The following is a 72089-nucleotide window of genomic DNA, read 5'->3' as shown; positions in this document are numbered from 1 at the left end:
AAAATATTAGATAAACTAACGAGAATGAAAAAAAATAGGTTCTTAAAACTAAATACATGATTTTACAATTTAGCCGAAAACTTTGTAATGACACCTGAGGTTGATTTGTAAATATTTCAACTTTTAAATTATGTTTTATATTATTTCTATGTGAAAAAAGTGGTACTTTTTAAAATAATGAAATCCATAAGGATGGAGAGGTTCAAATGATACATTTACAATAGTTATTATTAATCTTATTCCAAGCACTACTTTTTTAATGTTCATTGCAATAGCACGACATATAATAAATGCAAACATAACTATGAAAAAATAATTCAATCAATTATACTCCATTCTTGCTTATTTCATCTGACTCCTTTAATTCTCTTTTTATTTGATTCTAATAACTTAGTCATTATTATTTTTGCCATTTATGATTAGCTTAGTGTAAAAGAGAGACATATAAATTATTTACATGATGAAAAATTTCAGAACTTCAGTGGAATAGGAAGCTTCGTGTTGATGCCATTTCAACAGGATTTATTTCAGTCTACATACCTTCCAAGAATGTTGCCATCTCTAAATGAGAACTAATCCTTGTTATCTACTTTGGTGCCTCCATATTCTGGAAGAAGAGTGTTATCTCCAAGGTTCACACGAACTGATTGACTCTCCACCCTTTCTTTAGAGCCTGATCCAACAGGTACTACTGTGGCTGCCAATACTTTTCCTTGAGATTTTTCCGGAAGCATAATGGTTCCTTTGGTTACAGTTTCGATGGCACACCTTTCAACCAATACTTGGTCAAAGAGTGGAAGTAACTTTCTAAATGCTTGCCCTGCCATGAGCCCCTCTATTGCCGACTTTTACTCTGCTTTCATATAGTACTGCCAGGAGAGACCCTGTTCGTCATTATCCTAATCCTGCGGGTCTATGGAATGTGTATCACTTGTTTGTATAACATAATCTATCAGTAAAAACGTTGAATTTAGTACTTCTTTTAAGTATTACCTTATTAAGTATATTTGAGCCTTACTCTCCCATGAAGATGGTCTGCTACCTAAAGGCAATAAGTCACATCACATGTTTCTTTTGTACCCTCTGCATAATAGGTTTTCAGTAAATACATTCTTAATTTAAAATGAATAAGTTGAAGAAGGCTTATCTCTACAAATCTGTAGAAAAAAATAACTTCTTTAATCAATTTAATTAGCATTCTAAAATTGTATTTTAATTGACCAAAGTGACAAGTGTATAACAAGAAATTGTCCTTTAATTATTTCAATTAGCTATTAGAAATGCTATTCAAAATAAGCTAAATCTCTCCCTGAAATTTCAATACCACATGATTAAAATAATAAGGCAAGACTCTTGAGAAAGGATAAGAGAAATCTTAGAAATGTTAGTGTGTAGTTGTTGTTAATCTGTACTACTGATTAGAAGAACTGACATCGTACGTAACTGATAGAGAAATCGATAGACTTAAAAGACAAATATGAAATCGAATCATGATTTAACAAGTCATATGCTGAGTAGATTGTCTAGTCAGTTGTTATGTTGGAATTAGGGTTGAAATCTTAATTCTCTTACATCTTATTCTCTATGGTCTTGGGAAAAAGAAAGGAAAAACATGACTGAAGTGAAAAAGACAGTCTAGTTGCTAACATGTCTCAAAACTTTATACCTGTCATCGTATCAGACTTACCGTTTTCTTGGTTTTGAACTTCTTCCTGGGTTGTGCTCAAAGCCAGCAAGGTAGATAAAAGAAAGAAAGAAAACATCTTTAAATCAGACTTATACTTCCCCTCTGCTGGGGAAATTTGGGGATCCTCACTTATATGGCTTATAGAGAACAATAACAGCATTGCTGCTACCCAGGAATGGCCTCTGGAGTTTGAGGCGGCTTTTACCGGAACATTTCCTTCATATGATTTACCACCTATTTCATGGTGTTCTATGTTACTAACAATTGTCAAATGATATATGGATTCTGCTGTCTTCCTTAACTATGACAAGAATGACAAACAACAAAAGGTTAAGATAACACAAATATAATTGCCTGATGACCCAAAAACTCTTTTGGGAAAGAATCTAGGAGAACTTTCTGATTTCTCAGTAGAAAAGGAGTCACAAAGGAGCATCAGAGAAAGCATCTATAATGTAGAGACCCACATTAATGTATAATATCTAATATAAGATTTAATTTAGTTCATAGATATTAAATTTAAAAATAAAGATGGATGACACCTTATGCATGCCCTTAGCAAAAAATGTTGGAAGTGAGATGTTAGAAGTTGCATAGAGGATCCAGAGAACATGTGGTGAACAATGACATTTTTTCACAGCACCTTGAAAGGAAAATTAAGACAAACTTGCCCCCACAGAAGGAAATTAGGAAGTAAAAAAAAAAAAAAAAAAAAAAAAATGTTGCTTCTCACATAAACACAAAAGGTCAAATCTAATGATTTCCATGAACTCAGGACTTGACTCCTCCATTTATTACCTTTTTGACCTGGAGCATTATTAAAACTGAGAGAACTGAATTAATCACTTTCTAAAGACTTATGCTTGTCTCAAACGCTGTATATCCGGAAAAAAAAAAAAGGTTTCTCATGGTAGAAATTGATACTTTATCAAATTGTCTATGAAAAACTACAAAAATATAAAAGACTATTTTATAAGCAGGGGAAAGGCTTGATTGAGAGAATACACCCAAAGAAGAAAACTTCCCTTAAGTAATAGAACACAGGGGTTACGTTTTATGTTGTGAAGTCAGATACAGTGTCAAAATCTGTCTTCATCACTTACTGCCTGTGTAATTAGAGCAAACTGATTAACCTCTCTAAGCTGCATTCATTCTCTTTGTCTATAAAAGAGAAGCAGTAATTAACTCATATCATTTTGTGATAATTAAATAACATTACACATATAAAGTTCTTATCTTGGTATATTCATAAGTATTCAATAAATATTAGTGATAATGATGAACGATATGGGTGTTCCTTAGAATGCATGCATTTCTTCTTTGGGATATTTACAGCAGGATGAAAGAAAAGATTGCCTCCCACATACTGACAGCATGTATTAGTATATGGAGGGTGAGAGTGAGTTGGTAAGAGAGCCAAGTAGAAGGTTAACACCAGAGACAGGATCCAAGGCACTGGCAGCCACATCTTTGGCATGCGGGAGGAAGACATTGGCAGAAAAGAATCAGAGCTATTACAGAGAGGAGGCAAGATTGCGGCCAATTATCTTTTTATTTCTGTCTTTTATACAAGATAAGGGCAGAAATTAGAGAACAAATAGGATAGTCAGTATCAAAGAGAAAGTTGCGAGCTGTATAGTATTCAGAATGAGATGTGGAGAGACGGTGGTGGGGCACAGGAGCACACTGCAGAAATAATAGTAGCTGCAGGGAGAAGTGACCAGATGATGACTGTAGTATTTTTTAAAGTAACACGAAAGTAGTCTTATCAGGGAACAGAACAACAGTTATTATAAATATAGACGAATTTCACATTATTATCCCTCTACTGTCTTCTCTTAAGCCCTTAGGTGAGTTTCTACAAGTATATTATAGCCTTATCCAATTGTCTACTTTGTATTTTCAACTTTTTTATTTGCCCTGACTCACACAATTTAGACAGGAAGACTATTAGAATTTCAGTTTAGGAAATTTTAAAAGCTGTCTACTTCAAAGCAGTATGAAGGGAGTAAGAAGAACAGTCGTAGAAGTTGGGGAAAATCATTAGCTCAGCTTGGCACTCTGTTTATCCAAAGCCAAATTAAAGTGCATTGAACTTCAAGAGAAGAGCTTTAATTCCCTTTGGATTTGTGTGAGGCTTGGAATCTTTCATTTCTAATGTGAATCCTCAAAATTCCATCTCCTGAAATGGTATTCCCTCAAGGGATCCATCTAGTGATGCAAATTTGAGAAAGAGCAGTATGTTCTATTCACGGGTAAACGTGGGCTTCTAAACTGACATCTACCATTTGTGTCATCTTTACAGAACAATATTGTTTGCAGGTGAAAACAATATTGATGTAGGTGAAAAATGTATCTACGGCATCATTAAAACCGGTTATCTCCCAATAGATATAGCTCTTTTATTTTCTCCTTTAAAACCTAAATTTTTATTAATCTAACTTTATAAAACTAAACTTTATCTTAAAATAATGAAGCAAAAAATATCAGGGAAACTTTTTTTCCCAAATCCTTAACTTGAAAATGAGGAGAGTGAAGTGAAGCCCAGAGTGTTTTAATGACTTTCTCAAGTACTTGTTACTCGTTATGGGAGAAGAATCCAAAGTAAAACTTGGGTTTTAATTCTTGAGGTTGCTTTCTTTTCATGTGCCATATATATTCACAACAATTTGAAATAGATGTTATATCAATGACTTTGAAAGACTTCCTTGAATAAAAGCTTTTTACCTTTGCTTTGTACCTTCCATTTTAAAGTAGTAAGCCTCCATCACAGCCCTTTGGGAATTGGTGGGTATACAGAAATAATCAGTGAAATGTTACCTATCCCTCAACATTAAATTGAGTCCTACAGGGATGCTAAAACACAAAAACAGGGAGATAAAGGAAAAACATTGTTATCTTTATTATTTTATTGTTATGGATTATTTATGATTGATAGCTTTATTCTCAATGACGTAGAATGTGCCTCCTCATTACAGAAGGTTTCCAGCACAGGATTTAGAGAAAGCTCCTCAGTCAGATTTCCACCGGTTGTTGAGATTGGCAGGAGAGTTAGATATTCCAGGAAAGGGAAAGGTTAAAGCACAAAAGTCAATAACACTAAGTGGAACAGCAAGAGAAACACTAACAAATACTAACAGCTGTCTGATATTCCTGATCGGGAGAGGAATTTTCTTAAAAAACATGATATTATTCAAACTTTCTTTACATGATGTTAATCTATGTTAGGCATCAGTCCTTATATACAAGGGTGAAATATTTAAGCTTGTTTTGCTTTTTCTTCTTAATATTTATACCACACAGAGCTTCTGAGAGTTTCTTAGGGTCAACCACAATATCAGTCAAATAAGAAATAGAAAGTAAAGGGACCATGATTATTTTTGTTGGTTAACAAAATGTATTGCTTGAAAAGATTAGAATTTTGAGAGAAAATAGTTTCTCTATTGAGGCCAGTGCCCATTTAAATGAGGTATGCTGAGCTTCCTGATATGTGTTCCTATTTTATTAAACAAATAATCTATAGATCTAAAGTCTTATTTCTCATAAGTTATAGTTTCCCTTTATGAAAACACTTAGAATCAAAGGTATGCAGGAACAATGCAATAGCATCTAGCGGTCTGTTCTCCTGCCTTAAAATGGTTATATGTCTACCTGCTAACTCAGACATATTTATAATATCTATACAACATATAAATACATAGATTATTCACTCTCTTTTACTCTGGAATAAACAAACTTCATTATGGAACATTGCTCAGATTCCTTTATCTATTGTTAATTCTTCATGATGCCATAGTAAGGTTTAATTTCAAAAAGTTATATGCAATGTTTACATATTACATTTTGGATAAAGCACAATTTATATTTAATGGCCTCACTTCATTTTCAATAGGTCAGGATTGGTTTAATGGAGAATGAAAAACAAGATCCTACAAAGTGGAATAATTGTTCTAGTAGGAGCTATTTGCAAAACTTATTGAGAGGTGGCCTCCAAAATTGTCCTAGGAAATCATAAAAATAGCAATTGACACCAACAGAGCAGATCATAAAGAAGATATCTGCATCACAAGTCTTTAAGAAGGGTTGTACCAGAAATTAGAAAGAACCCTTACAAAGCAATAAGAAATGTGAGACAACCATTCAATAATAGGCAAATAATTTGAGCAGACACTTCACAGAGCAGTAAATTGACATAGCCAATAAACACAAGAAAAGATATTCAACTTTGTTAGTCATTTTGTAAACAAAATGAAAACAATTAAGTTAAATATGCTTTAGAAAAAAAAAAAGTAAAGTCACATCTGCAAAAAATCTTAGAACACCAGAGGCCAAGTCCACTGCTTCAGAATAGGATTTGGACTACAGAGCTATATCTGCTTCCCTTGAAGTAGGCAATATACTCATGGCCTGCAAAATTTAGAAGCCATAAAAAAGCACTTTTTGGGGAAGAAGAGAGCTTACAGAAAGGTATATATTGTTCCTCACCTGGATCTGGGGGCACAGACTTTGCTCCAAAAACATCAATAGTTCAATTTAAGAATAAGCTAACAGAGATGTTCTTTATCTAGATCTCATAAGCAGTTACACAAGTTTATTTATATGTAAAATTTTACCAAGCTATATAATTAAGATATGCGTTATAGTGTACATAGGTTATGCCTCCATTAAAATGAAGAAGTGAGCCAGTTAAACTCTTCTAGTGGACAGGACCCATAGGCATAAAGACTTTTGCTATATTTTTTCAGTGAAATCTCATACCAGGCTAGATCCCATGGCCCAGGATCCAGGCTGGCCCACATGGACTCAGACTCCAGGTCTGCCTAGCTCCAGACTGGTTCCCATGGCCCCTGGAATCCCACACTACAGATTTACTTGAACAAACCCAGGGTCCAGAACTGCTACAGTACATTCCAATACCAGACTGGCCCCATGGACCCAAGCTCCAGGACCACTGCTATAGATCCAGACTCCAGGACAGACTTTGTGGATCCAGGACCAAAGACCCAAGCCTACTATTATATCATGGACCCAGGTCCCAGTCCCACTGCAGCTTCCAGATGGCTGCTGTGGATCCAGGATTCAGGCTGGTCTTTGTGGATCCCACCTCCAGGCCTGCTTCTGCGGACCCAGACAAAAGGTCCACCGCAGTAGACCATGGTGCCTGGACAGCTTCTGTTTTTCCAGGTGTCAGGCCTGCTCAACATTAATCCAAACACCAAAGCCGTCTCTCTAGAGATTCTGTTACATGGCCCACACAGAATCTCTAGATAAACTGACTGGTGCACGGTTTTCCCTGCTGTAGCCACTCTATAAAGGCTGGAAAAGGTACCTGCTCATCAAATGCACAAACTCTAGGGAACTAGAGATCTATGAGTTACCTGTAAAAGAATTCAAAATAATCATCTTGGTCAGGTACAGTGGCTCACGCCTATATCAGCACTTTGGAAGGCCGAGGTTGTAGAGTCACTTGAAGCCAGGAGTTTGAGACCAGCCTGAGCAACACAGCAAGACCCCTTCTCTACAACTTTTTTCTTTAATTAGCTGGCCATAGTGGCACTCACCTGTAATTCCAGTTGCTCAGGAGGCTAAGGTGAGATGATCACTTGAGCCCAGGAGCCTGAGGCCACAGTAAGCTATGATCATGCCACTTTACTCAGCTTGGATGACAGAGCAAGATCCTGTCTCAAAAAATAACAGTAATCATTGTCATTAACACCATCTTAAAGAGGCTCAGTGAGAACAAGAGGACACAAATATACAACTAAGCAAATATTAGGAAAATAATACATGAATAAAATGAAAAGTTCCAAAAAAAATGGAAACTATTAAAAGTAAAATCAAATAGAAATTTTGAAGCTGAAGGACATAAAGACTGAACTTAAAAATATCAGAGAGACTTCAACTACAGACTTCATCAATCAGACGAAAGAATCTGTGAGCATAAAGACATGTCATCAGAAATTATCCAGTTATAGAAACAAAAAAAATTAAAAGGAGTGAAGAAAATCTGCAGAATTTATAGTACATCATCAAGAGAGTCAATGTATGCATTATAGGAGTAAAAGAATGAGAAAAGAAAGAGAAGCAGCAGAAAGTTTACTTAAAGAAATAATGGCAAAAATCTTCCCAAATCTGGAGAGAGAAATTAATGTATAGATTCATAAAGCCAAAAGTAACAAAATAGACTAAATACAAAGAAATCTTCACAAGACACATTATAATTAAATTATCAAAAGTCAAAGACAAAAAGAAAATTTTGAAAGCAGAAAGAGAAAAGTAACACATCACATATGGGGGAACCCCAAAAACACTTTCAACAAATTTATCAGCAGAAACCCTGAATCCAGAAGAGAGTGGAATAATTTATTCAAAGAGCTAAAATTTTTAAAAAGTGGCAACCAAGACCACTATACCTACTAAGACTGCCCTTCAGATATAAAGGAGAGGGAAATATTTTCCCAAACAAAAGCTATGGTAGTTCATCACCACTACACCTGGCTTACAAGAAATGCCAGAGAAAATTTTTAAAGTTGAAAGGAAAGAATTCTAACTATAAACGTAGAAACATACAAAGCTATATAACTCACTGTATAAGTCTACTTTTACAAGTATGTTACAGTGCAAATAAAAATTTATTAAATTATGCAGCACCAATCCATATAATTTAAATCATTTTATTGCACAAATTGATTTTTAATTATATTCATTTCTTTTCTGTTCATTCTACTAAAATTGTATATCACTTAGTCCTTATGACAGATAAAAGTTAAAGCAGTCATTATGCATTTGGCAAAACCCATAGAATTGTACAATGCATAGTGAATCCTAATATAAAATAGGAACTTTAGATAACAATAGTGTGTCTATATTGATTCATCAATTGTAACAAATGTGCCACACCAACACAAGATGTTAATATAAAGGTAACTGTAGGGATGGGAGATGAATATATAGGAACTCTGTACTTTATGTTCAGTTTTTCTGTAAATCTAAAACTGCTCTAAGAAACAGAGTCTATTAACTTTAAATAAATAAATAAAAATAAAATAAAACTCACTTTAGGGAAAAATATAGTGAAATTTATATACTCTAATATAATGGTAGTGCATAAATAGCCTTCAAATCTAGTATAATAAAATACAAAACTATAGGTACAATAATTTGTTAATAGATATAACAATGGATAAATTGTTAATATATATCTATTATATAGATATAATAGGTATATATTATATAATAGATATATAGATTCACAATAATAGATTTGTTACTAGATACATTTAAAATGTAAATTGTGGCATCAATAACATAAAAACTGGGAGGGGGAGGAGAAGTCAAAGTATAGAATTTTTTAATGTTGTCAAAGTTAAGTTGTTATCAGCTTAAAATAGATTATTATACTATAATGTGTTTTTTGTAAGCCTCATAGTAACCACAAAGAAAAAAAAATCTATAATCAGTACATAAAAGACAAAGAGAAAGGATTGAAAGTATATCACTACAAAAATACCATCAAATCACAAAAGAAGACATCAAGAGATGAAGAATGGAACAAAGGAACCACACACTAATCAGAAAACAATTAACAAAATGGCAGCAGTAATTATTTACCTATCAATAATTACTTTGAGTGTAAATGGATTGAATTCTACAATCAAAAAGCTTAGAGTGGCTGAATGAATTAAAAAACAAAATTCAACTACGCACTGCCTACAAGATACTCACTTTACCCTTAAGAACACATACAGGTTGAAAGTGAAGGGATGGAAAAAGATATTTCATGCAAATGATAACTAAAAAAGAGCAGACATGGCTATACTTATGTAAACAAAATAGGCTTTAAGTGAAAAATTGTGGGTAGAGACACAGAAGGTCATTATATAATCATTAAAGAGTCCATTCATCAAGAAGATTTAATGATTGTAAAATGATATGCACCCAAGATCAGGGCACCTAACTGTGAAGCAAATATCAGCAGAACTGAAGAGAGAAATAACAATACAATAATAGGAGACAGCAATACATTAGAAGGAGACTTTAATACCTTACTTTCAACAATGGAAAAAGCTTACAGGCAAAAAATCAATAGAGATAGGGAAACCAGCATATCTAAATAACACTATAGACCGAATCAACCTAATAGACATATCTAGAACATTCCATCTAACAGCAGTAGAATATGTATTATTTTCAAGTACACATGAAACATTTTACATGGTAGATCACATGTTAGGTCAGAAAACAAGTCTTAACCAATTTAAGAAGACTGAAATCATATCAAGTATCTTATCTGACCACAATAGCATGAAACTAGAAATTAATAAAGTCAAAACATTGGAAAACTCACATAATGTGGAAATTAAACAACACACTCTTGCACAGCAAATGGGTCAAAAAGTATATTAAAAGGGAAGTCTTAACCAAGGAGGTGAATAGTCAGTACACTAAAAGCTGTAAAGCATTGACAAAAGGAATTGAGCAAGACACAAATAAATGGAAAAATACCCTGTTTTCATGGATTGGAAGAACTAGTATTGTTAAAATGCCCATAATACCCAGGGTGATCTACAGATTTAATGCAATTCCTACCAAAATCCAATGGCATTTTTCACAGAAACAGAAAATCCTAAAATTTCTATGAAAAAAAAAAAAAGACCAAAACACTCTCGAGTAAAAATAACAAAGCTGGAGGCATCACACCATGTAATTTCATAAGATACTACAAAATGATGGTAATTAAAATGGCATGGCACTGGCATAAAAGCGACATATAAACCACTGGAACAAAATAGAAAGTCCAGTAAACCCATGCATGTATAATCAATTGATCTTCAAAGAGGTGCCAAGAACACACAATAGGGAAAGAACAATCTCTTCAATAAACGATGTTGGAAAATTGAATATCCACATGCAGAAGAATGAATTTGGACCACATCATATATAAAATATTACACCATCTGCAAAAATGAAATCAATTAAAGCCTTAAGTGTAAGACCTGAAACTGTAAAATGGCTAAGTGAAAACATAGAGAAAAGTTTGGCATTGATCTGGCCAATGATTTTTTAGATGTGACCCCAAAAGCTCAGGTAACAAAAGCAACAATAGACTTGCATCAAACTAAAAAGCTCTGTAGAGTGAAAGCAACAATCAACAGAGTGAAGATGCAACCTACACAATGAGAGAAAATATTTGAAACCATATCTGTATTGATGAATTAATATGCAAAATATGTAAGAAAATCAATAGCAAGAAAACAAATAACCCAATTTAAAAATGGGCAAAGGACCTGAATAGGCATTTCTCAGAGAAGATATACAAGTGAGCAGTAAGTATTTGAGAAATGCTCAGCATCACTAATCTTCAGGAAAATGCAAATTGAAACCACAATGAGATATGACCTCACACCTGTTTAAATGGATTTTATCAAAAATACAAGAAAAGTATTGGCAAGGATGTGGAGAAAAGGGAGCTATTGCACACTTTTGGTGCAAATGTCAGTTAGTACAGTCATTATGGTAAACAGTATGAAAGTTTCTCAAAAAGTTAAAAATACAATTACTATATGATCCAGATATCCCACTTCTGGACATATATTTAAAGGAAAAAATCAATATCTTGATGTTATGCTGCATTATTCACAATAGCCATTTATGAGATCAAGCTAAGTGTCCATCAACTGATGAGCGCATAAAGAAAATGTTGTGTGTGTGTGTGTGTGTGTGTGTGTGTGTGTGTGTGTGTATTAGAAGGCAATATTATTCAACCTTTAAAAAAAAAGAAATTCTGTAGTTTGTGACAACACGGATGAACCTGGGACATTTTACTAAGCAAAATAAGCCAGACATAGAAAGATAAATACTGCATGATTTCACTTATAGTAAAATCTAAAGAAAGTAGAATGGTGGTTGCCAGGGGCTGTGATTGGGGTTGGAGAATGGGGAGACAAATGTTGATCAACAGGTATAAAGTTTCAGCTAGACAGGAGGAATAAGTTCTAGAGATCCATTTTTACAGAAAGGTAACTATAGTTAATAATAATGTATTGTATACTTGAAAATCAGTAAGGGAATAGATCTTAAATAGTCTCACTATATATATATATATACACACACACACACACACACAAAAGGATCACTATGTGAGGTGAAGAATATGTTAATTGGCTCATAGTTAATTAACTCTTGGTAATTGTTTTACAATGTATACATATATCAAAACATCACATTGTATATTATAAGTATATACAAGTTGTATTTGTCATTTATATGATGGTAGAGAATTTTACTACTGGAGGTAATAAAGACAGACACTATAATGTAGAGCTAAAAGTTTTGGGATTCTGATGGAAATAAAGACATACAGGAAGGAGACTGGAAGATTTTGGATGATGGCTAAGTTTTCCTGGACCTATATTTGTACAAATAGGACTGCCCTGCTAAAAAAACAAACAAACAAACACAAACAAAAAACACTGTGGAACTCATGTTCCATTTAGTAGTATGATACTAGGAATATCAGCTTCAAAAGGAATTAGAAATTCAGATTTCTCATAAACTAAGGGGAATAATTCCTTAAGTAAACTGTATGCAATGTTTACACAATTTTAAAGAAAACAGAGAGTTTCACATTTTCTTCTCTGAGAGTGTAGATAAGGCATAAACTCACCATAACTTCTTAAAGGTGATATTTTTTTCCTGTGGAGTTGAAGTTTACAGTTTATGGACTATGGACATCTGTTAGAAATTGACTGATAGTTTAAGTAGAAAACAATATTTTCTTTCTTTTATTTCTTCTACTTCTGTAACTGATCAAAGGAACATCAGTTTTGCTCATTAAATGGTATTGCTCAAGGCAAATTTTCAAAACTTAACTGTGGAGATATTTTTGTATTATTTTTTATGTGTAATCATCTTTCTTATCAGTTGGGAAAGGAATATGTGTGAGACTGTTGAGGGAAAGCAACGGAATATTTTTTGACTTTCGAGATGCAAGCACCTATAATTGCTTAAGTGAAAATGACTCGATTTTAGCTACAATGAAAGGAAAGTGGAATCTAACAAGGTATCTGAATGGCCTGAATAAAATGAGCAGAAGATGACATTGGAGAGCAGAGTAATGTGGAATTTACTTTTTAAAATTTTTAATTGATAACGCATGAGATATTTTATTTGAAAAATTAATAAGAGATAATTTTTTCTCTGATGGTGTTTTTATTGTAAAATTTGGGTTCGTTTTGTAACTGTAGGATAATGTATTTGCTATGAGGTACTTATGAAAAGAGAGGCGTGCTTATTCTTCATACACTTTTGTGCTTCATTCCATGTTTCCAATCTCTGCCCACCTCCCTTTCTGTTCCCTCCCAGGATATAAGGATTTTCTCATCTGAATGTTCGGAACCAAGGATATTAGGATATTAACTTGATTATATTTTAGGGATAGGTATGCTGTTTCAGAATGCTTGTGCAGTGCACACTATTGGTCATTTACCCCCTGGAATATATTCTAGCTGGGCTTTCTCGCTTAAGACAGAGAGATTATTCTCTTCTCTCTTCGTCATTTGGCTAGGTCAATAAATAGTCAATGGTCCCCTCTTGTGCTCAGCCTTCTCAAGGGAGAAATAGAGTCAAAGGGCTCACTTAGGTACTTGTAATCTGGTTTGCACCAAATAGTCCTGCATTACCCAGTGCTTATCCAGATAATTTCAAATGTTACAATGGAAGCTATCCATTCACACATTGTTGAAATGTAGCATATACGACGCTAATGATCACCTTTACTAAGTACAATCAGGCTGAAAAAGTCAGTATACAAGGGAAAACCTAAGGAAATAATAAAGAATTGACTCGGCCGGGCGCGGTGGCTCAAGCCTGTAATCCCAGCACTTTGAGAGGCCGAGACGGGCGGATCACGAGGTCAGGAGATCGAGAGCATCCTGGCTAACATGGTGAAACCCTGTCTCTACTAAAAAATACAAAAAACTAGCCGGGCGAGGTGGCGGGCGCCTGTGGTCCCAGCTACTCGGGAGGCTGAGGCAGGAGAATGGCATGAACCCGGAAGGCGGAGCTTGCAGTGAGCTGAGATCCGGCCACTGCACTCCAGCCTGGGCTACAGAGCGAGACTCCGTCTCAAAAAAAAAAAAATAAATAAAATAAAGAATTGATTCAAAAGATTTTTTTTGACATACAGTCAGAAAGAAAAAAAGAAGAAAAGGAATGAATGGTTCATATGAACAGACATGTAAGCAGTGATGGATTTGCTAATATTCTTGAGGAAGCAATTGGAGAATTAATTAATTGCATAAAAGACATTAACTAACGAAAGGTTACAGGAACTGATATATAGTTGTAAAAACAAAACAGGTACCAAGTACTTGAACTTGGGCAATTATGGGATCATCAAGGGTAATTCCGTCAATCCACAATTTTTCCCCTGGTGTCCTAACTTTGGTTCTTAAATTTATGTTAGATGCAACTCAACAGAAGTGTGCTTTTCTTTTTTCCACTATTATTTTCATATAAGCTCCTACAACAGGAATTGTGTGGCAAAAATCTGAGTAGCAGGATCCTGAATGACTGTTTTAATGCCACTGAAATCTCACTCTGTCATCTAAGAATACTTCTTTAGTAATTATTCACTTCTCAATCCATTGTAATCTGGCTTCTCCTCATGCCCTGAATATTCTGCCTAGAAACAGAGATGACCTGAGATGCAGGGGATAGTTCATGACGTTGCTTGAACAGCATACCTAGTGGCAAGTGCGCCTACAAATGTAGACGCTTGTTAAGGCGTAAACAGTGAAGATACCTCAGGTGAGCAAACATCATTGGAACAAGCCTGAGGAGCATGTCATGACAGCTGTCCCTTTCTTTGACTGCAGCTTGGCTACCTTTAGTTTGCCCTCAGTTCCATCCTCAGAAGCAGGGTTCTACTCCTCTCCCATTTCTCTCTCCACAAAGACAGGGTTCATGGAACACAGTGGGTATTTTCTATTGACTTACTTGAGGTGCATTCAGGTTAAAGATCTTTATCTATTTTGCTCACTAATACACCCCAAATACCTAGAATAGTGCTTAGGACGTAGTAGGCAATCAGAATATATTGGATAATCTTATATAATGTTAAGTGTTAGACACCCCACACTTTGGGAGGCCGAGGCGGGCAGATCATGAGGTCAGGAGATCCAGACTATCCTGGCACGGTGAAACCCCGCCTCTACTAAAAATACAAAAAAGTTAGTCAGGCATGGTGGCAGGTGCCTGTAATCCCAGCTACTCAGGAGGCTGATGCAGGAGAATGGCGTGAACCCAGGAGTCGGAGCTTGCATTGAACCGAGATCGTGCCACTGCACTCCAGCCTGGATGACAGAGCAAGACTCTGTATCAAATAATAATAATAATAATAACATTAATAAAGAAACCCCTGAAGCTGTTTTTATTAACTCAACTTTGAGTTAAATATAGATTAATGACACAAGTAATGGAAGAATTCTTGTGTATATTAATCTCCGATAAATACATAGAAAGTTTTTATTTTTGCCTTCCTAACATACTAATTAAAATCCATGAACCTACTAATGCATGTTTACTGTTTTAGCCATCTCCCCACTTCCAGAATCTTCTAACAACAATAACAATAGAACATCTGTCATTTTCTTCGCAATGGAATACATGTCTCCAAAGTCCTGAATTATCCTGCCTGTTAGATTCTTTGTTTTTCTCAACTGTAGAGTAAAAATGGAAATAAAAAAGTGCTAAGTTTCCAATTCTTCTAATAAGAGCTGTAAATATTCTGCTACCACATTTTTTTTAACAATTTAAAAAGCAACTACCATATTTTCCAGGTATATCTTCCAGGAGATAAAATTGCAGTCATCATGATTGAACTTGATACTTTTAAGCAGTACATTGCCAAATGATTTGTTGCTTTAATGCCTTTAATACAATTATAATGACTTTGTTTCAGTGTAATCATTTTTTTAACATTTGACTCCTCTTCTGATGTAAGCTCCATGAGAGACAGGAGTATCTGTCATTTTCAACACTATTTTCCTGATACATTTTGTTGTCTAGAACCTCCGTAGCACCAGGTTAAGCTACCACTGCAAATGGATTAACAATACTTTTATATATGTGTGCATGTGTGTGTTTGTGTATATTTGCACTGTTAGAATTCTTTTCTTTTTTTCTGGGCTTATCCCTAAATTCAAAAGGACTGTGAAAATTTACATTTTACGTAAAATGTCTTACATACTGTTGCAGAAAGTCAGAGACCCCAAACGGAGGGACCGGCTGAAGCCACGGCAGAAGAACATAAATTGTGAAGATTTCATGGATGTTTATTAGTTCCCCAAATTAATACTTTTATAATTTCTTACGCCTGTCTTTACTGCAATCTCTGAACATAAATTGTGAAGATTTCATGGACACTTATCATTTCCCCAATCAATACCCTTGTGATTTCCTATGCCTGTCTTTATTTTAATCTCTTAATGCCATCATCTTCATAAGCTGAGGAGGATGTCACCTCTGGACCCTATGATGATTGCATTAACTGCACAAATTGTTTGTAGAGCATGTGTGTTTGAACAATATGAAATCTGGGCATCTTGAAAAAAGAACAGGATAACAGCAATCTTCAGGGAACAAGGGAGATAAGACTTGGAGTCTGACTGCCAGTGAGCTGGATGGAACAGAGCCATATTTCTCCCCTTTCAAAGGCAAATAGGAGAAATATCGCTGAATTCTTTTTCTCAGCAAGGAACATCCCTGAGAATGAGAATGCACCCTGAAGGTAGGTCTATAGATGGCCCCCTAGAGGCGGCCACCTTTTACGGTCGAAGCCGAAGGGATGAAATAAGCCCCGGTCTCCTGTAGCACTCCCCAGGCTTATTAGGAGGAGGAAATTCCCGCCTAATAAATTTTGGTCAGACAGGTTGTCTGCTCTCAACCCCTGTCTCCTGATAAGATGTTATCAATGACAATGCATGCCCAAAACTTCATTAGCAATTTTAATTTCACCCCATCCTGTGGTCCTGTGATCTCACCCTGCCTCCACTTGCTTTGTGATATTTTATTGCCTTGTGAAGTATGTGATCTCTGTGACCCACACCCTGTTCATGCACTCCCTCCGCTTTTGAAAATCATTAATAAAAACTAGCTGGTTTTACAGCTCGGGGAGCATCACAGAACCTGCCGACATGTGATGTCTCCTCCAAATTCTAAACCCAGCTTTAAAATTTCTCTCTTTTGTACTCTCCCTTTATTTCTCAAACCAGCTGAGACGCTTAGGGAAATAGAAAAGAACTCACAGTTAAATATCGGGGGTGGGGTTTTACCCCTATACATACAATAATATAATACAGTAAAAGCTGCTGGACAAAATTATAGCAATAATAATAACTACTACTACAATTATTGAGTGCATGTTATATGATTTTTTTAAATAATTTTATTTTTTGAGACAGTCTTGCTCTATCACCCAGGATGTAGTGCAGGGGTGCAATCTTGGCACTACAACCTCCACCTCCCAGATTAAAGTGATTCTCCTGCCTTAGCCTTTCAAGTAGCTGGGATTACTAGGCTACTAGTCTAGTAATCAGTCTGGGTTCAAATTTTATTCTAACTTGTGTTACCACTGCAATTATTTAATCTCCCCATCTCTTAGTTTCTCATCTACAAAATGTTGTTAATTATAGTACTGCCCTCAAAATGTAGTAAATATTACACTGAAAAAGCTTAGAACTGTTTCAATCATGGTATGGTTTGGCTGTGTCTCCACCTAAATCTCATCTTGAATTCCCACATGTTGAGGGAGGGACCCAGTGGAAGGTAACTGCATCATGGGGGCAGGTCTTTCCCATGCTGTTCTCATGATAGTTAATAAGTCTCATGAGATCTGATGATTTTAAAAAGAGGAGTTTCCCTAAACAAACTCTTTTTGCCTGCCACCATCCATGTAAGACATGACTTTCTCCTCCTTGCCTTCTGCATGATTGTGAGACCTCCCCAGGCACGTGGAACTGTAAGTCTACTAAACCCTTTTTCCTGTATTAATTACCCAGTCTCGGGTATGTCTTTATCAGCAGCATGAAAACGAACAAATACAGTAAATTTGTACCAGGAGTGGGGTGCTGCTGAAAAAATACCCAAATATGTGGAAGTGGCTTTGGAAGTGGGTAACAGCCAGCAGTTGGAACAGTTTGGAGGGCTCAGAAAAAGACAGGAAGATGCGGGAAAGTTTGGAACTCACTAGAGACTTGTTAAATGGCTTTGACCAAAATGCTGATAATGATATGGACAATGAAATCCAGGCTAAGATGGTCTCAGATGGAGATGAGAAACTTGTCAGGAACTGGAGCAAAAAAAAAACTGAACTCTCGTAATGTTTTAGCAAAGAGATTGGCAGCATTTTGCTCCTGCCCTACAGATTTGTGGAACTTTGAACTTGAGAGGGATGATTTAGGGTATGTGGCAGAAGAAATTTCTAAGCAGCAAAGCATTCCAGAGGTGACTTGGGTGCTGTTAATGGCATTCAGTTTAAAAAGGAAACAGAGCATAAACGTTTGGAAAATGTGCAGCTTGACAATGTGATAAAAAAGAAAAACCCATTTGTTGAGAAGAAATTCAAGCCAGCTACATAAATTTGCAAAGCAATGAAGAGCTGAATGTTAATCACCAAGACAACAGGGAAGATGTCTCCAGGGCACATCAGAGACCTTTGCAGCAGCCCTTCTGATCACAGGCCAGGAGGTTCAGGAAGAAAAACTGGTTTCCTGGGCCGGGCCCAGGGTCCCTCTGCTGTGTGAAATCTAGGGACTTGGTGCCCTGCATCCCAGCTACTCTAGCCATGACTAAAAGGGGCCAAGGTACAGCTCAGGTTGTTGTTTCAGAGGGTGGAACCCCAAGCCTTGGCAGCTTCCACGTGGTATTGAGCCTGCAGGTGCACAGAAATCCAGAATTAAGGTTTGGGAACCTCCACCTAGATTTCAGAGGATGTATGGAAACTCCTGGATGTCCAGGCAAAAGTTAGCTGTAGGGTCTGGGCCCTCTTGGAGAACTTCTGCTAGGGCAGTGTGGAAGGGAAATGTGGGGTCAGAGCCCCCACAAAGGATCCCTACTGGGACACCACCTAGTGGAGCTGTGAGAATAGGGCCACCATCCTCCAGACCCCAGAATGGTAGATCTACTGATAGTTTGCTCCATGTGCCTGGAAAAGTCGCAGACAACACCAGCCCATAAAACAGCCAGGACTGGGGCTATACCCTGCAAAGTCACAGGGACAGAGCTGCCCAAGGTGATGGGAGCCCACCTCTTGCATCAACATGACCTGGATGTGAGACATGGAGTCAAAGGAGATCATTTTGGAGCTATAAGATTTGACTGCCCCTCTGGATTTCAGACTTGCATGGGGCCTGTACCCCCTTTGTTTGGCCAATTTCTCCCATTTGGAATGGCTATATTTACCCAATGGCTGTACCTCCATTGTATCTAGGAAGTAACTAACTAGCTTTTGATTTTACAGGCTCAGAGGTGGAAGGGACTTGCCTTGTCTCAGATGTGACTTTGAACTGTGGACTTTTGAGTCAATGCTGAAATTAGTTAAGACTTCAGGGGACTTTTAGGAAAATGTGATTGGTTTTGAAATGTGAGAGCATGAGATTTGGGAGGGGCTGGGGCGGAATGATATGGTTTGGCTGTGTCCCCACCCAAATCTTATCTTGAATTCCCACATGCTGTGAGAACCTGGTGGAAGGTAATTGAATCATGGGGCATGTCTTTCACATGCTGTTCTCATGATAGTGAATAAGTCTCATGAGATCTGAGGGTTTTAAAAGGGGAGTTTCCCTGCACAAGCTCTTTTTGCCTGCCACCATCCATGTAAGGTGTGACACAGTACTCCATACCTTCTGCCATGATTGTGAGCCATGTGGAACTGCAAGTTCATGAAACTCTTTTTCCTGTATTACCCAGTTTTGGGTATGTCTTTATCAGTAGCGAGAAAAAGGACTAATACAAATCATATATGTGGCCAGGCATGCTGGCTCACACCTATAACTAGCACTTTGGGAGGCCTAGGTGGGTGGATAACTTGATTCCAGGAGTTCAAGTCAACCACCACACCGGGCTAGTTTTTGTATTTTTAGTAGAGATGGAGTTTAACTATGTTAGCCAGGCTGGTCTCAAACTCCTGACCTCAAGTGATCTGCCCGCCTAGGCCTCCCAAAGTGCTGGATTACAGCTATGAGCCTTTGTGCCTGACCACCATATTATATCATTGAAACGGTTCTAAGCTCTTTCAATTTAATCTTTACTATAATATTTTAAGGGAAGTACTAATTAATAACACTTTGTAGATGAGAAACTATGAGAGGGGGAAATTAAATAATTTGCAGTGATAACACAAGTTAGTTGGTAATTGGAATGAAATTTGAACCCAGACTATCTGGCTGCACATCTTGTGCTTTTAACAGCCATGCTACCCTGAGCATTGAGACATTCTGTTACATTCTAATAGTGTGAATCTCAATTACTCTTTGGATCTGTTGTTCTCTACTTGAAATTACACCAATTGTCCCAGGCTTGTGGGGAGAATTTTGTGATATGATTTATGAACGTTTTGGAGAAATGCAAAGTGATTTCAGTTAATATATAATAGCCTATGATCATTATTCATTTTTTTCACGTCACTGTTTCTCTGACCTATGCATTGATCAGAGGTTGATGAATACAAATATTATTTTATTACTTCTTCTATTATTGGTTGTTGTGCTAGCAGTTCAGCCAATAAAAGATAGCTAAGAATAAGGAAAACAATTAATAAGTAGGTATTAGTAACAATCACATCAATGAAGCAGGATGGACAAATGCAACAAATTTCACCTCACAACTAATCTTTGAGAATGAATTTTAAAATAAAGAACAAAGTCTTAACCCTGTTGGAACAAAAGAAGGAAATGTCACTAGAAAACCAAATATATGTATATGTATCTAAAAGATAGAAATCTGACAGGATCAAATTGAGGAAGAAAATCTGGGCGCAAAAATAGAAATTAGAAATCAGATAAGATGGCTGATACGAGTGAGATGAATTCTGCAGACTCTGCTAACTTGCAATTAATGAAAATAAAGAGGAGTCTGGAGCCAAGGACAATCATCCTTCGGATGACTGCTTAGAGATGGAATGTAAAACAGTCAGGCAGGTTGGCCCCGTTTCCACATCCCCACGCAAACATAAGCATTTACACACACAGAGAGAGAGAGAGAGACAGAGAGACAGTCATGCAGTGAACAGTGTAGCATTTGCTTCTAGACCGGAGACATTAGTATGAATAACTGGGTCACAGAAGTAGCACAGTGTTCCAGGTGTTTGGCAACACCCAAAAGGAATAGAAAAATCTTCATTCCTGCACTGGAAGGTCTTGCAGTAATAGATTCCAGCCATCTCCACTAGAACATTGTAGGCAGGGGAAGAGGAATTAAACTTGATTCTTTTGAGCAGCGCATTGCCAAATGATCTATTGCTTTAATGTCCTTAGTACAATGATTATGACTTTGTTGTAGTATAATCTTTTTTTTCAACATTTGACTCCTCTTCTGATATAAGCTCCATGAGAGATGGAAGTATCTGTCTTTCAACACTATTTTCCCAACACATTTTGTATTGTCTGGAAACTCTGAACCGTCAGGTTGAGCTACCACTGCAAATGGTTTGACAATACTTTTATATATATATGCATGTGTGTGTTTGCATATATATGTACAGAACAAATCTCATCCATAGCCATCTTATCTGATTTCTATCTTTGGGCCCAGATTTTCTTCCTCAATTCAATCCTGTCAGATTTCTATCCTTCAGATTCTAACCGTCTCCACTTGAACACTGTAAGCAGAGGAAGAGGAATTCTCAAATGAAAATATAAAACTGCAATCAAGAATGACAACCCACACAGTGCAGAACAATCTCATTAAAGAGAGACACCAAATAGACAAATAATAATAAAAAAATGAATGAATAATTATATAAAAAGCACAGGTACTGAAAAGAAAATGAGAAAGGAGTCAATGACTAGTGATAATATAGTTGCCTTCATTGAAAATTCAAGAGAAACCAAATGACAGACTATTTAAATCAATAAACAAGTTCATCAGGTAAAAGATTACTGAGGAATTTAAAATGATTTCTGCCACATAGTAAGTACTATGTAAGTATTAGCTAGTTATACAACAGTGACAAATAAAAAAATGGAAGTTAAAAAAACCCTGTTTACAAAACTGCAGCGTAAGATCTTCAAAGGAAAAAACATAAACATTACTGAAGAACATAATGACATAAATAAGTGGAATCATAAGTTATTTTCAAGAATGAGAAGGAATAGTATTGTGAAGATATTAATTCTCCTGGAATTCTCCAAATTTAGTGAAATTGCAATCTAAAATCCTAACAGAATTGTTCCATGAAATTTACAAACTCATCCTAAAATTAGTCTAAAACTTTCAATGGGTGATCACTGTGTACTTCAAGGACAAGTATCTCAACTCAAAGAATTTAGGATTCTAGCTGTAACATGAAAAAATATGGCTAAATGCATGACTGATCTGGTAAAAATAAAAGGAAATGTTCATAGATTTAACAAAAATAAAGGCAAAGCAAAAATCCAGGGAAGTAAGTAAAGCCTAAAATTTGGTCCTGTCCTGAGGGTATATGTAAATCAAGGATAATCTGAGCTTTCATTGGTGTAGCCAGTGTGGACAAAGGACAGCCACAAAGCCCACACTCAAGTTGGACTAATGAAAAAACAGTCAAATTGGAGACTAATTCATAGAAACTCCTCCAGCACACATGCACCTGGGATACAATAAAACTACACCCTGATTGTGATGGAGAGCTACAAGCAAACAAACAAGCCAACAAAAAGGGAACAACAAATGTATTAAAGGTTAACCTTGGAAATGAGAGGAGAGAGGGAAAATAATTGCCATTAAGAATTCATAACCATAAGCCAGGCTTCAAACATGTTTGCAACATTTAGTCCCCAAAACTTCAACCTGAAATTTTGTTTTAAAGTGATACCTTCAGTTTGCATGTAAGAAGCAAAGGAAAACCTTTCCTGTAGAGGAAAGCAACTTGCACACAGATCCCAAGGAATACTTATAGATAAAATCCTCACAGCAGAAGGTTATAAGGGAATTAAACACACACACGTACTTAGCATGCACACACATGCACAACGAGGAAACAGGTTGCCACAAGTAAACACCTGTAGAAACAAAACACAATAATCTGCCACTATCTAAAATAGGCCATGGATTTTTTTTTCTGATTGTTTGGAAAGATGGAAATATGATAGAAAGGGGAAGAGAAAGCAGGGATGCCCACAATAGATCCAGAAATAAGCATTAATCATGTATGTGTTGGGAATTCGAGTGCTCTTAGTAATACGATTAAGACATTAAAATAATTCATATATGCCAGTGATATGAGCCTCAGAAAGAAGAGCAAGAGTTACTATGGCCTAAAAGGCTCAGAAGTGAGCAGGACTTAAATTGGGCTTAGAGGAAATAAGATTTGCACAGTTTCTGTGAAATGAAGGGATATTTCAGGAAGTATGAGAAATACACAAAGGTGGAAATTCTCAAAGAGTCCCTGCAAATAGGGACAGGCCTTTAGACAATCACCCAATAATTCCACAAAAAAGAATGGCAGAAAATACTTCTAAAGGAAGATGATTGACAACCTCCAGAAAATAAACTAGAAAGGGGCAGGATCACATGTAAACACAGTGCCATAAGTCCAATTGGTCAATTGATTACTACTTATAAAGTAAGTAAATAATGAGAAATAATCAGCTAATTGTAAAACAAGCATCTATTATCCAGTTGGGCAAGAGGAAACTATGTTTGATTCGAAGTCAGGAGACCTTAAATTATCTTCCTAAATTTACCACTGACCAGCTTTGAAATTAAAACTATTTGGGAATCAGTTTTTATATTGAAAATTGGGGAGGAGGAAGGTCTAGGGAGAAGGGCAGATTAATTAATGATACCACTTATGAACGCAGCTCTACAACTTTGCAAAACCAAAAGAATGAAGGACTGTGCTCATTCCTCCGGTGCTCAAAAGAGGGCGCCCACAAGAGCAGCTGAGATTTACTGGAACCGATTTGCTGAAAATCCCCGTTTTCACTTCCCGGTCTGAGTCTCATTACCCAAGAAATCCACAGGGTGGCGATAACACTGAACTGAAAGCAAATTCAGAGTGGAAATTCTCAGAAACCGTATTCTTCAACGGCCAGTGTTTCCAGACTTCCCTTTCCCTGATTTTATGATGTCACCGAGGACACAGAAGCTGGCGGAAGGAAGGCCGCACACAGGGCAATGACGATGATGGCAATGATTCCCACGGAAGAACCAACTGTGATCCAGACCCTTGGCAATCCTCACAGTAATGCAAAGGAGACTGTACCAATCTCTTCCTCATTTTACAGGAAAAAAAAAAAAAAAAAACTAGAAAGAGAGAAATCAAGTAAATTATCTAAGGTAACCGAGGTAGTGAGTGACTTAGGCAGAATTCAAACCTTAGTCTAGGGTCAGTGTCATGGTTGTTTCATCAAAGCCGGGTGACAGCTCTGAAGAAAGCCTGTTTGGTACTGGTACCAAAACAGAGAGAGAGACCAATGGAACAGAACAGAGGCCTCAGAAATAACACCACACATTTACAACCATCTGATCTTTCAGAAACCTGACAAAAACAAGAAATGGGGAAAGGATTCCCTATTTAATAAATGGTGCTGAGAAAACTGGCTAGCCATATGTAGAAAGCTGAAACTTGATCCCTTCCTTACACCTTATACAAAAATTAATTCAAGATGGATTAAAGACTTAAATGTTAGCCCTAAAACCATAAAAACTCTAGAAGAAAACCTAGGTAATACCATTCAGGACATAGGGATGGGCAAGAACTTTATGACTAAAACACAAAAAGCAATGGCACCAAAAGCCAAAATAGGCAAATGGGATCTAATCAAACTAAAGAGCTTCTGCACGGCAAAAGAAACTACCATCAGAGTGAACAGGCAACCTACAGAATGGGAGAAAATGTTTGCAATCTAACCATCTGACAAAGGGCTAATATCCAGAATCTACAAAGAACTCAAACAAATTTACAAGAAAAAAAACACCCCATCAAAAAGTGGGCAAAGCATATGAACAGACACTTCTCAAAAGAAGACATCTATGCAGCCAACAGACACATAAAAATGCTCATCATCACTGGTCATTAGAGAAATGCGAAACAAAACCACAATGAGATACCATCTCACACCAGTTAGAATGGCAATCATTAAAAAGTCAGGAAACAACAGGTGCTGGAGAGGACGTGGAGAAATAGGAACGCTTTTATACTGTTGTAAAAGTGTAAAAGCTTTTTACACTTTTACTTTTTTGGGGGGGGAGTGTAAACTGGTTCAACCATTGTAGAAGACAGTGTGGCGATTTCTCAAGGATCTAGAACTAGAATTACCATTTGACCCAGTGATCCCATTACTGGGTATATACCCAAAGAAGTATAAATCATGCTACTATAAAGACATATGCACATGTATGTTTATTGCGGCACTATTCACAATAGCAAAGACTTGGAACCAACCCAAATGTCCATCAATGATAGACTGGATTAAGAAAATGTGGTACATACATACCATGGAATCCTATGCAGCCATAGAAAAGGATGAGTTCATGTCCTTTGTAGGGACATGGATGAAGCTGGAAACCATCATTCTGAGCAAACTTTCACAAGGACAGAAAACCAAACACCACATGTTCTCACTCATAGGTGGGAATTGAACAATGAGAACACTTGGACACAGGGCAGGGAACATCACACATAGGGGCCTGTTGTGGGTGGGTCGGGGGGCGTTGGGGGAGGGAGAGCATTAGGAGAAATACCTAATGTAAATGATGAGTTAATGGGTGCAGCACATCAACATGGCACATGTATACATATGTAACAGACCTGCATGTTGTGCACATGTACCCTAGAACTTAAAGTATAATAATAAAAAAAAGACTTTTTCCTAGGGAAAATTAATAATAATAATAATAATAAAGCAGATATAGTAAGGATATTTAATATATTGATTAGAAGCAAGTCAGTGGATTTTTAAAATGACATTCTGAAGTTGTTTACAACCAGTATTTCTTATTATACTTAGCAAAAAAGAAAGGTAAAAGTTACCAATGCACTATAAGTATAACCTATTATCAAAAGCTAAATTACATGCTGCTTACGCCCTATGTCAGTGGTTCCCAAACTACAGTACCCTCTAGAATTGCCTAAAGGGTTTGTTAAAACATAAGACTGCTGCCTGCCAGCCACCTTCTTCCCCTTCAAATTTCTGATTCATTAGGCCTGGGGTATATGGTCCAAGAATTTGCTTCTCTCACAAATTCCCAGGTGATGCAATGCTGCTGATCTGGGATTGCACTTTAAGAACTCTTGCTCTAAGCTCAGGACAGAGAAACCATTTCTAACTGACATTTTTCTAGGTTTATACAAAGTTATACCAAACAAAACCAAATGTAACAAAAACCAAAATCAAACAAATATACAGCAAAATTTTTAACTGACCTACTTCTCAAGGTCCATTTACAATTTGGTACAATGGTGATCAGGAGAGTTAAATATATACATATAGGTGCATTCACAAATGACATCTACATACTCTCAAAGGTAAGTGAAAGCTCAAAAGCTAGAGTCAAGGCTAGTAGTAGACAAAATGAAAAGGGAAAAAAAATTGCGCTCAAATTGTCACATGTTTGTGAAGGAGCATGGTATAACGGAATTATTATATCTTTTGTTGCCAGGCCATCCAGTCTTTAAGATCTAGGTCTGCCATTTACTAAATATGGAATCTGAGGATTTACCTAACTCTCTGAGGACATTTGTTTGACTGTATCCTGGTTTTCATAATACCTATTAAAAGTGATGTTGAGAACACTATCAGATAACATATACTAAAATGCCTAGTGCATAGTAGAACTCATAGGGCATAATGCCTAGCACTCACAGAAGCCACCATACATTGCTTTAGGGTCCTATTATGTGCAAGGAACTCGATTAGGTTACTTAATCCTTACAAAAGTTTTTTCAGTCATCATCATGATAACCATCATTATTCCTATTTTATAAACAAACAAAAAAAAAAAAACAGAATTACAAGATAATCTAGGCAAAAATTCAAAGTCAAACCACAATAGTTTGAAGCCAAATGTTTCTACAAAGATGAGTTATCTTATACCTCTTATAGTTCCCATTTCAAGTTCCCTGGCAAGTATGAAACAGAGGTTTCACTGCAGAATAATTTCCTCATTTAGTCAATATTCCATGCCTTGCCCTCTTTAGCTTTACTTCTTTCTAAGTAATGATCACTACTTTTATTTATTATTCCATCAGGACCTTGTTGGCAGACCTAATTAAGCAAACGTAAGATGCAGGAAAGTTTATTTTGGGTAACTTATCTCCATTTTTTCCTTCATTGTTCCAATAATTCTTTAGTGTTTCTGCTCTTAGATTTGTTCCCAGAGGGAGAGTGGGATCTGATCTTGAACTTCTTCTACAAAATAGATTCTCATCTTCTCTTACTATTTATTCTACAGAACAGAGGCTGTTTTATAAACTAGTTTACATTATATTGTCAGTGATATAAAATGACATAAATGCCTTTTTGAGGACATTTTCATCCTTACCTACACTGCCTTTATGGCAATGATCCTTGCCATCTCTCTCAAAATATTATGTTTGTCAAAGTGTCACTCAAATGTCATTTCCTCCATGCTTCTTTGCCTTATCCCCAGATTTTTCTTTGCTTCCAAATACCTACAATACTGCAAGTCACTTTTTTTGTGTTCTTTGCATGCTTAACTTCCTATATTAGATACTGCTTGTCTTCTCTTTTCCTCCACTAGTTTGTGTTTTTTCTTGTGTGTGAACATTTACTCCCTTATCATTCTTTTGGTGCTCACTTTTAGCTGGGCCCTCTTCAGGTGCTGCAGAGACTGGTGAGAAACCAGAAGTTCACAATCCAGTGATGTCAAAAGAAGATTTGAGAAGCTGGGAGAGGCTTTGGAAAAAAGGTAAAGTGTGAACACAGTCTTGAAAAAATAATGAAAGCTCTCAGGTGTGCAAACAAGAAAGGGTATTGCAGCCAGAAGAAACAGCCTGTAAAATCATATGAAGCCGTGACAACACATGAGTAAAAAGAGGATTTGTAGAGGAGGCAGTACGTTTACCTATAGATGGAAGATCCGACACAGGAACACGGAATCCCCCGACTAATCCTGTGTAGACATGTTTGGCATCACTAACCTGTCAAGGTTCTCCTTCATCCTGAGCTCAGATTTGACTCCAGAGCTCTTTTTTTTTTTGAGACGGAGTCTTGCTCCGTCGCCCAGGCTGGAGTGCAGTGGTTCACGCCATTCTCCTGCCTCAGCCTCCTGAGTAGCTGGGACTACAGGCGCCCGCCACCTCGCCCGGCTAGTTTTTTATATTTTTTAGTAGAGACGGGGTTTCACCGTGTTAGCCAGGATGGTCTCGAGTTCCTGACCTCGTGATCCGCCCATCTCCGCCTCCCAAAGTGCTGGGATTACAGGCTTGAGCCACGGCTCCCCTCCGAGCTCTTCTTAATGAAACAGTCCAGGCAACCACTGTTAACCCATTGAAGTTTCCACAAGATATGAAATCTCTTTACCAAAAACACACTAACTAAAATGTGTAAGTTTCTATTTGTTAGAATTTCAGTCTACTTGTGGCATGTATTTTACAGTAGGTGAGGTTTCAATGTGAATAACTCAAATTAGTTCTCATTGGTGACAGCCTTCTGTATATATGTGAGTAAGATAAGGGTAACAAGATGCTACTGTTGCTGAAGAGAGGGCTTGAGCCTGGAAAAGAGAGGAAAAAATGATAAAAGGGGAAAGAGACCAGCCATTCCAGCAGGGAGGCCAAAGCAGGAGGATTGCTTGAGGCCAGGAGTCTGAGATTAGTCTGGGCAACAAAGCGAGAACTTGTCTCTACAAAAAAAAAAAATCATAGCAGGGTGTGGTGATACATGGCTGTAGTCCCAGCTACTCAGGAAGCTGGGGTGGGAGGACTGCTTGAGCCCAGGAGATCAAGGCTGCAGTGAGTAGTAACCAGGCCACTATACTCCAGCCTAGGTGACAAAGCAAGACTCTGTCTCAAAATGAGACCAAAAAAAAGTGAAGGTGGGGAAAGAAAGGGCATGCTGAGTCAAGCTTGGGGAATTCGGTTACCTTTTTGCTTTGTATCATTCAGAGGAGTGATAACAAACAAGCCAAGTTAACTAGAGTTTTAGGTGAGGACCTGAAATAACCTTCCCGGGCTCTGTAAGAACCTTACCTTTTGGTAAGTATTTCAAAATTTTGCTACATTATTCATTTGATTCTGTTTGGTACATATTGTATTGCTCCTGGAATTATATCCCCAAATAAATAACAGTAATGTCTATATCTTTACCGTCACAATGTTCACATGCAATATTTCTTAAAGCTCATGACTGCCTCCAGCCGGTCTTGAGACCTCCCACTCACTCCACTCTTCACCATCTGAAACTACAGAGTTGTATGTGACTTGAGATACCCAGTTGTCTTAGTCAGCTCAGGCTGCCATAACAAATATAAACTGGGTGCCTTAAAGAACAAGAGTTTATTTCTCACAGTTCTAGAATCTGGGAAATCCAAGATTGAGATACCACCCCACTTGGTACCCTAGTGAGGGCTCTCTTCCTGGCTTGCAGATGGCTGCCTTCTTGCTGGTACCATCCCACTTAGTACCCCAGTGCAGGCTCTCTTCCTGGCTTGCAGATGGCTGCCTTCTCGCTGAGTCCTCACAAGGCAGGGAGAGGGAGGGTTCTGGTCTTTTCCTTTTCTTATAAAGATGCTAATTTCATCATGGTGGCCCCATTCTCATAACTTCCTCTGAACCTAATTCCTTCCAGAAGGCCATACCTCCAAATACCATTGCATTGATGGTTAGGGCTTCAACATAAGAAATTTGGAGAGGAAGGGAAACAAACATTCAGCCCATAACACCTGTCAGTATTAACTTAGCTTTATAAGGCACTCATAAGTTATTGAAGCCTTTAGACATTGTTTACAAGTTACTCCCCAGAGAGCTGCTGAGAAATCAGCATTATTATGGCCTTTTAAAGATAGGGAAAAGAAGGTCAAGTGTGGTGGCTCACGCCTGTAATCCCAGCACTTTAGGAGCTCGAGGCAGGAAGATCCCTTGAGCCCAGAAGCTGAAGTCTAGCCTGGGCAACATGGCAAGACTCCATCTCTACAAAATATTTTAAAAATATCCAGGTGTGATGGTGCACACTTGTGGTCCCAGCTACTCAGGAGGCTGAGGCAGAAGAATCTCTTGAGCCCAGGAAATCGAGGCTGCAATGAGCCTTGTTTGCACCACTACACACCAACCTGGGTGACAGAGTGAAACCCTATCTCAAAAAATAATGAGAGAGAAAAAAAGGCCTTAAATTTAGCAGGTTATATTCTAAAGGATTCACAATCAATAGCAGAGTCTTTTGATAACTAATGTCTCTTTTGCCTTTTGGTCATAAGCATTGTGATTGACCAACAGAATCTAATAAAATAATTTATTTTCTTAGTTATCTTAAAATTCTATTAAATCTCCACAATATGCTAGATGTCGCATGGATTATAAATCTGACATATATTAAGATGAATAAGTGAAAAATATGCCAAATGTATAATGGCCCATATTTATCTCATATATTTAATGTGTTTTGTATTTTGATTTGGGTGTTTAGACATAGTAAGATATTCACATTATGCCCTTCACCCTTATTTCGCTCTGTTCCCCAACCTGCCAGGTGACCACAGGAACCGTAACCAATGACAAAGATGTCATACTCTCTGCTTTGAGGCCTTAGGCTTCTTGGTGTACCACTGAGAACCACTCCAACTCCTCTTCAGTGCTTCAGTGCCCAGTTCTGTGGTTTTATCTTAGCAATTGGTAGATTAATAAATTTTTAAAGTAAACTTGATTTATAATGACAGAAAATGCATTTGAATATATAGTATCCATATATATATGCACACACACACACACAAACATTGTAAATGTACAGAAAAATCCTGAAAGATTAAAAAAATGCTTTTAGAATATTTAACTTTTTCAGTAAATAATTTCAAATGTACAGAAAAGTTGGAAGTAGAAGAGAGTACAAAAATAATCCAAATACTTGCCTTTTACACAGATTCACTTATTAAAATTTTACACCATTTGCTTTATTATTTCTTTTTTTTTTTTTTTTTTTGCCTGAACCATTTGAGGGTAAGTTACATAAATCATGGTCCTTTACCCGAAACTTTTCAGGATGTATTTCCTAACAATCATAATCATCTCTTACATAACTACAGAACAGGTGTCAACTTAAATAAATTCCACATTATATCATAGTGTTAAACATAATGCTTTAATCTACTATCTGAATTCCAGTTTTGTCAGTTGACCCAATAATATCTTTTATAGATTTTTTTCATCTTCCAGCTCACAGATCCAATTTACTACTGCATTTAGTTGTCATGCCTTTTTAGCCTCCTCTAATCTTGACTATATTTTCAGCTTTTTTTTTGTTTTATAATATTGGCATTTTTGAAGAATATAGACCCACTTCGTGTTAATACAGCATTCCTCATTTGGGTTTTGTTTAATATTTCCTCATTATTAAATTCAGGTTATGCATTTACAGCTGGAATCCTACGTAGGTGATGTTGTATTCTCACAGGATACCTCATCTAGAGACACACGATGTCCATCTACCACTCATTGATGGTGTTAATTTTGATCACCTACCTAATCAAGGTGTTCTTCAGTCTCTCCACTATATAATTACTATTTTTTCTCTTCCAACTAATGAGAAATTTGTGGGGAGATACTTTGAACCCATGGAGATGTCCTGCTCCTCATCAAATTTTCTTCCTTGATTTAGTGTAAATTGATGAATCTTACCTTGATCCAGTTAGTGCCACGATGGTTGCTGAATGCTGATTTACAACTCAGTTTGCCTTTCACATTCACCAGTCAGCAGTTACTCAGAACTTTGTTCTTAAGCAAGATTCCTCTCTTCTCTCCATTTATTTATTTTTTTAATCACCATGACTCTCTAGCCTTCTATATTTTCATTACTGTACCTAATTATGGAAGTCATTACTGTACCTAATTATGTAAAGCAAACTTTTAATAGTGGTTATCTCTGGTGAGTGGGATTTGGAGAGAAGGCTTTGAAAGGGAGATTTTCACTTTTTATAAACTCTTTACTTTTTTTTTTTTTTTTTGAGACAGAGTCTCTCTGTCACCCAGGCTGGAGTGCAGTGGCGCAATCTCATCTCACTGCAACCTCTGCCTCCTGGGTTCAAGCGATTCTTCTGCCTCAGCCTCCTGAGTAGCTGGGATTACAGGCGTGTGCCACCACGCCCAGCTAATTTTGTATTTTTAGTAGAGATGGGATTTCACCATGTTGGCCAGGCTAGTCTCAAACTGCTGACCTCATGATCCTCCCACCTTGGCCTCCCAAAGTGCTGGGATTACAGGCGTGAGCCACCACGCCCAGCCAAACTCTTTACTTTTTAAGCTTTTCACAATAGCGCATATCCCTCCCTCTTTTTAAAAGATTGAATGAAAAAAAATTTTAAATGGTAAAGAAAGTATTTCCCCAGGGACACTGTAGAGGCAGAAGGAAGTAATAGGAAATTGGCCTTGAGACAGTTTACACTGTTAATACCTGTCTCTTATTTAAGATATGCACATAAGAAATGCAAATTTTTGGAGTTACACGGATGGCTCATGCCCTGTAAACTAATCTTCTTGTGATCAACTGGCTGGGTGTACATATTAACTAGTTAGAATTAGCTCTGTAGAGTGGGGTTTAACACATGATAGATACTAAATTAACTGTCATCAAGATATCTACACTTATTACAGAACTTTATATGGTTTCAATAAGATTTCGAGAAAATAATGAGGACATGAGTCTTCACAAAATGAGATATCCATGAATTGTCAAATTATTTTATTTTCTTTAAATGAAATTAAATCAAATCCAACCTGCCACTCAAATAGGCTGACAAAAAGATATAATTTAATATTATATTTCAATATTGTTTTACCTCATTTCCATAATCAATTAATATATCTCTATAAAGAAAATTTACACCTATTTTGTTGTCCTCTTCACAGCATAGAAAAAGAAACCATTTTTTTAGCCTGAGTGAGAGATGTTTCAAGGACAGGAACCTTCAGAAAAATCAGTGGCTGGATGGAGGGGCGATAAGTTCTCTGAGTTCCTCAAGAGCTGAACATGTGAGCTGAGTACAGGGGACGTTTCTTGCCTGTGCCTTTCAGAAACTGAGTCTTCTTGGAAATTTTTCTTTCTTCCAGAACAGTTCCAAATCCACTCATTGACAGGGCTACTCAGAGTCTATATTAGCCTCACAGAACTTGGAGTCTCAGATAATGGAGTAGCCATGTGGGGCTTAAACGGAGATATGAGGTTTTTCTATTGGTGGGAAGCCATGAATGGCTCATTCAAACCAAATCTTCAGTCAAGCCTCTTCATCCTTGAAGCCATTCCATTTCTCCTTTCTCCCTGACCCTTGGGTCATAGTCCCCTGCTCACATCCATCCATGTTTGGGGAAGAATGAGAGGGTGGTGCCACTCTCCTTGCTTTTCATCCATTACCAGGTGAAGGTTTAGACTGTACTTTCCTGTTTCAAATTTCCAGTTTATTATTGTCTAAAACTCTTTCCCAAGCACAACCAGTTCTCTGTTACACAGAAAGTACCTGGTAAGAGCTGGTTAGCTTTTCCCAGTTCCTGAGCACAGTGTGCAGAGCTGTGACTCAAAAGTGAGTCAAGCAAAAGAGGTGTCAATTGCATGTGACCTCTACTGAGACAAGAGTGGCCCCACTGGAACTCCCTCTCCTAAAGAACCCCAAAACACACTCAGCTTTTTCATCAAAGCACTTACTGTGTGGTTAGTTGTGAGCATGTAAATTTTCCTCAAAAGCACAATAAAAGAAGGGTGATTGCACACCCCTGAACTCTAAACAGCTATCTTACACATGTCCCTTCTGATGATGAGGGTAAGCACACATTCACTGGGTATTTTGGTTGTGACAAGTATTATTCTAAGAACTTTATGCACTTTGTCTCATTTAATCATCACAACAACCTTATAATTATTATTTTTTAAGAGCTGGGGTCTTGCTCTGTCACCTACACTGCAGTATAGTGGTGCCACCAAAGCTCACTGCAGCCTTGAACTCCTAGGCTCAAGTGATCTTCCCGCCTCAGCCTCCTGAGTAGCTAGGACTACAGACGTGCACCACTGCACAGCTAATTTCTTTTCTTTTTAATTTTGTAGGATCAAGGTCCCATTATGTTGCCTGGGCTGCTCTCAAATTTCCTGGCTTCAAGCGATCCTCCCACCTCAGCCTCCCAAAGTATTGAAATTACAGGCATAAGGCACCATGCTTGGCAAGAGGTACTATTATTATCATTGCCTTTTACTGATGAAGATACTGAAGAAACGAAATGGAAATTTGTCTAAAGTTGCACAGCTTGTAAAATTGAAACCCAGGACATACGACTTTAAATTTCCTTTATCCAGTCATGTCATCCAGTTTGCCTGGGACTAAGGCATTTCCCAGGATGTGGGACTTTCGGTGCTAAAATTTCAAAATGATACTGGTAGAGCTGGTGTTGCTATGGGGCCAGTCTTTTTCAGGTCCCAGGCTCTCTCCAGGTGCCTCAGGCCACCACCTTGGCGGCAGGTTAAAGTCTATTGCAATTCAATGGGGGTACCAGCAGGCAAACATTCACAGAAGCCGATTCTCTGGTGAGAATGAGAGAAGGGTATCCAGTGTGGCTATCCAGGGGCTCCAGTTACCTAAAACTTTGAAAAGTAGCATTCAGAGATTTTAATTGCCACCTTAATTCCCCATCAACTCTCTCATGGGCCCTTGGGTCAATCCACAGAAAAGGATCTGTTTGCCTGTACCTTGTCTCCTGCTATGGAAGGAAACAGTTTCTTTTACCAGCTTCACCAGTTGAGAGAAGTTTGGCAAAGGGATTGGGTATAGTCAGATTAGGCTTTGCAGAGAGAAGGATACTCAGCTTTGCTCCTGCCCATACCAGGGCTGAATGGGCCAGTTAACCTTACTATGAATATAGTCAGCTTTCCCGAGCTTTCTGGCAACATTTGGGATGTCTACCTACAATCTTCTTTGGTTTTAAGCACCCAGAACCATCTGTCAAGTACCTTGAACTAGTCTCAGAAACACATGACTTGAGAGCACTAGTGGCTTCCTGAGGTTGACACCCTCAGGCGTTCCAGAGGTCATCTTCCTTTCTCAGCTACCTGCCACCTCATTATTGAGCCTTAAGACAGAAATGTCTTTTCTCTTGGGATGGAAATTGTGTCTCCTAAAAACACTCTGAATTTCTGGTAGGTAATCATCTCCAGCTTAATCTAAGTGGCCTTTTCCAGGTTCTATCATCTGTCCCATCATGTTAAACCATGTGTCAGATGGCATGTCCAGGTTTGGGGAAATGATGTTTGCCTTGTGCCCAGGATTCTGACAACATGACTCCACCATCTTCAAGCAGAAGTTTAATTTTTAACAATCCATTCTGAAATGATGGTCTTATAGTCATGCCCCCCAAAAAGTATTCTCCAGGTAATTGCTAAACACTAAAATGGATTGTATTTACCCTAATTTAATTTATCTTCTGCTGGACAATCTTATATGTGTAATTGTGTAGTAACTTTCAGACAGTCTCACCATAGTACTCTAGTCACATATCACTGGGGACTTGTGAAAGTGCACACCCAAATCTACACCAGAGTCACAGCTAGGCTGACCAGTCATCCAGTTTGTCTGGGACTAAGGCATTTCCCAGGATGTGGGACTTTTGGTGCTAAAATTTCAAAATGATTTGGCTTCAGTGCTAAGAGTTGTAATCTACCCATGGCTCTGATATGGACCACACAAATACTTTGGTAATTCCAGTGGCAGGGGAGCCGGGGGGAAGGCACATAGAAGAGATATGAATTATAGCCCACATATCCGTGTGTGGTGAAAAAAAGTCATATAATGTATCAGTCAGGGCCCCAGCAGGAAAAAGCATGATAAAAGGCAATTAATTGAGAGTTTTAACAAAAAAAATACAGTAAAATGTGTAGGGAGGATTAGGGGAGATCAACCAGGAATGATGAAGCACCCTCAGGGCTAACAACAGGGAAGCTTAAAGATCCTAGGGTTTGAGAGTGCAGAGAGAGGAAATCGTTTCCAGAACCCAACCCAGACTAGACAGGGGTCCCAGACAGGATTTGCTGCCTTCAGGAAAGGGACTCTATCAAACTATAGGGAGGGATCCTTGGAAATACATATCCCAATTCATTCCATTCTCTTCTTCTGCAGTGCCCTCCAATGACTGGACCCAACTGGAAGCCAGAGCAAAGAAGTCTGTAGAAGCTATTCAAAGTGGTTAATTCTCTGGGGCATAGAGCAGGGAGGAAAAAAGGTAAAGAATGGATGTTGGAGACAAAAAAAAAAAATCAGCCTACATTATTTTCTTTCCCTTAAAATTAATTTTATTTGGGGGAATCCATCCCAAATCCATCCCCTCCTCTTCACACCCATCCCATCTTCAATAGAGCATGCTGTTTAGTCTTTAATCTAGATTCTGACCACACTTACTGATGAGATGAACACTGTCCAACTTGCAGGAATGCCCAAGTCCAGTGGTTCTGTGGCTCTGCACCACAGTGTTCATGGGAATCTTTGCTAGAATTGAGAACCTTGAGGAACACGGTGCTACTCAAATGTGCCTACTATGAAGATATCCTCCACGTTTCAAAGTCCTTCCAGAGAACACAAGAGGGAACAGCCACAGTCCCAGTTACATAGATGAGCTTATTGTTTTTTCCCCAGGCTTGAGATTCTCCTTAACTTGAATTCTGCTTTTGCGTATCTTCTTTCAGACACTAACTCTTCTCCCCTTCCACTCTGAATTTCCTGGCATAATTTCTTCAGTGGGCTTGGATTCTCACAAAATTAAGAGGGCGGGGGAGGGGGTTCTTCTGGAAGCCGCTTCTGCTTTCAGTCTTGCAAACTACCAAATGCCAAAAACTTAGCTTTCTAGAATAAGGAAAAAGAAAATCACCAAAACAAATCCAGTTAGTCAGAATTCTCTCTGACTCTTCTATTGCAATATGAATAACATGCAATTTAATTTACATAATCAAGTTGGAATTTTAAATGGAGTTGGGGTAGCATAGCAGAGGGGAAATTGATGTTAATTCTAGCTTGTATATAAGATAGAAACAAGAAAAAAATATACACATAAAATATCAATGTATATAAAAATGGAAAAACAGTCATAGCCTTGTCACTTGTCTGACTGCACATACATCCTTTCCCCTCCACTCTTTGCCTCCGTATTTCTGAGCCTCAGAGCTTGACAGAGATGGAGGGAGGCAGGAGGATTAAGGTAAGCATATAATGATGTAACTTCCCCTATAATATTTAAACAAACTTGCCTCTCTGAACGTGTACTTAATTACTGTCCAGAGCTGATAGTCTCACATAATCTGCATGGATAAGGACAAGAGGAATGAATGTCAGCGTAGAGCTGAGGAGATGGTCCTGACTTTGGACCCTGATGAATCTCAGTTTGAATCCCTATTTTATGACCTACTATCTTTATGATCATAAGCAAATTGAGTAACCGTTCGGAGTTTTGGTTTCCTTACCTATAAAATTGCAATAACACCAAACTTACTGAGCTGGTGTAAAGGTTAGAAATAATAAATACAACGTCCCTGTTTAGTATGTAGACCATGGTAAGTACCAGATGAAGAGTGCTTCCTGTTCATATTCAAGTAATTATCCCACCCTCAAAACCACAGAATACAGCAAACCAGAGAAAGGCCTAAGAAGTTAATGGATTAAAAAAATGAACTGGCCAAGTGTGGTGGCTCAAGCCTGTAATGCCAGCAGTTTGGGACGCTGAGGCAGGTGAGGTAGGAAGATCACTTGAGGCCAGGAGTTTGAGGAACAATAGCAACAGAGCTGTATTCCCAGCTACTCGGGAGGCTGAGGCAGGAGAGGCAGGATCTCTTAAGCCTGGAAAATACAGTTTGCAGCGAGTTATGGTGGTGCCACTGCACTTCAGCCTGGGTGACAGAGCGAGACCCTGTCTGTAAAGAAAATAGAAAAGTAAAAAAGAAAAATGAACTGGACTGAGAGTTAAGGTCAAATGAAATTATAAGAGTCTCTACTCATAAGATATTTTTGTCTCTTCTTTCCAGTTTTTGTTTGCAGGAAACGAGAGGGATCCTCTGATTACCAAATTTACTCTCAACAGGGGCTGGTCCCCATCCGGAGCAAAAGGCTTCAGTAACCCCAATCCAGCATTTTCTCGACAGACTTCTAACTCAAAGAGTACTGTGGCCTATTTCTGCAGGTATGTACAGCTTGCTTAAGAGTTTCAGCCATAATGAAGGTCAGGAAAGTGCCAACTAATCTTGAAGGACCAGGATATACCGAGATCAGAAACCAAGGATAAGGTGTGCCCAGTTATAGCTGTTGAGTCTTCATAGTGAATCTTATTTCCTAATCTATAAAGAAGGGTTGAGCGATGGAATGGAGTGTGGAGAACCCTCCACAGCAGATTCCTACTCCTGTCAAATCCAGACAGTCAAGTCCTAATTGAGTATATTTTAATGACCTTTTCACAAACAGCCCAGACTACATCCAACCATTAACCAACTCCCTGCCCACAGAGATTGTAGTTACTTCAAAGGGACACCTCAAAGTCATTTTGTCACATGATGGAATTTCTCACCCCTCACATTTTGATGCTACCAAACCAAGTTCCTTCTTGGTACAATTTAACTTGTGTTCTTCTGTTTTACACTTATTAGATACATTAAAATAGCTAGTTATACACATCAGTGCAATTCAAATAAAATGGCATTCTTCTATTTTCTTAGGCCCCAGTATGTGTAATGGGTCCTTTTAGATGTCAGCTTCCATATTTTAGGGAAATATTTTATATTTCATAGTAGTTATAGGTTATGAATCCTGAATTTGAAAAGAAATTCATGAAATCAACATACAGGAGAATGGGAGTAGCCACAGTCAAACAGTATATGTCTTTACTGGAACATACTTTTTAATATTGCCTTCTATTCTAAAATACAGGTGTTTAGCTTAGTGGGTCTTTTTTAGGATGGCCCCCAAAATAATAATAATAAATGTATATAAATCATCACTCAACTCACCAACAAGAAAAAAAGTAACCCCCTCAGAAAACAAACCAAACCATTCCAGTTGATTCTTGCAATCTTGTTTTTACAAATTAACCTACTTGAATTTAAGTTTATCCCTTTGATATTTCAAGACTCCTAGTTTTGTTTCTTAATTTTTCATGTAAAATTTCACTGTGGGTACTTCTAGAGTGGTATAGCTTTAAACGCTAAAACATTTATCTTGAAAAACTCTAAAATTGATCTGTCTTTATCAATAAGACCATTCTATTATTGATTACTCTTTTTCATCTTAAATGTAATAAAAAGTCAAAGAGAAGAAAAAGCTGGCTTGAGAGTTAATGTTGCAAATCAGTGTAGGCTGTAAAAAAAGAATACCAATAGAATAAAAATTATTTTACTAAAACTATTTTAAAATACATATTTTATGATTTAAAGTAAAATATCACTAGGTTGATGTGTTTCTGGAAATTGGCAACAAGCTGATCTGTAATTGGAAATGGTAGTAAAATACGTGCTAGTCAACACATGGGTTCCATGGTCTGAACGTTTGTGTCTCTCCACAATTCACACGTTGAAGCCTAATCACCAAGGTGATGGCATTAGGAGATGGGGCCTTTTGGCGACATTTAGGTCATGAGCACAGGCCCTCACCAATAGGATTAGCAACCTAATAAAAGAGACCCGAGGGAGCTTGTTAGCCTTTTTGTCCTTCCACCATGTAAGGACCCACTGAAGGCAACATCTATGAAGAACAGGCCCTCACCAGACACCAAATCTGATGGTGCCATGATCTCCGATTTCCCCGCCTCCAAAACTGTAAGCAATACATTTCTGTTGTTTAGAAACTACCCAGTCTATGGTATTTTTCTGTAGCACTCCAAACAAACTAATAGGTATCCCGTCATAATACTCGTCTGTGCTTAAATTCTGCTCCCTACCATCCCATGCTTACTAAAAGACCAATAGTGATGGATGCAAGGGATTTGGCAAAAGCAGAATAAAAGGAAATAAAAAACTAGAAATATTTTGCTCACAGTGCAGTAAGATTTCTGGAGATCTAAATCCTTGGAGAAGCAGATATTATACTTCTTGTTTATATTTACTCCATAATGTCAAAATAAATACATATTCAGATCTACATTAACAAATACTACTATTTTGTGGTCGTGTGTGTGCGCGCACGTGCGCACGAGCACGTGTATTTATTTTTTGAATATATATATATATATATATTCATTTGGAAGTTAAAACTCGGATTGGAATTTTAACAAATCTTTCTCTCTTGGAATTTTCTTAGGAGCCAGTTTTCTTTCTCCCAAATTTTCTCATTCTCAGTTTCTACTCCAAAGTCTCCATGTTAAAGGAACATCAAAATCCAATTAAACATGTCTCCAAAAAATGAGTATGAAATAGATCATTATGGTGAGCCACTAGGGATGCTAAAGAGATCAAATGAATGTCTGACTAAAAGGAAGAGTTCAATTTAAAGAGAAGAGAAGGAAGAATTTTGAAGGGCAAAAACTGAAGAAGAGACACATTGGATGATTTTCCTCCCTATTTGCTGTTTGAGAGTGCATTTTCCTGTTTGCTGTTTGAGAGTGCATTTTTAAGAATTATCTTATCTACCAAGAAATAAAAGACTCTATATCTTCTAGACAATAATCTAGATTTGATAGTCTCTGAGATTTAATTCCTAAACAAGTACGGACATAAAGTGAGGTGATAAAGAAAGTTAAAAGAATAAAGAAAGTGGATTAAAACAGAAAAAAAAGAGAAAAATAGTATTGCAAAAAGAGACAGAATAAAGCTTTTTTAGGAAGAAGAGAATATATTTTATTCATTGCTTCAGAAAGTTTCAAAATGCTTCAAATAAAATTGCACACAGCTGTTTGGTTTCCTCTCCAGAGGACCTAATTGGAAAGATCTGAACATTATCTTCTGTGGCCAGACAGCCTTGCTTTCTTTCTTTTCTTTGTTTTCTTAAGACAGGATCTCACTCTGTCACCCAGGCTAGAGCACAGTGGCATGATCACAGTTCACTCTAGCCTCAACCTCCCAGGCTCAAGTGATCCTCCCACCTCAGTCTCCTGAGTAGCCCTGAGTAGCTGGAACTACAGGCATGTGCCATCATGTCCAGCACAGCTAATTTTTGTTAGTTTTTGTTTGTTTGGTTGGTTTTGTAGAAATGGGGTTTTGCTATGTTGTCCAGGCTGGTCCTAAACTCCTGGGCTCAAGCGATCCACCTGCCTTGGCCTCCCAAAGTGCTGCCTTGCTCTGTTTTTGAGGGGACTCAATGATAGAGCATGGACATTTTGTCAATCAGAATTTTATGGTGGCAAGGGCGCTGAATTGGGTTTGAGGAGACTCAGGTTTTGGTTCTAGCTTCGCCACCAAATACATAAATTAGTTTGAGAAAGTCGGTTAATCTCTGAACTGCAATTCCTTGTTTCTAAAATGAGTGGGGTTGAGATGGATAAATTTCTTTCTAGTTTGAATTTATCGGATAATCTTTTCAAGTTCTTCACCAAAACTGTATCCATCTGCTAGTCTTTAAATAAACACTATGAACACATCTACATAGTTGAGAAAATAAGTAAAAGCAAAACAAATGCAACAACGTCACTTAGAAGCTGGAACTTTTATATAAAATCAATATATGTTGAAATAATCAGGTTTTTTAAAACTTCTCAGTAATTGCTTTTTTTTTTTCTCCTGCTTAATAATTTCAGGTCTACAGGTGCAACATTTTCTGAACTCTAAATCCAGCTTCCCATAGGGGAGAGTAAAGTCACAGCCAATTCCCCACCATATTCTTAGTTCTCTTAATGAAAAGGAAGAAATCCTATAATACATCTTCACTATGGTAGGCCAATATATGTGAAAGTTAAATAAGAAGCATAGTCTATAAAGGCAGTGGTGACATGGAATGGATATTGTAAATTCACTTTGTTTACATACCCTAGAGATTATCAGTGACATCATTATAGAGTTATTCAGAATTACAGCATTATGGTTCATGTTTGGATATTATATGTTTGGATATAATATCCAATTACATGTTTGGATATAATATCCAATTCTTTGGCTATTATATGTCACAAAGGAAGCTCAAACCAGCCCAACAGGTAGCATTATCCTGATGGGTAACCACAGACTAATGTATGGTCCACCTTTCAGGACCGGGACTTTTTCCCAATGGAATCTTGAAGAATTATTCAGGCTAAATTTCTAATTGTCTAGAAGGCTTGTGCTACTCAATATGGTAGTCATCAGCCACACTGAACTCTTTAAATGTAAGTTCAAATTAAGATGTCTTAAAAGTGTAAGATACACACTTTGAAGACAGCACCAAAAAAAAGAGGAATGTAGAATACATCATTCATAGTTTACTCTTGATTAAATGTGGAAATAATATATATTTTATATTGATTGGGTTAGGTAAAATCTATTAAAATTAATTTCATCTGTTTTTCACTGTTTTATTGTGGCTGCTTGAAAATTTAAAATTAAATATTTGGTTCACACTTGGGACTCAAATTATATTTCCATTGGGACAGTGTGGGTCTATACCATAAATTCATCAATACAGGGGCATTCCTGTCCTGTTTTGCATGATGTTCTCAACACTGAATTGGAATGATTAATAAATGTGCTGAATGCACTATTACTGAGTGCCAAACAGAGCATGATAACCAAGGTCCAATCTCCCCGTGAACATTGCTGGAGACATCCTGAAATACCTTTACTCTCTTATTCTTGAACTTTTCTTTTCCAAACTGATCATTTCCCTCATGTTCTTTTTTGTATTAATTTAGATTAATACTTCACTGTTTTCCAGTTTCAAATATGCTAATATACAATGCTTCCTTACTTTAAGCTCCAGTCCCTTAAATAACTTGAATTCTCCTCAATCTCCTTAGTCAATTAATTGCATTTTCTTCCTTAGGGTGATATGCTAGTCTCTTCTCAATTTAGCATCAACCTTAGCTTCTTCAAACGCAGAGACTACATTTCCCAGAATCTCCCTCCTGGCCTGTGTATTTCCAAGTTGGAATCTGCAAATGAGAGGCTTTCGCTCAAAGTTTAGAAGGAAGAAGAGGAGGAGACCATTATATTCCAGAGTCAGTTACAGAAAGATGCATGGGCATCGAAGCTGCTTCCAGATGAACTTCTGGAGGACTTACTGCATCTGTGGTGCTGACTGAGATAGCAGGTACAGAAGTAAAGCTAATGAAGTTTAAATTTCAGGGCTCCTATCTTGTGCCGATCCTTTCTAAGACTCTAGGAGCAGTCCTAGCAATTTAGTATTCATAGCAATTTAGTATTCATAACTTTATCTCAAAAAGGGCTCTCTAAATTGTATGAGTTTTAAGTGTCACAAAACCTCAATCCAGCCCTGAATTGCTGAGAACTTCCGAAAGATCTTGTGGCTCCAGTGGCTTCAGGAGAACTCCTGAGAACCACTGTCTTGGGGACTGGAGTCTGAGATCTTCAACGGAGCTTCTCTGACTTTCCCTCCTTCAGCCCTTCCAACAGTTGTGAAAGCTTTAACTTCCTCCATGCTAGGAACAGAGTGGCATTTGTTTTTATGATCAAATCAATAATTGCTTAAAAATGATTGCTGTCAGCAATTAGATTATAATTCTTTGTTGACTTAAACTTAATAAATGATGATATTGTCTTACAACAGAAATGTTGATAGTGAAAAATAATTTAACATCACATCAAAAGACCTTATGACCAGCTCCATTCTGGTCAACATTGGATACTCATAATGGTGTACTTGACAAAGTCTTTGCTTAGCAAATATGAGTGTATGAATTAGTGAATGACGGAATGGATAAATTTATGTGTATCTGTATCCAAGTTGCTTCCTAGTTATGATTATGAAAACAACATAGATCATGTTTGTTCTAATTTTCTTTAGATTTATTTAGCCCAGTACCAAGAACTTCCAGCTGCTCACTGCTTTTTTTGGATGACAATGATATGTAGTTTTGGGAGCCAGTCCAGCACAAATTCTAGGAAATCCCAGGGTGCATCTGTAATTATTTTAGGGTCTTCCAGAGGTTGGAGACCACACCTGTTAGTTATGAATTATTTCCAAGGATGAATTTTTTTAAAAGGCTTTACTTTTGGATCGGTTTGAAGAGTTCAATCTCTTTTTTCCTGTAATGTAATTCTGAAAGGTAATGGCAATGATAATCATTTTGCTGAATAAGAAAGTCAATGGTCAGTCCTCACCAGAATAAATCATTCTTATAATTTAATTGTAATTAAGAGCATAACCTTTCAAATTAAGAAATAATTTAATCATTCTCAGAATTAGACCAGCATTTTAAAAGCATCTGCATTTATATAACATCGCTGTATGCTCCATATTGAAGTCAAACTAAAATATGAATCTAACATTTAAGAGTTTGTAATTTTTAAAATATTGATGAATTACATAGAAAAGCTCAAAATTCCATAATTTGCCATTTTTTCAAATAATTTCTTTGTGTTTTCTGTGAATGAAACAAGAAAGTAAGAATTCAGGAAAGTTTCATAATTGATAGCAAATGTGCAGTTAAGTAATTGAGTTTGGAAGAATTTGGTCTGTTTTCATTCTGTAAAAATGTATTATGTCCAAACTCTATGCTACATACTGTACTAACCAGTGAAGATACAAAGATGAATTACACTTGATAGTTACCCTACTGACGTAAGGTAGACATCAACATTACAGATTCATTCCTGGAAAAAATTTGGTAAACTGTTTGAGGGAACAGGCAATAACTTAAAAAACAAACAAAACGAAGGAGCTTTAAGTGGACCGGACACTGGAGTTACACATGATAATCTCATCTATTTTTCATGTCACCTTTGAGAACCTCTCATAAAGAAGGAAACCGACTCTGGGACATTGAATCTCTGTCCCAAGTTAACCTGGTTAATAAAGAACAGAGCCAGAATTTATACCTCATCTGTCTGAACCCTAGGGGCCAAATAATCCTGTATTCCAGACAGTCTTTGGGTATAGATCCCAGACCCTTTGGCCCTGTGTTTAGTACCATCCAGTCCATTCTCAAAGGGCCATGCGGGCTCGTCAAGTTGGGAATAATGTTGATTGGGTGATCTGTTTCTCTATACCTCTCATCCTGGAGGCTAAGAGGGCTCAGTTCCTTAAGCTTTCACCAGCTGGCAGAGGCAACTGGAGCAGAAGGTAGGACGTGGATTTATTCAGCTTTTTTCAAGTACCTTATTAAATATATATTGACAGCTCATTATTTGTCGCGGTTAAATTGGTGTAAACTCTGAATTTACATTAAATCTGTGAGGTCAATTTCCTCATCTGCGTGTTACAGATGAAATTATCCGTATATTACTTTTCAGGAGTAAGTTGCCAAATAGTCTTAAGGTTTTATTATTCCAGTTCTTAATGGCTGTGCTACGAATAGCTGCTGAGGCTTGATATATGTTGAATGACTGACTAGATGCAAAGGATTTAAAAACAAGTGTTTGAGACAGTAAAGCGCAGAGTAGTTTGGGTGCCCTATTTTACCTCTCCTATAGGTCAGCTGCGGGTGTCAAGATGGGTTGAGGGAGGAGAGCCCCTGCACCCCGCTCCAACAAAGGGTCAGCAGCGCGGGCTCCTCGGAACGCTCCAGACGACCACCCAGGCGCCTCGTTCACCCTGGCTTTCCTTGGCTCTGCAACGCGGCCCGCGCGCTCGCGTCCCGGCGGATTGGAGCCATGGAAAGGGCACCGGGCGCCTTTAAATGCTAATGAGAGCCCAGGGCCCGACTCCCAAGCCAAGTTTCCCCACCCTCTCCCCTCGCCCGCCCTTCCCTCCCGGGCCGGTGCGCCGCCTAGAAAAACTTGTGCGGGGCCATTTTTGGGGCAGTAAGATCGAGCGAGGAGCCCAAGAACGAGCGCGCAGCCCAAAGCTCGAGCCGCCTCCGCCGCGCGACCCCACCTCGGCCGCCGCCGCCTGCGCCGCGAGATCCGCCCCGGCCTCCCCGAGAGCGAGCCCGGGCCGCCGCGACCACCAGCCGCGCTAACCGCCGACCAACCGCCACCGAGGCGCCTGAGCGAGAGCAGAGGAGGAGGAGGCATGAGCGAGGCGGGCGAGGCCACCACCACCACCACCACCACCCTCCCGCAGGCTCCGACGGAGGCGGCCGCCGCGGCTCCCCAGGACCCCGCGCCCAAGAGCCCGGTGGGCAGCGGTGCGCCCCAGGCCGCGGCCCCGGCGCCCGCCGCCCACGTCGCAGGAAACCCGGGTGGGGACGCGGCCCCCGCAGCCACGGGTACCGCGGCCGCCACCTCTTTAGCCACCGCCGCCGGCAGCGAAGACGCGGAGAAAAAAGTTCTCGGTGAGTCAGGCCGGGGAGGGCAGGGGATGCAGTAGTGGGGCGGGCCCGGCCGGCCGCGGAGCACGTGTGGGCAGCTCGCGCTACATCTCCCACCCGGGCTGGAGACGCTGACAGCACGGGGTCCCCGGGGGTCTCCGCGTCCCCAGTTCCGGCCGCCGCTGGCCGCCTCCCTTGCTGGCGCTCCCAGGTGAGCGCGCTGCGCCCTGCGCTCCTCGCCGCCGCGTGCACCTACCTTCTGGTTCCGGGCCAGAAAGTTTAGGTCTTAACTTCTGTCTACCAGACGGGCACTGTCTCGGATTGCCGTGTTGGAAAATGCCTGCGTTTGGAGAGGAAGAGAGGCGGTCTGGGAGAGGGGACCTTGGGTAGAGATGGATGTGGACGTAGGGGAAGGACGGACACGTGGGCCTGGCACTTTGGGTCCTTGCTTGGGATCTGGGAAAGGAGAGCATTCCTTTGGGGAAGAGGAAGGCGCTAGAAGGAAACGGGGAGGGAAAGATAGAAAAGCTTCTTGCCAGAAAGGGTCGGGTGTCTCTCCCTGACGCCCTTCCCACATGGGCATGGGAAAGACGCCATGCTCCTGTCGGCTCCATGCCAGCAAAGAGGTGTTGCAATCGTCTCCGGGAAACTTGGATCTTAGTCCCACGTCCTCCTCCCCCTCTCTGTGCCCACTGCTGCAAACAGCCATTCAGTGTCCACCAATGGCTACACGCTTCCCTCTTCCCGGACTGTGGGAACGCACGTGGTGTAGCAGCTGAAAAAACTTCGTCGGAAGTAGGAGTATGACGTTAGTTCAAAACATTGTTACCTTGGCACTTGTAACCTAGGAAGGGAAACAGGAAGATGAAATGTTCAGATTTGGAGGGGAGCAGTGGATGGAAAGGGTTTCTGTGATGGTTGTTGGTTTAGTCACGTAACTTAAGCGTTCTGTTCTTAAGTAACGCCCTGTGTGAGTTCTTAAACGCTTGCAAAGCAGGTGGGTGGTGAATAACCTCCCTAAAGGGTGTGTGTCCATATCGTTCACTCTTTTAAACAGGAACACAGGAATGTTAACAGATGGTGTAGGATGCTTCGGAGACATTTTCACTATTTGGGGTGCGGCATGTTTGATCTCTCTGAGCCCTACTTCCCCTTTGGGAAGAAAGTTGAGGGAACAATGTGAGAAAAGTGTAACACCTTTCAATATTCCCCACCTTGAGAGGACTATTTTCCTCTTTTTTTTCCAGGGCTTTTACTAAGTCCCTACCAAACAACATGGTGATTGTAACCTGTGTAGGTTAAGAAACAAAATAGGCCTCATTTTACTGGACTAAAAGTTACTTAAATCTAGTCAGTAGTACATTGTGATGTTGTTTCTAGCAAATATTTATTGGAACACTTTCTGCCAGATGTCTGAGAGAGACAACCTTGTGTTCTCCAAAGCACTGTTAAGATAACATTCTTAATGATGCCTTATTTTTGTAGAAAACTTTTGCGGTTTTTCACTTAATCCTGTACTCAGTTCTGAGATTGGGAAAGCAGATACTACTATCTTTAAAGATGAGGGAAACAGATAAATGAAGGTTGATTTCCTTAACCAACTGCCTCTGCAGATCCCTGGTGATGAGTCTGATGACTTTTATCTTTCCACTCTTACTGCATCTCTCTAAAAATGAAGGACAGCCGTTTCTACATGACGCCTCAACACTGTTTGTCTCTGTCTAGTGTGTCCTGCCATCCCCTTTCCTTTGCCAAGCAAACACATGGATGCCTAAGATGTGCTAGGCACAGTGCTGACTAAAATGGGTATGTTCTAGTATTTGCAAATGGGCTTAACTTGAGTTTATAGGCACGTAGACCAGGAAAAATTGTTTTCACGAGTGCAAAAAAATTTTCCTTCTGATAAATATTATGGAAATCTATGGTGTTCCTCCCCAAACCTTCCCCTTAGTGTATATGTAGTAGGTTTATGGTTTAAAGCCAGAAGTGGGAATGAATTTGATCATATAAAGTCCTCAGAGAAGTATTTGTGGAATTACAAAACTTTTTTTTAAACTACATTGGAAAGTAAAAATAACCTTCAGCCTGGATTGAGGCTAGCCCTGAGAAGTATTTATCATCTTTTCCTTGTATTATTAGTTTTGCCTTTTTAATCAAGATTATTCCATCAACAATGCTAGATATTAAAAAACAGTTCCAGTCTTTATATTTTCCCAGGTAATTAATTTTTTGGGCAAATAAAAAGAGGCACTAAAAGCATATTATTTGGAATATTGCCTGACTTAAATGCATATGCATGTATCAAAAACGGGCCTCTTCTGTGTACATTTACATCTAAAACCTCAACTGTTTTTTTTGTCCTTTGCCTTGCTGCTCCAATTAGAGTGGCCTCAAGCGTAAGATTGCCTGGGTTTGATCTCTCCTTTGGAGAGATGAGAGATCTTTGGAATTAAAGCTGGAGAATGCCTAATCAATGTAGACTGCATAACTTTGGAGATATAAAGACATGTTTTTTGTTTTTGTTTTTCTTTCCCCCCCACAAAGAGAGCTAAAGTATTTTCCCAAGTGTATCAGTCTAGCAAAATTCAGAACTAACCCTGCCTACAACAGAGCGAGTCCTAATTACTATTTTAGTTTTGAATTTAAAAGTGAAGCCTTATTGTTTATCCTTGGAAATTATAAACTTTGTATTTTATGAAGAGACAGCATGGATTGATGTTAATAATTACTTTCATTCTCTACTGAGCCTTTTTTCTTTATTTTGTCTTTAAGGTAATCTATTATCAGGTTTCCTGTTTCATTAAGTCTAGATAATTGCTTTTTGCACTTCCTGAATTTAGACAGGGACATTTCCTAGAAGTACTGAATTTGTCATTCACGATTGATTTCAAAGATCATATATGAAATAGTTGAGATAAATATAAACCTACAAAATACAAGTTACATGAAGTTTTATTTTGTTTAGATTCCTTCTCTTAATTCTGCTAAAACCAGGCATTGTAGAGAAGTGGTCCTGTTCATGAGGTAGAGACAGCGATCACAGTAAAGAGGGGGATTTTATGGAAAATGCTTAAGTTTGATTCGCACAACTGTAGAGAGCAAGGTAAACAGAGAAACAAACCCAAATTCATCATGTGGTTTGAAAAGACCTGTTATATCATGTCTCAGGGTGGTAAGTACCGAACTGGATTGAGACAGCAGCAGTTCTATTATTATTCTTGACTCCTCTGATGGGCTCCCATTTGGCAACTGGACAAGTTGCTTTACGTCTTTCTAGAGTGCCTGTTAACAAGGAGCTACCATGTTTCTCATTCAAGTTTGCCTAATATTTCGAAGTATGAAAGTGATGTATTAAGGTCTTTCACTCTTTTATTGTAGCCCCTCTTTTGAACTTACAACATTTGTCTAGCTTAAAACTTGTAACATTCTTCTTGAACATTTTTTTTTCCTTCAGTGTTTCTCAATTTTAATGATTACAGAATTGTATAGACATAATCACTGCTTATCTTGTGACTTTCCTGAAAAGTTGAATAAGGAAGAAAGGTTTAGTCTTCTGAAAAGTGCTTCCTTAGACTATCTTGGCTTGCTCCATTTTCTTTTTCTAATGTATTTTGGAATTAAGCTTTTAAAGGTTTCTTTAGGTATGTTTAGGCTTTGTCTAATGTTATCAAGATCTTAGTGATATGAGCTTTATCTCTTTGTAGGTCAGATACTAATTTATCTGCTTAATCCTATTTTAGCCACCAAAGTCCTTGGCACTGTCAAATGGTTCAACGTCAGAAATGGATATGGATTTATAAATCGGTATGTGTGTGTGTATTTGCATGTTTTAAATTATACTTATATTGTGGCACTAACAGTTATAAATCCCTTATCATACTTCATTAATGGCTTATATAAATTTTTTAGGTTTCTAAGCACTGTAATGTTCTTATTTCTAAGCTACTGGTTGTTAGACATTACTTAAAATACATTTCCAGGACACTAATAAATAACTTATTTCGTAAAGTCTAGTCATTAAGGAAAAAAAGGAGGAGGGGATAAAATCAGAAATGGGAAGGGCCTTAGGATAAATGAGACAATATCCATAATTTCACAGATGGAGAAATGGAGTCTTAGACTGGTTAAGCTGCTTTCCTAAGGTCACCCAACTAGTCAGTACTTGAGCTGGATCTTTAACCCACTTCTGGGTTAGTCTAGTCCTATGTAGAAACTAAACTGTGGCCGCTTTTAACCATACAGGAATGAGAACACAACTACAAGATGTTGGGAGTGTATTCTGAGGTTTTTACATGATACCGACATTTTCTTTGCTTTCCCACCCTTTCTTAAAGTTCCTCCAATTTCTTGTCTCCTTTGGTGGGGTGGGGGTGGGGGACTGTTTTAAGTTTCAGTGTAAGGAGAGCCTAGTTCACAGCTGTGCCCTGTCCTTTTAACTGTCTTGCTTTGCTTTTGCTGGGAGGAAAATCTAAGGCTCTGATTACACACCATGTGATTCAGAAAGAGACAGAGGAAGGGGATGTTTCTGTGTGTTGAGTCTATGAGCTTGGATCTAAGCACTGTGGCAATGTGGAAGAAGAAGGTGGGTGGCTTGTGGAGTTAGAAATGTTTAACAAGGATTGATTTTAGGTGTCTGAATTGAGTGTAGAAAATAAGTGAAAATATATGTTGTGTTTTGAGGACTTGGGATTTAAATTAATAACACATAGGTTCTTTTAAGTTTTTCCACATACCTACTACCTTTAATTGTGAGCTTTTTGTCTTTCAACAGAAATGACACCAAAGAAGATGTATTTGTACATCAGGTAAGAGGGATTATAAATATTACATTTGCTATGTGAGGAGGGGGTATGTAATCTTCTGTCATCCCTTTCCCAAAAGTAAGTCCTGTGGATTATTATTTTAGTCTAAACTCTTTCTGTGATTTATTTTGCAACAAGAGCTCAGTTCCACATTTTAAGATTGGCAAATAATTTCTTCTGTCCTGTCATATTAACTGTTTTCAAATAGTTTTATTTTTGCAGTTTTATAAAGCAATATTTGGTTAGACCACTTTCTAATTTTTAAAGACTTTGAGTCCTTAGGCAAAAAAAAAAAGTCTGTTTCCATATTAGCATCCTGTTCTCCTGATGTGGTTCCTCCTTAGTGTTTGCCTGGAGCCAATCTGGCTTCTGCCTGGGTAAGTGTTGGTTAAAGCTCTTCTGTCAGAGCAGCTCTCAATTGAAGTAAATAGCACAGAGAAGCAGATAGTAAGATGAGAAAACTTCCAGTTTCCAGGGTAGCCCTCACTCTTGTTAAATGAGGCATGTTAGGACATATCCAGGTCAAAAGATGCAAATTCCCTTAGATTTGCAGGAAACAGAGGCAATGGGTAAGATATGGAGCTTCTCTGCTATTAGTGCCTCAGTTTTTCTTTGCTTTGATAGCCTAGGATGTAATTTATTTTGTTACTAATATATCCTAGACTTCCTTTATAAAATAGGCTAAGAGAAGGAATACTATCCTTGGTGTTCTTTTTATTTAGTTTTCAGTGAATTGTCTGAAATATGTGTTCTCAGAGGATAACAGTAAGGAAGATAGAGCAGCAGGTACTAATGCCAGCCCGTTCTCTTGCAATGCAGAAGTCCAGAATACATCTGATTTTCTGTGTTTTTGTTTCCTTCTGTTTAGGTTTGTGTGTGTATTGGAGTGGCAGTAGGAGTTGGAGAGAGTGGTATCTAGCTATGGTTTCTATTGTTTATATTTCTACTTGACTGGATATATCTCAGTTGTACCTAGATAATTTGAGTAGATTTATTTTGTTGAGATACAGTGACTTTTAGGGTCATAATAGAGTTGTTTATAATACTTGGAGGTTTGAGGTTAATAGACCTTTTGGGGTAAGAATGCTGAAGACTGCTAGAGGTAAAGATCCTCAGAAGTTGCTGTATTGGTGGCTGGCTTTATTAGCCTGTGAGTATATGACCCGATTCCAGCCCCTGGTGAGGTTGTGTGGTGAGTCACCTCAGTGTGTTGAGGCCTGCCCAGTTTAACAGGAAAAAGGGAGAGAGCCGGCAGGGAGGGGCTGTTTTTGGAATGGCTGAATGTTCATGCTGCGTGCGCGTATATCCTGTCCTGAACTGCCTTTTTTCCTCTATGGGTGAGGTCTCTGCTCTATTGGCTCACTATTTCTTTTCCCTCCTACTCGGAGTTAGGGGATGGGCTGGATTACACATGCTTAATCGCTTTGTAAAATAAGGTTGACCTAGTTCCATAGAAACTCAAGCCCCTTTAACTGTTTAGAGATACCAGCCAAAGAAATGGAAATGCATTGCAGGAATTATTTTCTGCCTTCATTGATTGAAAAAGAGAGAACAGTACCTATTCATAAGGAGATATTTAGATGTAGATGTTTAATGAAGAATAGCATCTTCACTAACCTTTTAATGTATTATAGGAAACATAGGATTTGTTGACATATGAATTGTGTGATGGGGGAAATGTTGAATAAATATCATATAGGTAGACTACAGGGATATGAATTCCCTCTCCTCCACTTCCCCCATCATCCCTGGGGCTGTTACATTTGTGACTTCAGATAAATCACTTTAACTGTTAGCCTCTTGTTAACTCATCTACAAAATGGGAGGGAGGAGGGGGGAGGCCAGATTATTGCTAATACATTCTGATTCTTGAGACAATTTTGTTTACTCTGTCAGAAATAGTTATCCCCTTGGCATTTTAATTTTTTTTCTTTATCACTGCCTCCTTTCCCCCTCAAGCCTAGCTCACATTTTAAAAATCCCTATTGAAGTGAGTAGTTTCTGTTGTCTACAGGAACCTCTATCCCTAAAATACGTGTTTGTGTGTGTATGTAAGATCTCACAAAAGCATTTTTTTGCCCTTGCTGATGGAGCTACAGCTTCATCTTTGGTTTGAGGTAATTAATACAGCTAATATGATCAGGTGATCAGCCTGGGACAGTAGTGTGTAGTCACTGCACATACTGCAATTATAGGAAAAACATGTTTTGTTTAATCTACCTGTCAAGATGAATAGCACAAATCAAGAAAGTAATGTGGAATATAGTTTTATAGTGGTTTTTTTGTTGTTGTTTTAGAGCTCCAAGTTAGTGGGAGAATGATGGAAAAATAATAATTGATCAACAGTTTCTTCAGGTTCACTCTAGTGTACTTGAAAGCAATGACATCTCTGGCCAATATTGAAATATACTTTGAATAAAATTTTCTATTCTCTTTACTTCAAATAAAATTTTTTGTTCTCTTTCCAGACTGCCATCAAGAAGAATAACCCACGGAAATATCTGCGCAGTGTAGGAGATGGAGAAACTGTAGAGTTTGATGTGGTTGAAGGAGAGAAGGTGAGAGGAAATTGTGGTTGGGTATCAAAGTGCTGGCACATAGTTTTGTTGCACAGTAAATTGTCTGTCAGCCCCTTATTAATTGACATGACTTTGGAATTTTTGTACAATAGCAGGAAGTGACTTTTATACAGAATCTTTTTTTTTTAGATGGAGTCTCCCTCTGTTGCCCAGGCTGGAGTGCATTGGTGCGATCTTGGTTCACTGCAGCTTCCGCCATCCAGGTTCAAGTAGCTGGGATTATAGGCACCCACCGCCACGCCCGGCTAATTTTTGTATTTTTAGTAGAGACGGGGTTTCGCCATGTTGGCCAGGCTGGTCTTGAAACTCCTGACTTTAGGTGATCCACCTGTGTCGGCCTCCCAAAGTATTGGGATTACAGGTGTGAGCCACCGCCCCCAGCCAGCAGAAATATTTAAACATTCTGCAATAAAGATACTTTAATTCTTATTTAATAAGTGATCGACTCTGATTATGGAAAGAAAAGCTCATTTCTCAATTTAAAAATAACTTTTATTTTTGTACCAAAGGTATGTATTTTGAAATGCAGATTAAAATTTAACTATCTTATTATTACAACTGCTTTGCAGCTGGGCGCGGTGGCCCACACCTGTAATTCCAGCACTTTGGGATGCCGAGGCGGGCGGATCTCCTGGGATCAGGAGTTCGAGACCAGCCTGGCCAACATGGTGAAACCCGTCTCTACTAAAATTACAAAAATATCTGATTGTGGTCGCACGCCTGTAATTCTGGTTACTTAGGAGGCTGAGGCAGGAGAATTGCTTGAACCAAGGAGGTGGAGTCTGTACCTCTGAGACATTGCACTCCAGCCTGGGTGACAAAGCAAGATTCTGTTTCAAAAACTAAAAGAAAAGAAAAAAAAAAACTGCTTTGGGGCAGAAGATTTCTTTTATCAAAGTAAAGTTTTCAGGCTGACTTGTAAGCACTTCTACCTACAAATAGTACATGGTAAAGTATATTTTAATCTCAATAAAAGGAAATTGAAATTGAATATTAATCATTTTGTTTTCTGTTTGGTTTGGATTTTGGGAAGCTGAAGGTATCCTGATAGACCCTAAAATAGCTTTGTTCAGGTGAATTGAATCCAAGAAGTTGAGGGATTATCCTGAAGACTAGCTACAGAAGTTTTTAATACTGTTATATATTTAATTCCATGTCAGTAGTATCCTTTATGCTTTGTGTTTAGTCTGTTATAGATATTAGTAAAACAATGTTGAGTTAGATTAAAAACACGCTAAAACTACATATCGCACAACTGCCATGGCAGGTAGTCGTGGCAGCTGAATTAGAAATTAACTGAATGAATGACAGGTTAACTCCCTGTATGTGTTCCTCCCACGTACACATATACCATTCCATAGTTCATGTTCCTAATGGCTCTCAAACCATTGTGTTTTAAAAGAAAACACTTCATTTCATTTGATGCAGAAATTTAAGTGATTATCTTTACCAGTGTGATCTCCGGGGTATCTTGTAAGTCTTTCAGATTTCCAGGTCACTCACCGGCACATGCCGGTCTGTGAGGATCTCTGATATCCCGTCCAATTCTTAAAAAATTGTTTTGGGTTGATTTTTCTTCTGTATGTTTTCAGAACTCGGGGTTTTACAAATTGATGTAGGGTGTGAAATACTTTCTCTGAAATCTTCTTGGTCTACATTTTTTTTTACATTTTTGAAACATTATCCATTTGTCCATATGAGAATAAGAATTCTAAATCTGTTTCAAGGATAGTCTAAAGAAGGAAAGTGTAAAGAAGGACTACATGTGTGGCGAATGTTATTCATCAAAGACCCTTTCTTCTTGTTGCTGCCAAAATGGGAGAAGTTTCACTCAGTACCTTTGTGCTGGACAGAGAATCACGTGAGCCCATGAATAGGGATTCTCTTGGTACCTCCTAGACTAACATAGGTTTCAACACATTCTAGGAAAGTAACAGTATCTCAGATATTTCCCATTGAGGAATAGTCTTCCTGGTCTAGCATTACTTCTACTTTGACAGTTGTATATTTGCTAGTTTGTTCTTTAAAGAGGTTACACATTGCTTTTGTGATTGGCGTAACTAGACAAGAAAGCAAAGCTCAGGTTGTGGGAGCACACAAGCCATACATGTTTAAATCAGGTTGTGAAGTGCCTTGCTCACTTTGTTTAAAACCTAGATCTGTTTTTAAACTCACAGTGTGAATTCTTAGTATGTTCTGCCAGTCTTACACTCTTGCAGTCCAAGGCTGTTTTGTGAGTTAGCTTATGTTCTTTTTAATTTTGAGGCCATCTTTTTCTTTTCTTCTCAGGGTGCAGAAGCTGCCAATGTGACTGGCCCGGATGGAGTTCCTGTGGAAGGGAGTCGTTACGCTGCTGATCGGCGCCGTTACAGACGTGGCTACTATGGAAGGCGCCGTGGCCCTCCCCGAAATGTACGTTGCTTCTGTTACTTACCAGTGATTGAGAAATTCTTCATGCATGGAATTAAGTGTATGTACTTGGAGCAGATAAATGCCTTGTCTTCTCCTGGAGACAAATGATTTAAGTGATTTTTATTTTTTCTTTAGAGGAAATTTTTATCTTATTTTTTAAAATGTTTATTATTTATTTCCATAGGTTTTTGGGAAACCGGTGGTGATTAGTTACATGAATAAGTTCTTTAGTGGTGATTTCTGAGATTTTGGTGCACCCATCACTGGAGCAGTATACACGGTACTCTAAAGGGGAAATTTTAGTGCTCAAAATTTTTAAAGAGCTACTGGTCTCGTTAGAAACTTGCCATTCAGAAGTTGTATCAGTCAGGATATATTTGGCTACAAGTAATAGACATTTAATTATCTTGGAGCAGGAAGACTTAAGGGAGACAGTGCTGAGGTTTTAACAAGGTTTCTCTTCATTTGGCTCTTTTTTCTGGCCAGAACCTAGTCACACATTCACTGGCAAAGAGGAATGCAATTTCCATCATTGACTTAACCTTGTTGTTCATTCCTTGGTGCCGACACTGTTGACCTCTAAGAAAATAAAAATTTCGTTGGTGAAAGAATGGGAAATAACTTGTGAATAGGCAATAAAAGTGCAGGCCAGGGAACTATTAACTAATTTGCCTTGGTTAAGAGGCTGTTTTATTTAGCATAGCATTTTTCCATTATTTCAAAGGAAAGAAGCAATAAGTGATTCTGTGGATTTTTAGTTCTTTAGATTGGTTTCAATGCAGGGGAAAGAGTGTGTAAGCCAATCTGGCTGGAGCTTTCTTGGGAGGCTCAGTTTATAGGAGTATTCTCAAGGCACCCAAAACGGACCCGGTATATTTGTGGTCATGAGGAACTTACTAGATTTGAATCAGTTCTTGGTGTTTCTAGAATTAGAACCAGGTACTGGCACATGGAAGAAAACTCCGAATGTTTGTCAGCACAGGATTGTGACTACCTATCTCATCCAAAGAAAAACGCAACAGAATTAAATATCTGCAGATTGAGAATGACCTATCTTTATGTTTTGATAGATTTACATCTTTCTGTTTACCTAACTGCTTTTCCTCTTTTCTCTACCATCATCACACCCTGCCCAAATTAATTCTGTCAGATTCCTTAGGACTTTGCACTTGTTTCTTTGTTTTTGCTTATCTTATTTGATTTTTAATAAGCTATGAGGGGGTAGCTAGGAAAGAGCTGCTATAGCGTTTCCTACATGTTCTCTTTCAAGTTCATCAGAGTTACAGAGCTCTAACTGTGATTATTTTGACTCCTAGGTTAATTCAAAAGTAAAAGTGGTAGAAAAACATTCAGTGAAAAATTTTTCTTAAAGACTTCCGGCCGGGCGCGGTGGCTCAAGTCTGTAATCCCAGCACTTTGGGAGGCCGAGATGGGCGGATCACGAGGTCAGGAGATCGAGACCATCCTGGCTAACACCGTGAAACCCCGTCTCTACTAAAAATACAAAAAACTAGCCGGGCGAGGTGGCGGGCGCCTGTAGTCCCAGCTACTCGGGAGGCTGAGGCCGGAGAATGGCGTAAACCCGGGAGGCGGAGCTTGCAGTGAACTGAGATCCGGCCACTGCACTCCAGCCCGGGCTACAGAGCAAGACTCCGTCTCAAAAAAAAAAAAAGCATAAAAAAAAAAAAAAAAAAGACTTCCCCTCCAAAACCTGAAAATTCTAAAGTTATGCATATAAAAGATATTTAGAAACAAAATTGTTAAAACGCTTAAGAAACAAAATTATTAAAACTCATAAGTGTAGACATAAATGAGCTTTTTTGTCGTAATGTCTAAGTCCCAACAACTTGTTCAGTATCTCTCAAAAGAGCATGTTCAGCAGTGCTGGTGCCATTATTATGCTTTGTAAAACTCTTAAAAGATTTGATTGTGTGAAATGCAAAAGAGAAAGATAAGCCTAAGAAGAAAAACAGTTTATGTTGTCTCACACTTAGTATTTTGGTAAGCATTTTCTGTGCAAATAAACATTTACATAACTGTGAATCTCATCTTTGGTAGAGGTTTTAGGAAGCGGGGAAAGGCTTGTTGTTTTTGAAGTTACACTAGTTGAGGCTTTTTTGGAGGGAGAGTTGGGTTGCACATGTGGACTTGTTCTGGAAGGGTCCAAAGCTTAAATACACTCCTGTAAAAAAAGTAATGGGTCATTATTTTGCTTTTTTTATTTATTCATTTTAAAATCTAGTTACTTCCCATTAAAGACAATTGCACATCCCCTTTAAAGTCAGACATGAAATCACATAGTCTTTGTAGGATGTTTGGTTTTTTAAAATGTAAAATGGTAATATATGATATAATTTAGAGGAAAAATATAAAATGAATCAGTAATTTCCTTTGTTAATAAGTTCTGTATTTAGAAACCTCCAGGATTAGGGCTTATTACCATCAGAGTATGGTTAAAGCTTTACTCTTAAACATATAAAGGGAGTCATGCCATAGGTCAGTGGTTCTCACACTTCTTGGATTTGGGATCTGTTTATATGCTTACATGTTATTGAGGATCCTAGAGCTTTTGTCAATGTGTATTTATATTAATATTATATTAGAAAGTAAAATTTAAAGTATTTAAAGTAATTATATGTTCATGAAAATAACAGTATTTATGGAAAAAAACTATTTAAATTGAAAAGAGTGGTATTGCTTTATACTTTTGCAGATCTCTGATGTATGGTTTAATAGAAGATAGCTGGATTCTCACATCTGTTTCTGCATTCAGTCTGCTGAGAGACCACATGTCATTGTAGCCCTTGGGAGACCATATACTTCTGAGAGAATGCCTGGGAAAGGCAAATAGCATCTTAGTAATATTATGGCAATAGTTTGACCTCGCTGACCCCCTGGAAGTTTTCAGAGATCCCATCCACACTTTACAGACTGTTGTAGGAAGAATACCACTTGGGTCAAATATGTTGGTAACATCATAAAATGTATTCTTTTTTGGCTTTTCCCTGACATTGCCTCAGTGGATGGTAAATCCTGGGAGACATGCATTTGATGGAGCTAAACATTATAAGCTTTGCAGATACTCTTTGGGTGGTGGGTTAGCTGATACAAGTTCTAATTAGATGAATATTAAATTGATTGTAGATTGATTGCTCTTGCTTTTCTGCTTCTTGGTATTTTATCTGCACAGATCTACTCTAATCTTAATGTAGTTTATCCCAGGAAATCACATGATAATCTGGGTTAAATGCATTTTGTCTGTATAATGGAAAGGATTATTGCTTTGGGGAGATTTTCTTTTGGTGATACTCATCCTAAATGGTGTTCTTTGGTTCTTTCCTTGCTAAAACTTCTTCTGAATCTCTGTTTCTTTGCTTCGCTAGTACGCTGGGGAGGAGGAGGAGGAAGGGAGCGGCAGCAGTGAAGGATTTGACCCCCCTGCCACTGATAGGCAGTTCTCTGGGGCCCGGAATCAGCTGCGCCGCCCCCAGTATCGCCCTCAGTACCGGCAGCGGCGGTTCCCGCCTTACCACGTGGGACAGACCTTTGACCGTCGCTCACGGGTCTTACCCCATCCCAACAGAATACAGGTAAAATTGCGACTGAGACTTCTCTTCAGCAATCCTCACCCTTCCGTCCTTCTCTGCCTCCTCTTCCTCCTCCTCCTCCAACACCAGCTGCAGAAACCTTGCTTATGGCTTCCTGATGCTACACAAGCTTGAGGCAAGGCCTTCAGTCTGCTTTTTCAAAGCAGTCATTCTGGTAACATTTCTAGAAGCAAAACCACGTGTTCCATGCCTATAATAGGGAACCCTCGTGGCTAAAGTTTCTAGTTGATAGAAGAATGAAAAAATAATTAAGGTAACAAGACAGGTGGAGTGTGTAAGAGCTTGGACTCTGAAGTCAGGCTTAATTTGAATCCTGTTTCTGCTACTTACTTGTGAGGTTTTGAGTAAACCAAGTTTTAGATTAAGTTCATCCATTAAATGGGGGCATTAAATGCCTGCACCATAGGGTTGTGATGGTTAAATATAAAGGATTTAGCAAAAGATGCCTACAGCATACATAACGTTTATAAAGTATTAGATTTAAATGAGATTGTGCTGATTTTTAAAGGCAACCTACCAGAATGGAGGTTGTTGATTATTGATTCTGCTTTTTTACTGCAAAATATTAGTACAGCTGTTGTTTGTTTTGTGCTTAATAAACTTTACATCAACTTTGCAGTTCCTGGGGAACTTGGAAAACTAGGGATAGGTCATCATTTTTGTTATCACTAGCCACAACTTTTTTCTCCTTAGTGTCCTTGGGGTTTCTTTTTTTCCCCCCCACTAGATGTTTTGACTGAACATTATGTTCAGTCTGTTCTTTGCTACCCTTCTCCTGTCCCATCATGCATGACTGTGTTCTTTCTTGTTTTTTTTCCTTCTACTCTTCAACAGCTGCCCCTGACAAATGTGCTAAAAATAACAAGTAGACTTACATATATGGAGAGATTGGGTACATGAGACATAGTAGCTTTAGGGCAGCACTCGGGGCTTCTAGGAAACAAGGACAGGAAAAGTCAGTGAGATTGTAATATGCACTTATTTTTAGTGTCTTAATAGTGCTTTCCTGAAATACTCCTCCTTAGTGTTTGGCGTATACAACATATGTCATGTTTGCTGAAAGCGTGGTGGTTCTTTTTCATGTCTTTTGAAATAAAATGTATTTCACCTTAGGAATTGAAGTTTCAGAGCAAAGTCATTCCTTAGTGCCACGTAAAACATGATGCACAGAAGCTAATCGAAAGCTCCTTTTGAACATGTACACTACTTATTCCCGTAACCTAACTACATTTAGTTGTGGACTGAATGACTGACTTTCCTACCTATTCCATGTCAGAAGTAAAAGTTGTCTTGATCCTTTAAACAGTATTTTTTAATAATCTGTATAATATCTACTAGTTCCCTGACTAAGTAGTCTGATTGAGCCAGTCAAGATCATCAAAAGAAAATTCCTAAAGCTCTCATCCATATATCTAAGCTACTTCAAAGTTGTCAGTGTGATGTCTTAAAAATATATAGATGGATCTCTAGGATGGTAAAATTACTGAGATCAAATAGAAAAGTCTTTGCCAACATTTTCTATTACAGTGCTATGAAATGTATTGGGCATAATAGAAAAAAATAGGAATATATGGGCCTGTGGTATTTGCCTTATGCAAGGACATAATATAGCATGATTTATTAGTGACTGAATGACTTCCATTTTTAAAGAAAATAGTTCTGTAGATTTGAAAATTAAGTAGAATCATTCACTGAGCTACTAGGTACTTGTTGTCTTTGAGAAAATAATTATATGATGGAGGGAAGGGAGCAACATTGTGGCATCTGCCAAGTGACAGATATTTGGAATTGGTTCTTCAGTTCTCTCTATAGCCTGAGGGAAAGAGTGGTTTCCATATTTTTTGTTATTGTCACAAATGAAGGAATTTGATTATTTTTAAAAATCAGCAGCTTTTATTTTACATGGACAAGAAGTGGTAGAACTTAATTTTAATTCATTTTGTTCATGTCACCCAGTCTTTCTGCCAGACTCTCATCCTTTATACACGTTAATTGCTGTTTCTGTCAGTCTTTTTTTGTGACTCACAGTTTCTTAGGAAGAAATGGCCGAGCTTACTTAGGAAACTAAAGAGAGGCTCATGATGGGGATGATGTGAGTGAAGCGGGGGAGGGTATGAGGTGAGATCTCAGGGGAGGTCAGTCATGCTGGTAGACCACTGTAAAGACTTGACCTACTGTAAATGTGATGAGAAGCCAGTAAAGGGATCTCAACAGTAAAGAAACATTTAAGAGATTATTGGACTGTTTTGTTGGGACTAGACCACAGAAGGCAAGAGTTAAAAGGAGGGAGAACAGCTGCTGTAATCTTCTCAGTAGAGAGATGAACATGGGCTGTTTTAGAGAAGCTGTCAGTGCAAGGTCTCATTAAATGGTTAGATTTGGAAGATGTTTTAAGCATATAGAGGTGTCATCATTTCATGATGGATTGAATGAGGAGTATGAGGAATGGCAATGTATTGTATGAGGAGTAAATAATACCTCTGTAGTTTTGATTTAAACAAATATGGGAATATTGAAGAAGATTGGGTTTGGAGGGAAAGGTGAAAATTCTTTGGAGGTCTTTTTCTCATAGTAAATTCACGTACAAGTGGAGGTGTTAAGTAGGCAGAAAAAACAGAGGGAAGAGGTAGGAAGTGGCTGGAGGATGGAAGGTGTAGCCTTAGATACAGTGGTTGACAGCGTTTTGGGGAGTTCATTAAGTTGTAGTTGAGAAAAGACCTAAATGGAGCAAGGGATCAAGTCCATCAGGTCCCAGGAAAAGCATGAATGGGAGTCTGAAGGGGAGAAATGGGATTGTAAATAATGATTTGGAGTTTTTTTTAATTTCTTTTTATTTATTTATGTATTTTTTTGAGATGGTGTCTTGCTCTGTCGCCCAGGCTGGAGTGCAGTGGCATGATCTCACCTCACTGCAAGCTCCGCCTCCCAGGTTCACGCCATTCTCCTGCCTCAGCCTCCCGAGTAGCTGGGACTACAGGTGCCCGCCACCACGCCCGGCTAATTTTTTTTTTTTTTTTTTTTTAATTTTTTTTTTTTAGTAGAGATGGGGTTTCACTGTGTTAGCCTGGATGGTTTCAATCTCCTGACTTTGTGATCCGCCCGCCTCAGCCTCCCAAAATGCTGGGATTACAGGCGTGAGCCACCACGCCTGGCCAATTTGGAGTTATAAAACAGGATATTTAAAGCCATAGGGGCAGGATGAGATTAACTATAAGGTGAGTGTAGGTGGAAATAGGATTCCAGGATCAAGTTCTGGGACTCACCAACAGTTAAAGATTAGGAAGATGAGGATTGTCTAACAAAGGACAATGAGAAGGAGCAGCCAAGGAGAACGTATTTCAAGAATGAAATGTGTTAAATGCTTGTTGATAAGTAGAGGAGATTGAGCTGAGAATTGATTATTAGATTTGGTAACTTGGAGGTTAGTGGTTTGGTGAAGACAAAAGTTTAAATAGAATGAACTTAAGAAACAGCAAAGGGTGGGAAGAGGAGACATATCCCCCATTGAGGTTTCTGTAGTGGTGGTCATGGTGTTTGGTTTTTCTTTAGTATGTATGTCTATAAAGAAATGGGGTAGTAGCTAGAAGAAGATACGAGAGCAGAGCAAGATGTTTGCGTGATTTGATTTGCTTTTTACAATGCAGAGTTGCCCCAGTCTCTCCCTTACCCCTTATCTCACCAACAACTTATAAAGCCATTAGATGGGCAGATCAAGGTAGGCATGTGTGTTTGCCATACACGCACATACATACACATACATAGACACACATATATATGTAATATTGTGTGTATATGTGTTCCATAGTCCTGTCTATTAAGTTCCTGAAAGCAGTGATACCTTAGTAACAGCATTGAGCATACCTGTCCCCCAATTTTTTGTTTTTAAATAACATTCTCAAACAAAAAGAATTCCCTTTGGAGAAATGGCTGATTTCAGAGCTGGGACAGAGAAAGTACAATATGAGCCTGGAACATCATGTTGTGCCAGAAAGGGAAGAAGTACTCCAAGAATGTTGGAAACATGTCAAAAGGATAGGAGCCAGCTTGAAGGGGTTCCCGTTGGCCAGTAATGATAGTAACAGATTACAACTCATTGAATAAAATAGAAAACCATGAGTCCATAAAAATATAAATAAATAAACCAATATATTGAAAAATATGATAAGGAATAGTATATTTACACACTTTGTAAGTACTTCCTCACATAGGACTCATTAATTACAAAGAAGGAAAGAGTGAACTTACAGAGGAGGACCCTGGTGGCAGGTAACCACCTTAACCACTTATCAAAGTGAACGTTGTCAGTAATGGCACAAATTGGAACTATATGCCACCTCACAGGATGCAGTGAGGAGAATGCAGTGTCACTTTTGCTGGGGATGCAAAAACAAAATCTAATCATTAGTGAACACCAAATAACCTAAGTTGAGGGATATTTTACAAAATAACTGGTCTGTCATCTTTAAAAAAGCATCAAGGTCATGAGAACCAACATGGTGGCTCATGCCTCTAATCCCAGCACTTTGAAAGGCCTAGCCGGGTGGATCACGAGGTCAAGAGATTGAGATCATCCTGGCGGACATGGTGAAACCCCATCTGTACTAAAAATACAAAACATTAGCTGGGCATGGTGACACACACCTGTAGTCCCAGCTACTTGGGAGGCTGAGCAGGAGAATCACTTGAACCAGGGAGGCGGAGGTTGCAGTGAGCTAAGTTCACGCCACTGCACTACAGCCTGGCGACAGAGCGAGACTCCATCTCAAATAAATAAATAATTGCTCCAAACAAAAAGATATAACTTCAGTGCATAATTCTAAATGGTGTTTTTGCTATAAAGGGGCATCATTGGGACAAATGGTGAAACTCGAATGGGATCTGAGAATTACATGTAACTTTTCTGTAACTTTGTGCTTATTTCAAACTTTTAAGAAACTGAAAAGTATGGGTGCTATTTCACTGGGTATATATGCTTGGATGGAAATGATAGAAAAGGCAAAAATATATAGTGAAGAATAGAGTTAACATGCTGTATCTACTTGATGAGAATAGAGAGGCTGTTGGTTTCAAATATGAGCTTGGATCACTTATCCAGGGTAAGGGGAGACAAGAACATTCTAATGTAAATACAGGGAGCTTGGTAGATTTGCTAGTGAGAATGTGGAAACTGTCTTCTGACTGTGTCTCTTTTCTTGACGAAATATGAAGGACAATATTTGGCTCCTAGGAGGCGGAAGGGATGTTTTGAGATAAGAAAATAAAGTTAAGCTATGGCTTGTATGGTAAAGAATTGCAGGCATTGTTGGTGGGTTTTTGTTTGTTTGTTTTTTAAGTTGTTCTTTCTTCCCCCTGGAAGTAGTACAATAAGTTAATTTTATTCCACTGGCTTAAAGTAACTTTGTTGTAAAGAAAAATAAAAGAGTATTTTATTTAAATAGATGAATGAGATGTATCCGATTTCAAAATGTTAAATTGATGCACGAAAATAAAGTGAGGTGCTCTGGGATTAAGCAAATGACTGTTCTAGTCAGACTAGGTTTGTCTTCCTTTTCAGTCGTTCACAAAGATTTACTCATAAATAGTTTTGTGTTACCGCTGAGAGTGCCTAGCTTTAATGAAGCATTTTATTTTTTACTTCTCAAAAATGTTCTGAACATAGCTATATGCACTGTATCTTATCCCCTGTGCTGTGACACTCACTGTCAGCTCTCATTGCCTCTCCAGGCTGGTGAGATTGGAGAGATGAAGGATGGAGTCCCAGAGGGAGCACAGCTTCAGGGACCGGTTCATCGAAATCCAACTTACCGCCCAAGGTACCGTAGGTATGTGGCATTTTCCACTAATGGCCCATTAAAGGACTTGTGTGCACATCCTTTAATGGTAGAATGAGGACCGTGTGGTTCTGTTTTAATGGACTCATTATATATCTAGAAGATGTGAATGCTTTGATTGCATGCCAGAGTTTTCAGGTGGTGGTGTGACATTTCCCCCCTACTTAATACTAGATTTTTTAGTTATCTCTGCGCCAAAGCATCATTTTGTATTCTGGAACTATAATATGATGTAAATTAATACTTAATTTTTATCAAAATAAATCAGATAAATTATTGGTGGGCAATTCTGTGGTAATGCTGCAAATGGAGGAAGAATTGAGTGTCAGAGGGTGTTTGGGATACTGAATATTGCTCCTTGAGGCAGTCCAGTAGAGGGTTTAAATCAGGGTATAATCAGATCACCTGAATTTATCTTCCTACTCCAATTCATTAGATGTATGTTCTTGGACTGCATTGCAACCTGCACAACAGAGTGAGACCCTGTCTGAAAACAGAGGTATTCTGTAGTTGGGGATTAAAGGTACTAATGCAGCTAAGATAATTAGTGTGGTACCTGATAAAGACCTCAATATGTATTAGATATTATTACCACCATTGAGGTTAATATTAGTGAATGCTGGGTTATTGTATTTGTGCTTTATTCCTTTTGAAGACTGAGTTAGGCTAGACTCCCTCCCTAAGATCCCTTTGAAGCTTTTTATACTATAAGCCTGCCCATTCTTTTATCTTACCCTTTGTGGTAAGTGGGAAAACTACAACTTCCTTCCTGAATGGTGTTTATGATACCTTGAAATGTGTCAATATGGGTTTATTAAAGGGAGAAAAAGTATATTATACTGGGAAAGGATTCTACCAATGTAATTGTAAAAGGATTGTATCCTTTTTCTTCACAAGGTTCCCTCCAGTTTTAGGCATAATCACGAATGATTAAGTACTAAGGACTTTCAAATAAAAGAGATGGCATAGAAATGTCTTATTGGAACAAAAAGGATGCAGTAGCATGTGTGAGGTTCAGCTTCGTCAGTCCCTGGCTATGTGATCTTGGAAAGTCATAGTTGACCTTTTTTAACCTATAAAAGCAGCACTTTTATACAGCTCAACCGTACACTTTATCGTCTAAACCTCTTGGTTTTCTCGTTATAAATCTCATCCACAGAATTACCATTCAAATTAAATATTTAATTTGAAAACCGACTAGCACAGACTCTGACACATAATATTGTTTCTTTTCATGTTTAATTCCCTTAGTCTCTACTAAATTCTGTTCATGGAAGGCAGATGCCAGACTACTCTTCTTCTCTTTTTTAATTTTCCTATTCTTAGTGCTTATCAAAGGGTCTGATAGGAACAGAGTATGTGTTCAGTATGTGTATGTGCACTGCAAATAGGTATTCAAATGAAAGGGGAAAATGATGGAAAATGTGTTTTTTTGTTTGTTTGTTTGTTTGTTTTTATTTCATGAAACCTCGATTCCTTTTGCTGCACTGGCCTGTGAATAATTCTAGCAATAAGTACTGATCACTTGACTTTTTTTGTTTGTTTGTTTGTTTGTTTTGTTTATTTTGTTTTTTTGAGATGGAGTCTCCGTCTGTTGCCGAGGCTCCAGTGCAGTGCCACAGTCTCTGGTTGCTGCAACCTCTGCTTCATGGATTCAAGCAATTCTCTTGCCTCAGCCTCCCAAGTAGCTGGGATTATAGGCACATGCCACCACACCTGGCTAATTTTTATATTTTTAGCAGAGATGGGGTTTCACCATGTTGGCCAGGCTGGTCTCAAACTCCTGACCTCAAGTGATCCGCCTGCCTCAACCTCCTAAAGTACTGGGATTACAGGGGTGAGCCACCACGCCTGGTCCTGATCACTTGACTTCTTAATTTTTAAAAATAAATAAAACCTTATTTTCTGGAGAAGCCCTGTCCCATTGGCACTTGTTCTATTTTGTTCTATTGGCACTTGTTCTCTTTTGTCCTGTGTTCCCTCCAGCAGAGGACCTCCTCGCCCACGACCTGCCCCAGCAGTTGGAGAGGCTGAAGATAAAGAAAATCAGCAAGCCTCCAGTGGTCCAAACCAGCCGTCAGTTCGCCGTGGATACCGGCGTCCCTACAATTACCGGCGTCGCCCGCGTCTTCCTAACGCTCCTTCACAAGATGGCAAAGAGGTCAATCCAACCAGTCAGGGTGGATTGTCTTTAATCATGTCAAACTAGCATTCTAAGAGTGGTTTTATCACATGATAACTTGACACTTAACAAATACAAAAACATTTTGCTCAAGATCTGTATATATAGGGTGTGCCTTGCACATAACACAGACCAAATATTTGAATCCAGTTAACATTCTCTGAAAGAATGACCCATACTAATGGGGATTCAGAGCTCATACATTTAGGGCTCTTCAAATAAGAGAGGCATTAATCGAGAGGAAGCTGCCTCTAAACACGAGTTGAAAGCAGTTGTATGTCACAGACTTCATGGAGAGGAGCGGTATTTAGTTTGCCGTTTGTAAGCTGTTCTTCTATGATACTAATTTTGTTTTGTTTTTTGTTTTTGTGGGGTTTTGGTTTTGTTTTGTTTTGGTAGAAATGCCAGGGACTGAATATGGTACTAATTTGTGACTCATACATAAGAGTAATTTTTTCATGCTAATTTTCCTTTACAGGAAAATTCAAACTTTGAAGAACTTTCAGTCTTGAACTTTCCACTGTCATGTGACTTTATCTGATTTATGGCTTTGTTTTGCATTTTAGGCCAAGGCAGGTGAAGCACCAACTGAGAACCCCGCTCCACCCACCCAGCAGAGCAGTGCTGAGTAACACCAGGCTCCCCAGGCACCTTCACCATCGGCAGGGTAAGCGCTGGGGCAGCCCAGTCTTGAGTTGGTATTTTCTGTTTAGTATTACTGGTTTCTCAACAAGAGTACAAATTAGTCTAAACTAGTTCTGCAGTTCATCTGTGCCAACTCTTTGTCTCTGTTGGGATTCTGTGGCAAGAGTGATTTGGTGGTTAAATATTTCTGGGATTGACCTCATTTTGATAAGCTTTGGTGAGGGTATAAGCATTCAGACGGAGTTGATGATACTCAACTTCTTTTTTCTAGACAGGCAGTTTTTTAACTGCCAGTACCACTTAGGAAAACTGATGCTGAAAGTTTTCCTAAGAAAGGCCTGGTTTTAGTAATCAGAAACAGTTTCAGAACCTGTTAAGTAACCAGAAACAGTAGAATAAACTAAAGGTTTTTTTTCCTTCCCTTTTCGTTTGATAATCAACTTTATTTATTTTGAGGCGGTGCAGCATAATGTATAAGAGCCAAGGTTTTTCTATCCAATGCAGGCTCTACTGCACCTCTCATTTGCTGGGTGATCTTGAGCAGTTTATCCTCTGTCTCAGTACTGTCTGCTACTGGTAAGAATTAGGATACTAATTATATTTACTAGGGTTGTTGCAGGGATTATTAAGTGAAATAACAGGAAGTGTTTACAATAGGGTATGGTAAAGAATAACCTCTCATAAAAGGATAGCTTGTTATTTTCTTGTCATTTTCTACTTTTTTCTGTCTTTTAAAGATCTTGGACATTTTATTTACATAGAAAGGATTGTAGCTAGAAAGATCAACTCAATTATAAGTTCTGGGCTTTTTTTTTCCCTCCTATAACCCTTTTAACTGAGACTTTAGTTCTTACACTTCTTGGTTATCACCCTTTCCATTAGCTTTTAGTTAAGAGAGAGGTTGTAAACTCGGTGTCAATGCTGTTTTTCAAAAATTGTTAACATTTCATAAATGAAGTTTTGGGATTATTATAAGTTCTTGTGTCTTAAGGCCATCTGCTTTTATATCCAATGATGTGGGATTTTAATCAGCCTTTGATTAGGTAGGCATTTGCTATGAGGGCAATATTCTGTTTTATCTTGGGTAGCAGGGACAGTCTGTCACAGAAATAAGTTCCCTATTCAAACTTGGAATTAACTGATTTAGAGTAGCATATTAATCATAAAAATGATCATAACCTTTTATGGAGTAACATTATTTCTAGGTATTGTTTCTAAGGAAATAATTTTAAATATTAGGAAAAAATATTTTTACAATTTAGTCTGTCTGACATTTGGTAAGTAGCTAACTAATTGTGGTATTTTCATATTAGGAGATATAGGGTGCAGCCACTAAAATGATTTTGAGTATTGTTCATTAGTAATGGTAATTTTCATTTATACAATTTTATAAAATTTTTGCTATTATGTACTGACTTCTGGTTTATAAAAATACTTTATTAAAAAGCGAGAGTTTCCATTTAATTAACATATTGCTTACAGATCTATACAAGATGTGTTTGTATTTAGAGCATTTGAAGTACTCTTTTTCTAATTATATGAAAAACAGATAATTTCTGCCTTTTTATTCTTTTACTCATGATTACTTTGTCATTCTTTGTAAGTTTGATTTTAATTTTTCCCAGGTGACCTAAAGAATTAGTGACCATTCAGAAATAAAGCAAAAAGCAGGCCACAACCTTACCAACACCAAAGAAACATTCAAGCAATAAAGTGGAAGACAAAGCAAGATTTGGACATTGGAATGTTTACTGTTATTCTTTAAGAAACAACTACAAAAAGAAAATGTCAACAAATTTTTCCAGCAAGCTGAGAACCTGGGAATTCCTGCACAGAAGACAAGAGAGCAGCCTCCCCAGTTTCAGCGACCGCTAGGTTTATATTTTTTTTCCTGGTTTTTACTGTTTTGGTAATATATATATTGAAGAAATATTAATACCGCATGGGGAGAACCCCAACCAAAGAAATCTGAAATATATAGTAAATGCTTTTTTTTCCGTTTTTGTTCATTTTGGATGCTGGTGCTAAACCTCCAAGTGTCATGATTTAAAAAAAAAAAAATTTATGTCCTTCTTATTTATTTCTAGGATGAGGGGAGGATAACATTTTTGCTTTCTTATGTGACTCTCTTTGAAAATGTGCAGTAAGAAGTTCCTCAAAAATAAAATTTTTACCCTTCAAAGGACAAAATGTTTAATAGGAGTGTATTTTTGCCGACCTTAGCCTGTGTTTGTCTTCTCCACCACTTCTTTTACTTGACTTGATTAGTGGCAAATTCAAAGCCAAATGTAAATTAAATTAATGCTGTTTCACAAATTTAGGCATATAAGCTTGAGATGATAAAAAATTGGATTCCTGTTGAAATGTACAGCTGGAAATTCACAAGTTCATGTCTGAGGTCAGTAGTAGGCATGAATTATTTGGTACTGTCTCTTTGAGTAATCTTCATTCAGTGGGGTGACAAGGGTATACAAGGGAGCTCTTGCCTTTTTGGGTTCATTCACATTTCTCCCCCACTCCCAGCCATGGTGCCCCTAAGTTGAGAAAAACTATAGCAGCTGTCAGTGCTATATAGTTATTTTTCAGATCTGCTGCAACAGTACTTATTGAGTCTAGGTTTGTGGTAAACATTATTCTAGTGGCTAGGACGGAACAAACCAACAAAATACCATTGTTTCAATGACCAGGCACATATAGAAAATAAACAAATATGGAATTTAATTCAGATGGCAATAAGTGCTGTTAAGAAACATAAGACATGGTAGGAGGATAGGGACTGGCATAATTATATGGGTATGTTGATTTTAAATAGTGGGGAGGGTCTCCTATTTAAATGGAGTCCTAAGGTGAGGGGTCATTAAACATTTGAGTATCTGCAGGGAAGAACACTGCAGGTGGAGGAGGCATTGTTTGCCTAATAAATGGCAAGCAGGTGAATGTGAACTGTTCAAGAACCTTGTATTATCTTGAAGTTAAAAGGGTTGGTAAAAATTGGTAATAGGCCAAAGCAAAAAAAATCAACTATATAAAAAAGTATTCTATTAAAAAAGTCTCCCATCTTGGTTCCAGTTTCCTCCAGGCAACCAGTTAGCATATCTTAAAAATACATCCATTTCACATATTTCATGTGTGTGAGTCCGTGTGTGTGTGTGTGCGTGTGTGTGATTGGCAGACTAATGCAAATTTGAGAAGAGGAAATGAGCTTAAATTGTGCTTATGTTAACAACTTAAAAACAATCATTAGACATATCCGTGTTTAAAGTTCTATGGATAATTCAACTATACTATTTAGCCAGTCTTCTTTTTCCTAACTTCCCCTTCTCTGTTCCTGCTCACTTTAAAGCTATTCTAGTATAGAATATTTCAAACATACTTTTAAAAATGTTTTTAAAATGTACCGTATATTTTTTGGCACGAACTTTTTTTTCACCTAGTATTTTTCCTGTTATCAACATGTGTAGAGTCCTCTCATCATTTGTATTGACTATATAACATTCCATTACATAACTATCCATAATTGTACTAGCCTTCTATGATGGAATATTGAGGGTATCTTAATTGCCATTGCAAACATTTTGCCTGATATAATCCCAATATCCTTACTTCTAGATACTATTACATACTGTTTCAGGA

General features: G+C 38.2%; 1 protein-coding gene, 1 long non-coding RNA gene and 1 pseudogene across 9 annotated transcripts; 1 reads left to right on the top strand and 2 right to left on the bottom strand.

The window, feature by feature from the left end:
• Positions 1-477: 477 nt before the first annotated feature.
• LOC105499942 (10 kDa heat shock protein, mitochondrial pseudogene) lies at positions 478-983 on the bottom strand (annotated as a pseudogene).
• Positions 984-36207: 35224 nt separating this feature from the next.
• LOC139356893 (uncharacterized) lies at positions 36208-47226 on the bottom strand. Its single transcript, XR_011609403.1, has 3 exons — positions 46934-47226; positions 46654-46737; positions 36208-36928 (listed from the first exon to the last, which is right to left on the bottom strand). It is a non-coding gene; the product is annotated as an uncharacterized lncRNA (long non-coding RNA).
• Positions 45974-70646, top strand: LOC105499941 (Y-box binding protein 3). 8 transcript variants are annotated; one of them, XM_011772838.2, is made up of 10 exons: positions 45974-46421; positions 50138-50201; positions 51169-51202; positions 53668-53757; positions 56068-56190; positions 59574-59780; positions 65523-65611; positions 67619-67790; positions 68378-68478; positions 70082-70646. In XM_011772838.2, the coding sequence occupies exons 1-9, from the start codon at positions 46160-46162 to the stop codon at positions 68441-68443; spliced, it is 1107 nt and encodes a 368-aa protein (XP_011771140.2). In that variant the 5' UTR covers positions 45974-46159; the 3' UTR covers positions 68444-68478; positions 70082-70646. The 8 variants fall into 8 exon arrangements, with proteins under 8 accessions (XP_011771140.2, XP_011771139.2, XP_011771138.2 ...); XM_011772837.2 differs by having other exon boundaries at positions 67616-67790; XM_011772836.2 differs by having other exon boundaries at positions 45984-46421; positions 65523-65620.
• Positions 70647-72089: the final 1443 nt, after the last annotated feature.

Source organism: Macaca nemestrina, chromosome 10 (assembly GCF_043159975.1).
Source record: "Macaca nemestrina isolate mMacNem1 chromosome 10, mMacNem.hap1, whole genome shotgun sequence".
Lineage (NCBI taxonomy): Eukaryota > Metazoa > Chordata > Mammalia > Primates > Cercopithecidae > Macaca > Macaca nemestrina.
Note: the sequence above shows the minus strand (reverse complement) of the source record. Positions and strands in the feature narration are given on the sequence as shown.

Excerpts from the sequence above, each read along its gene's own strand:
- LOC105499941 (XM_011772835.2), top strand. The coding sequence starts at position 46,160 with ATGAGCGAGGCGGGCGAGGCCACCACCACCACCACCACCACCCTCCCG. Across the intron at positions 46,422-50,137 it reads CGCGGAGAAAAAAGTTCTCG|CCACCAAAGTCCTTGGCACT; the intron begins GTGAGTCAGGCC and ends ATCCTATTTTAG. Across the intron at positions 56,191-59,573 it reads GCCGTGGCCCTCCCCGAAAT|TACGCTGGGGAGGAGGAGGA; the intron begins GTACGTTGCTTC and ends TTGCTTCGCTAG.